Raw genomic sequence first — 63,325 nt, 5'->3', positions numbered from 1 at the left:
CCAGAAATGTCACATAGCCACCTTCTGAAATGTTGGCTTGTCCACTTTCCATGGGCCTAAAATGAAACTGAAATTTCTAAATAAATAAATAAATAAACCTTGTTTGTGGTTGCATAAGTAAACACCACTGGCGATAGGATGTCTAAGAAGCCAGTTGTTGCTACAAGATTATGTATTATTAACACAGATTGACTAGAGCTTATGCTCACTGGAGCAAAGCAAACAATTTGTGTTTGGAATGTAGTTAGAATAGCTTTGAGGGCAAACTGCAGAAGCCAATGTATCTAAATAGGATATGATGTAGATTTGCACACACTCCCCATACATGCTGGCAAATACAAATGACACACAGATCATTTTGACAACAAAGGATGAAAGTGTGATGTTTATGCAAGTGACACCCCACCCACCCTCCCACACACAAACAGCAGCATATTCTAATACAGTACTTTGGGAAAGGTTCCAATCCGATTCACAGGAACAGAGATACTGGCTAATTCTTCCCTTGAGGTATGCCTGGCCCATCCCCGCTAGCGTTCAGATCCGGCCATACTGGCTGAGGGATTCTGGAAGTTATAATCGAGACCCGAACATTTGTAAGCTCTAAAACCAGAAATGGGTGATTCTGGCTCTCCAGATATATTTATCAACCCTAGGCAGCATAGCAGATGCTGCAAGACCATAAGGTCATGGGAGTTGTCCTTCCGATATATCTGGAGAGATGCAGCTGCTCCCTGATGGGAGTCAGATGGGAGTGCATTTCAACAAGAGGTTTGCATTGTCAAGGGGCCAGGATGCTTTCCCCTGTAAAACACCATTGTTCTCCTGTCTGGATGGCTTGGCCACAGCCTGCCTCTCTCACATGCAAAGCATCTCACCTTCTCTGGCTAGGAAAACCTCCTTTGTTCCATTGAACAGGAACAGAGTGAGGCCTTTGTTCAGTCCTCCCCTTCTCTCCCCACCTCTTTTAATCCTAAGAAAGTGTCAAGCGTTCACCCTCCTAGTCAGTGGTGGGATTCAAATAAATTAACAACAGGTTCTATGTCCTAATGATAAATAAATAAGTAAATAAATAAGTAAATAAATAAATAAATAAATAAATAAATATGTAAATATGTAAATATGTAAATATGTAAATAAATATGTAAATAAATATGTGAATAAGTAAGTAAATGCCCAGGACAGTGGGATCTGATGAGGATTTCTTCCACAGTGGTCTCCCTACTGCCTATTATCACAACTACTTCTCACATAATTAAGACATCTGGATAAGTGCATCTGTTTGGGCATACTGCTGCTGTTACCCTCACCGTGGGCATGTGCCAAAAACACACACACAAACACACACCTCACAGTGGGTGCTTATGACCAAGTTTGACAGAGAACTGACACATCTCTCCTTCCCTTTACCTCCTATTTTGCCCTATAGCTCACCAGTAAAAATTGCTTCCCTCCCCTTTCCTGCTCCTGAAATGACTGATAGCCCTGTTTGTTGTTACCTGGAGACTGCCTTTGCGCACCTGTTGTGGAGTTCTTCTCCCCCCCCCCGCTTCCTTCTGGCTTGGAAGGTATGGTCTCTTTTCAATCTGTCACCACTCCACCTCAACCCCACCACCTCAATCGGTCCTTCAGTTACTGACTCCTCTGAGGTCTCCTCCTCCTCCATCTTTCCCCTCCACCCCGCACCCACCGCTTCTCCTCGTCAGTCGCTTTGGGGGTGTTGGTGTTGCTGGCGGCGCTGGTAGTGATGATGGCTTCCCTCAGAGCCCTGGCAGCTGCTTCCTCTTCTCATTTTCCACTTTTCCTTCATGCCACAGTTTCACCAAAAACATAAGACTCCCCCCCCCTCCACTGTCTTCCCCAAATTTCCACCTTCCATTTTCATCTCCTCTGTCCTCCTCTGCTGCCCCTTTTGTCCTTCAGCCCCACACAAGTCCTCAGGGAAGAGTCCTAAAATACAAGCCTTAGTTTTCAAGGAGAGTGCTGTGTAACCCCATGCTGCTCTGGGGAAACAAGGAAGGTAGTTGTGTGGGAAGAAGGGAAGGAAGAAGAAGGAGAACCTCACTTGCCTTGAAAGGCCCATTAGGGTCATCTTGAATGGCACGTAACACACATGTAAAGCGAAGATGAACTTGAGAATAACTCTCAAATTCTCTGACCCCTTCTGAAAAAAAAGTTCTTACCACAGAGCAACAGTAATAGTAATAATGAAGCTTTTTCTGTAGCACAAGCAAGAGAGGGCTGCCACCCTGGGATGTGAACTGGTCTCTGAACAATGCCACAATCATTTAATCCTTCCCCATTCCAGGTTCTGTGGAAAAGTCCTACTTCGGGCACATCATGAGAAGGCAGGCATAGATTGAAAAAGACCATAATACTGGGAAAGGTAGAAGGCAGCAGGGAAAGAGGAAGGCCAAATGCAAGATAGACCTACTCCCTAAGGAAACCACAAGCTTGAGTTTGCAATAGATGGGCAGGGCTGTTGAGGCCAGGCCATGTTGGAGATTGCTCATTCCTAGGGGCACCCTAAGTAGGGGGGAATTTGACGACACATAACAATAACAGCAACAACAGGTTTTTTATGCATCTAACTGCCAGTTCCAGAAAGTTGAAAGGTTATTCCCTTAATTGTTTGTTGTGGGTTTTTTTCGGGCTCTTTGGCCGTGTTCTGAAAATTGTTCTTCCTGAAAAACCCACAACAACCATCAGATCCCAGCCGTGAAAGCCTTTGCAAATAGATGCCCTTAGCCACTTTTAAATTTTTTATCATCATAATAAAATATAATACCTGATAGAGCCTGGTTCCCCATTAGTTTTTCCATAGATCCTAAATACTAGATTTCTGCATACCAATGGAAAAAGTGGCATGTTCCCTCCCCGAAAATCTAAATAACTAATTAATCACCAACAGGCTTCTGACCTTTTTTCTCCAAAGTTCAGGTATTTATTTATTTCAAAAAATAGAAGTATCAGTTTTTTTTAAAACCCTGGAGCCTTGGGCTGTTTGTTTGTTTGTTTGTTTTTATTTTTAACCCATCTTTCTCCCTGCAGAGTGTCTCCAGTGGCTCACAAACCCTGACACAATGATAAATATTTTTTTTTACATCCCACTATAAGGCAGCATAAAGATGCAATAATACATAAATGCTAAAAGGTTCTAAAGGGAATCCTGTTGAAATAATTTTGAAAATATATTTTACATGATAAAAATTTAAAAAAGCAATCCCATTTCATTTCCCTCCATTTCTCCACAGCAGTTTGCATGTTAAAAAAGCCTACCACAAAAGTCTTTGCCTGCCAGAGTCAAGACTGCATGGCAAACAGCTAAGGCAGGGAAATAGTTAATAAAAAGCCAGCTTTATACTTAAACATAGTTTGCCTTTTATGTATTATACTTACTTACTTGAATAATCTCAAAAATGAAAGCTTGAAACTTAAACCTATCTCAACACAGTCCTCTTGAAGATGCTGGTCACAAATCCTTGATTAGTATGCTTTAGTCCCTCCTCCTCCTGCAGTCCCTCCAGCCCCCAGCCTGAATGTCTGGATAGTTTCGATTCCCCTTTGATATGTTGATCTGCTTTCTTCAACCCTGGCCTGATGGTAAATGTTACTAGTGTTAAAAAACTGATAGCTGTCTTCCTGTTTTTGAGTAAGCAATCTGCCTGCCATTTGTCTCCTCAAATTGTCAGAGCAACAGCCTTAGTTATCTTTAACTTGAAAAAAAACACATAGCCCCCCTCCCTCCCCCGCTCGTCGCTGGTCACCTGGCTCCTCCGGCTTCATTCATCTCAGGCCAGTAACCGGATCTCCGAACTAAAATAAAAAGTAACAACCACCTCTATGGAACCGGTGCGAACCGGGTCAATCCCACCTCTGCTCCTAGTTGTTGCGGGTAGGCAAACATGTCCCTCATTCCCCATCTCCCACTGCGCAATGTTTAAATTAGGAACCATCCCTGATGGGAAATTGCAGAACTTGGAAATGTTGTGTTGTCCGGACAACCCCTCTCAGAATCGTCCAAAAATGGGATGGGCAGTTCTGGGATTGATAGTTCAAAACAGGAATTTTTCCAACCTCTGGGGAAAGTGGCTCCTTCCTAGATTTCATACAGGACTTCTCCCTAGGGTCGGCATGGCTCAGGGCACTAGCTGAATTCTTAGGCAACGGCTGGGCCTCCCCAGGCCTCCAACCAAGGAGGCGAGTTCTAGAATGAGTTGCACGAGAGAAGGAGAACGCTTGGTTGTGTGTGAGAGAGATGGCTTTAAAGCTTCGGCACCCATTTCTAGCTGGTTCACTGGCACAACGAAAAAGTTTTTGTATATATGTTGTGGTGGTGCAGTGTTGGTGCACCAGAAAGACAGGGGCTAGGAGAGAGGATTGGTGAGAGAGGGTATGGCCATGGGGCTGTGGTGGGCCCACGGTGCTGTCTATGGGAACGCAAGGAGAGTTTTTCGGTTTTGCCTGAGATGCCAGCACAGACTCGCACAGCTACCACTTCTAAAGTTTTGAAAAGTAAGTGCTCAGGAACAGGCAAGAATGCACTCTTTAGATTATTTAGGTCAAGGAGATGGTACTGTCTATCTCTGGCATACCTCAAGAGGCTCATGGCCCAAGACATTTTGCTGCCTGAGGCAGAGGAGCAAAAGGAATCTTCCCTTCAACCAAGTCAAGGAGCATAGTATGACTCATTTATTGTGACACAAGAGGAAATCCTAAAAGTATGTCCCTATGTTCCTAGCAATAAAAAGGATGCCCAAATCTGTAACCTGACACATTTGCTTCATGCTATTTAATGAAAGGGTTTCTTACAAAACAAAACAACTGAAGAACTACCGTGTACCAAAAAGCAAAAGAAACATTTGGAGAATCTCCAGAAAAATAAATCTTCATGTCCTTTGTGAACCCTTTATTCACGCCATAAGAAGAAGGTTTAAAAGTCTATGAGGTTTAAAAAGCACTTATTTTTAGTAACCAGTGAAAGGATCTATTTTCAGTAAAAATCTTAGAAGTTAGATTGCTATAGCTATCTGCAAGCTGAGCTTCCAAAGCATTCTCATGCTAGCCAAGTGGTGTAGAAAGACGCAACCCAAACCCCAATGTACTGCTTTAAAACTTCTCTTAAAACGCCCTGAGGAATTCAGCATCAAAGAGCTATCTGACACATAAAAAATTTAGCACCAATATTCCAGATTCTCAAGGAGGAATCTCTCGGTGGGATACAATTAACTAGCATGAATTTTCTCCGACCAGTAGGAGGGAATTAGAGATTCTGTTATGGAAGGAAACCTGGAGATGATGAGGAAAAATTACTGCAGAAAACTTCTTAAAGTCTTCAGTAATGTTCAAAGGGATTTGCTTTTAAAAAAAACCCCGTTGTTAATACAGATGTTTAGCATCAGTGCTGGATATTGCAATAGAAAAGGAGATAACACGTATGGCATTTTTATTATGGCACAATTTGAGGGTGTTGTTTCCTGCATCTTCCAATCAGACACAAAAGCTTTATCAATTAACTGTCTGGAAGGAGGGTCTCTTTGTCTTGCCTCTTTTCAACCAAATGAATGTTCAACACTTAGAACATCACTTTCTTCTACTTTTTCTGGGCTGCCGAGAGGAAATATTTATAACATCCTCTAACCATAAACATCAAAATGATTTTTTTTAAATGTTGCATACAGAAATTGGTCATATGTAGTAACATTTAGGATATTAAAAAAAAGAAAAGAAAACTAAACCGGTACACAGAATTGTAAAGCTTCTATGCTAGAAGCATATTTCCATGTCTCTTATTTAAACAAAAAGCACTCTCCTTTTTAAAGACATTATAAAGCGACTGCTGTTTGTGGGTGAGTGGGGTGTGTGTTATTCTCTTTGTTCTCATCTCATTAAAAAGAAACACCATGCTTCAGATGGAATTAAACTTCATTCTGAGATCTTTATCATAATTGGCCAAGAAGTGAACTTTCGGTTAAGATTGACACCTTATTAATAGGATTTTTCCTTGCAGCAAACTGACTTTGGAGATGGCTCTCAATGATTTATACATGTGCAGCGTCCTGACCTGGCATGGTTAACATCTGATATTTTAAAGAGGGCTGTCAGGTTGATGGGATTTTAAATATCAGATGGATCTCTTATTCTGCTGATTTGTCATGCTGAATAAATATGGGAAGACCAAAGGGGTTTATTCCAGCACTGCCATCATACTAATCAGGCAGAACCTTTTTATGCATAAATATTAATCCTCAGAAAAATTAATACACTGCCAGTTTTTGCTATGCATTGTCTCAGAGAGGTAAGACTTAGTATTAATTTTTCCCCCTGTATAGCTTTAACTTAGCAAAAAAAGCAATAGAAACAAAAAGTAATATAGCAACACCAGCAACAATCACAACTGAAGTGATTCGGAAAATTCCTTAAACAGTTAGAACGTACCAATGACGTCCATGCATTAGCCACGTGTACAAAAAGGTCTAGCAAATGGCCGAGATAATGCTATTGAGGTAGCCAACCTCTGGTCAAAAGCTATCTTAACATTTTCATTTATTTTTGATGTTACCTATACTTGATATACATCCATAATTTTAAATTGGGCAACGCTCTGATACAAATAAAGAAAGCAAGATTAGCCATGCAGGGGAGTCAACAACTGACATTCAGTAAACCCTGCTAGATTGCTCGGCTGTAGATACTCTGTCCTATGCACCATCAAGGCACAAGTGGGTTTCCAGGAAAGGAAAGGAAGGTACTGTAGGATATAACTTCAAAGAAGGGCACCAGTCATGATTATGCAACAGCATCCCAACCATCTATGATGGCTTCCCAAGAGAAGGTGTCAAGGATTGCATCCATCTGTAGGAGGAGAACATAAACATTTAGCCCACATTGCTTGGAAAAAGAGGGAAGAAAAGGCCAGGGAGTTGCATGAATGAGTAAAACTAGATACTACAGTACACGCCTCCTCTTCAACTTTAAAGGGGTTGCACCCTTGAATGTTCCAGAGACCCGGCCAGTCCAGTGTAAAGTCCAAGTTCAATAATTTTCCTGTCTCCCCTTCCAGTAAGGGGACTGTGTCTTCATCCCGGTCATCTGTCCAGACCTGGTCTCGTGAGGGGGAATCCTCCGGCCATAGTCTTCCAAGGGACCCCTCCGCTGTAGCTCCATCATCCGCCATTTTAATCTTTCTCTCCTCTCCCTTTCCACTTTTTCCTTCTCTTCCCTTAACTTCCTCCTCCACTCTTTTGTCTCTCGTTCCCCCCCAATAAGAAACTTAGTGAAATAGATGATAGGGAGGAAAAGGCAAGAAATATGGGCTAGAGAAAAATCTGCCGATGGAAAGAAGTTCATGCTTTATGGAGAGGCAAAAGCCTGCTTGCATAATAGCAGATGAATGAATGCTCAATCCATGCTCTATCCACAAGGGATTTCCTCTGCACAAACCTATACCCTAGGCGCGGTGTATTTCCTCATCATCAAGATGTTGCTGCTCTCATGCTTCTTTAGACTGTGGTGACAGCTTGTAAGACAGCACTCTGCTGTCTGTTCATAATCCTACTGGACATCGTAATTTTGCTGAAAATCATCTCAATCCATACAGGAAGCAATTGATACAAAGCTGCTGCTCTTTTGCCAAGCAGAAGTAAGGGAAACATGCCACACTTTTGGTAGCTTCTGAAGGAGTTCGTCTGTGCAACTCTCTCCCCCCCCCCCAGCATCCATGAGCAGAAAAGTCATGAAATAGACATCTTCAAATCTAGTTTTAGAAGCGGTGACATGCCATTTTGCAAAGACATTTCACAATTTTGTCTGCAAAGATCTTGGCTCCCTATTGTATTGTGTTCCCTTGTCTTTTTTTCTTGCAGGTCATTATCCTTACTGGCTGTTCTGTTATCTATTTACAAGCACACACAACCTGCCAGACGCCCATAAAAGTTGGTAGTAAACATCTAGTGTGCACTCTGCCTAAAATGCAGAGCACTACCGGATTGTACTTCCTAGTGCTAATTAAAGCTTCAAATTACATCGTCATCTAATTGTCTCCTAACATCTGCGTGTCTGGCTTCAGTCTTTGAACTAGCCATAAATCTAACACCTAGAACAGCCCGACATCTTGGGATTTTTGCCATTTGTGCTGCGCCTTTCCTGGGAGAAGATCTGCCCAGATGCTAAACTTGCTCCCTCCTCCTAGCCACAGGCATTAATTTTATTCATGACAGGAACACAGTGAGACCTACCTCAGGACTACCCACTCTTATTTGCCGCTGATGTTTAGGGTTCCTTAACTCTAAAACCCTAGACGGTTTAGGACCTCAATATCTGGCAGATCAACTTCTGCCACCCAGATCTGCCAGAGTCACTTGTTCCAGCCAGGCTGGGCAGCTGAGGGGCCTGACGCCGAGGGAGGTCCGGAGGGAAAGAACGAGGAACAGGGCCTTCTTGGCGGTGGCCCCTCGCCTTTGGAACAACTTGCCAGTGGAGATCCGCCTGGCTCCCTCTCTGGGTGTTTTCAGGAATAAACTTAAAACCTGGCTATTTGGGCAGGCTTTCCCTCCTGCCGTATCTTAATTTCTTATACTTTCGCCACCTTGGATCTATATGTTTTTGGTTTTATTGTTTTTAAATTTGCAAACTGCCCACAGTAGACCTTTGGTCTAGATCGGCGGGATAGAAATCCAGTAAATAAATAAATAAATAAATAAATAAATAAATAAATAAATAAATAAATAAATAAATAAATAAATAAATACATGGAGATCCTGATGGTCAGGCTGCTGGCCTGCTAATTTTTATATTAGAAGAGCACATATTCTTTAGCCAAAACCCCATAGTGGGCTAGCAGCCTGACCATTAGGATCTCCAAGGAAGGAAAGTAAATATGGGAGGAATCAAGTTATGTGTAGGTGCATTTATGTGAGTATATGTACACGAGTAAAATATTCACTATTTCTATTTATATACATTTACCTGTGCTTGCACAAGTGTGGCATATTTGTATCAGTGGGAGAATACAACAGCACATATTTGAGTATAGCTGTGTTGTTTACAGCTAACTAGAATGAAGAGATGTTTTCCATCTTTCTAATCTTTCTCTCCACTGCTAATTATGATGTGTCCCCTTTTGTGACGTGCATTACGGTATTTATACTCTTAAACCTGGCCGTCAACCTTAAGACAACTTGCAACACAGAACTAACAATAAAACCCAGATGAAGAATTTTAAAAAATGCAAATTCTTAAGGCAATGGTAAAAAGTGAGCATTGATTAAAAAAAAGCTGAAGAAATACAACAAATTATTCATTAAAGATTTTTGCAAATTGATTTAGCTTAATTTGGTGCTCAAAGGTCAACGTGAGCTCTAGCTGAACATTTTTAGGAATGTGTTTTAAGAAAACGTGTTTTCTCTGGTTGTTGCTCACTTTGTTTTCTGAAGATAAAAGTGCCCATCAAAGGGCTTGAATAGATTTAAAACAAAGATACAAGCTTAATTTTTAAGGGGTGAGAAATCCGGGCCACTGCCAACCTGCAATAATTTTTATACCAATTTCTTGCAAATGGAGCAGCGAGGGTAGGAGCAATAACGTTTCAAGCCTGAGGGAGGGCCAGCTGCCAGGCTTTTCCGCCCCATCCTTTACAGAAAACCACCGCATGGAAAATACTATGCAACCTTTGACGGACTCCCCATCTTTTTATATCTTATATAGGATTATTTTGCGTCACGTTACTGTTGTAGCGATAGGGTTTGCACAAAGTACTGTTTGTAGTCTTTGTTATGATGTCTAATAAATGATAGGTATTTCTCCTTTTTTCTTTTCTTTGCTATTCCATCTTGGTAATCCTCTCTTTAAATTAATTGTTTTAAATTGAAATTGTAATTGTAATTTTATGATTTTATATATTCTTATACTGTTCTGTTTTATTTTGTAAGCCGCCCTGAGTAGACATGGTCTAGAGGGGTGGGGTAAAAATCAAATAAATATAAATAAATAAATAAATATGCCATTAACACCCGTGTAAAATCAAATTATAATTTTAAAACGATGGCATTTTTGTCTGTGCTCCCTTAAGGAATCTGAGGAGTTGCAGCCTGGCAAGAATGACAAGGCTTCTCTCACAAAAACCTTTGGCCCGGTCTCCAAAACTACACTTCCCATGATTCCCCCAGATCGATTTACACCTCTGAACTTCGTAAACAGCGAGGAGGTTTCCCCCTCCGAGAAGCGCGAAAAGGCCCTCTCTCGCTTTCAAGGCGGGAGAGCAAAGTGGGCGGAGCTAAAAGCAGGAAGTGGGCGGGGGCTCGTGGCCTCGCCTCGCCGCCGGCTGTTTTGTTAGTAGGCGGATCTGGGAGAATCCACTAGTGGGAGCAGAAGGAGGGTTTTTTTTTCCCATCAAAACACCACCTCATGTTTATTCTTCCAGAAAGCGGCGAGGTTACGCCTGTTAACTTCCGCTAGTGCGGTGAGCTGCGAAACAAAGAAAAACAAGCGTCTGGCAGTTCTCTCTCTGTGTTTTTTAAAAAGAGGCTGCCTGACCGTCCCCCCTCCGCCGTGTGGAGAAAAAAAAGTGGGCCGCTCCGCAGCGCGCGCTGGCTCCCGCGTCCGCCGGGGAGGGGCGGGAGTCGCGTAAACGGAGACCCTCGGGGGCGGGGGCTTTTTGGAGGGCCAGCGGAGCCCCTCGCTCGCTCCCTTTCTTTCTCCGCCTGGCCCCTGGCGCTGAGGCGGCCGCCCCTGCCGGGCTCCCACTCCCCCCTTGTTCCTCTCCCAGCTCGGCGGTCCCCTCACTCACTCACCCACCCGCCATGGCGAAGGAGGAGGACAAGGAAGAGGACGGGGAGCTGAAGGTCCCTGAGGAGATGTTCAGAGAGGTCAAGTTCTTCGTGGTGGGAGACATTGACCCCAAGGTACCTGAGGGGGAACCGGGGAACCGGCCGGCCGGGCTCCTTCCCTCCCTCCTTCCTTCCCTCCCCGCCCGCCACCATCTTGTTCCCTGCCTTTCCCTCACAGGACCGACGCCACCCCGGCCGAGGAGGGGAAATGACAGTTTCTCTCTTCCCCCCCCCCAACCCACAACCCCTCTCTAGACCCGGCTGGGCGCCCAAGAGCGCGTGTGGGGCGGAAAAAGTCCCCGGGGCCCGTCCGCCGAAGGGGAAGCGGCCGAGGCCTCCCTTTCGGAGGGGTCCCCGGGGTTGGATCTCTCTCTCTCTCTCTCTCTCCTCCCGCGCTTCCTCCGAGGGCAGCCCCGGCCTGGCTTGGCCCGACCCTGGCCTGGCCGTGTGGAGGAGAGGAAGCTCCCCTCGCCTCTTTCTCGGCTCCTTCCCTTCGCACACGTGTCGTCGGATCCGCTCCCCTGGCTCCGGTTTCTGGGCTGTCCCCCTCCCCCCCACTTGCTGTGCCTCCTGAGGGGACCCGGCCTCGAGCGAGTACTGTAGGCCTCTGGCCTCCGTCGCTCCTTCTTTTCCCTCTTCCCTTTCTGCTGGGCCCTTTTTTCAAGGAGCCGAGTTCCCCAAATCTGGATGCGGGTATTGAGAAGGCGAGAGGTTGTGAGGGAGGGCCTGGTTGTTTTTGTTGTTGTTTTGTTTCCTTCCTTTTCTCCCCCCCCCCAAACATCAAGGCTTCTGCCTCTTCACTGGGTGCAGATGGAGGGATGAACCCTTTCTCTAGGCAAAAAGGTCACTATCAACCCTTCCCTTCCAGAGGGTGGTTTTGTGCAGGATGGAATAGATCCCTGTCATGGAGGGGGTGGTCATTAAGATAGACACACACCCCTCCTGGAGAGAGAGAGGTGGGGTAAACAAACAAAAGATGGGTAAACAAACAAAAAACAAACCACACACCTTTCCTCTTGGTTCTGATCTTCTTGTAAGCTGGGCATGATTCTATCCAGAGTGATTTTCTCGTAACTCACATGGATCTCCATCACAGGCTTCTGGGTGTTGAGAGCACTTCTTGTTTTGTGGGCTGATCGCCTCTGGTGGTTCACCATCCAACTATAAACCCTTCGTCTTTTTCCAGTACTTGACTGCCAAGTCAGTCACTTCTCCTGAAATCCAACAGCTTAAATCCAACATATTCTTGCCTGCTCTTTGGATATTTCTCATCTTTAGAATCTTTTGACTCTCCTCCACCCATGCCAGAGGTTTTAGTCTACAACCTCTTTCAGCTTCATGCCGCATAATCATTAATAAAGGATTGTGGCGATAAATAGTGGGCCAATGACTCCCCAAAGCTCTGCGTCCACACTTCCCCTTTGATAGGAGCTGCATTTATCCTGCTCTTGCCACCCTTTGCTATCTGACAGATGAATGTTCCTTAATTTCTGCAGCTGCCCCAAACACTTCTTTTTCTCCAAATCTCTCCTCCTGGTAAAGTTGTTGACAAAAGTTATAGAAACCCATACCTAAACCAAAGTACACCTACTTCTGTTTTCATTCTCTTTCTCTGTTCTCATGCTTTAATATCAAGATTTTAAGTGCATCACTGCATTGATTTTTCACCCATCATAAAGTGCTGTGTGTATGGTCTGTGCTGTAAAAACCATATGCCAGTAAGTACAAATGTGCTCTACAAAGGTTTCCATATTGCTCCTGTTAATATTGCCACCCATCCAAGGATTGTTTAAGGAGCAAGCATAAAATGGAACTAGATCTATCAGTACTGTTGCATTCTTTGCTCTCTGCTGGCATGTGAGCTGATTTTTAAGGATTTCATATCCAAAGCCTTGAACAGTAGATCGGGGCTAGAGTTTATTGACAAGTAACTCTCATTGTATGCATTTTGAATGACACCCCAAATAATTCCCTTTAATCTTTTTACTGTGAATTTGCTGTACCAACTTTCTGTGGTTGATGGTCAAACTTCATATTTGACTTACTGGTTTTTAGAGTATAAAATGCTTAAAGAATTGTTTCCATTTTATGCACATTGGAACTGAAATACAGAGCCGGGTGCCTAGGTCTTCCTTTTCAGTTTGTGAATTCATGAGATCAGAAGTTTTTCCTTTTTAAAACTAGCTACAGTTTAGTACTACAACTAAACCACTAATTTCAGTTGGCTTTCATGATGCTTTAACCTAGTGAGGACTATAAATCATGGTTTTAAGTTGGTTTGCTTAGACAAACTTTAATTAAAATTAATCATTTGTTTCTGATTAAGACATAACATAGCAAACTTCAGTTAGTTGAAAATGGAAATATGTTAGTTCAGTTAGTTAACACATGTAGTGAGGTTTAAAAAAACTTTTCACCCTGTTCTTACTATGGGATATAAGGTTGCTCCCCTTGATGAATTGTGTTCATCTGTCTCCTACTTACTGACTGATCTTTTTGGCCTGTGTAAAGTTCTGCAATACATGGTTGCCAAAAAAAATGTTGAATATTATAGGAACAAGACCAAGGTGAGGAGCTCAGCTTTAGTACTAGATGTCTTTTGACATAGTTTTGTTTTTTAGCTGTCAGTAGCTGAACTACTGTACCTCAGTTCTGCTTGAGTAGGTACTTTCTCTGTGGAGAGTGTCTTAGCACCATTATTTCTCTCAAACAGAAAAGAATGAAAGATGACTTTTTTTTTTAGGTTATTCAGCTTCTGAAAGATGGCAAGGCAAAAGAGGTTTCTTATAATGCTCTGGCATCGCACATAATTTCAGAAGATGGAGACAATCCAGAAGTTGGTGAATCTCGTGAAGTGTTTGATCTTCCAGTTGTAAAAGTGAGTACTGATACCATTGCCATTTGTTTGCTTTTCCACTACAACAAACTTAATTTTAGAGTATGGCCTTCAGGATTAACCATATCTGATTATTTCCCCTTAAACACAGAAAAGTAATGTGCATGTGTAGATGTGCAATAAAAACACTGTAACTACTACCTCAGGTATATGTGCAGAGGTTGTTGGAAGTGTGAGTGTACTGGACTCAATTTCATCTCTCCAAAAACTTGGATCATTGTTACTTGATGGAGCCAACTATTTAGCTGGCAAGAAAGGGTATAGAAATCTTCCATGTTTTGTGATTAAACGTCAAGAAGAGAATAATGATTAACTTAAATCTGATGTGAATTTGATAACTATAAGCAAAATTATTATTAAGATGTGGAGTCTGTCAATAGGTACTCACTAGATGCCTTTTTTTAAAAACTTGTTTTTTAGCCTTCTTGGGTGACTTTATCAGTTCGATGTGGAGCTCTTCTGCCGTATCCTTTTCAGTTAAAATGTGAACTGTGTTACATTTTTCTTATTTAATGTTTTTATTATAAGGTTTATATTGGCTTTGACAGCAGCTGCTTACATTCTCTAATATTTATGATTTTTAACATTTTGTTTCTGATTTCTTGGTCCTTCCCTGGAATTCCACCTTTCTGTCATATAAGAACGGTTAAGCTTATGGGAAGGACCAAGTCATCTGGTGTTGGTGCTCTCTGTAGATGTGCTGACGGATTCCCCTATTCCAGCTAAGGGACTCCAGGAGTTGTATAGCTCAGGGGTCGTCAACCCCCGGTCTGCGGCCCATTGCCGGTCCGTGGCTTGAGGCCGACCGGGCCGTGAAGACAGACCTCCCACCCCCCCACGCACTCCCCGCCCCTCAGCTGCTTTGCGCGCCCCTGTGTCAGCGCCAGCGTCAGCCTAACTCACCCCTTCAAGTAAGCCCTTGAGTACCCAAGGCAGCTGTGGGGAGGGGAGTACGTGCGGGGGGGAGGTGGGAGGTCTGCCTTTGCGGCCCGGCGGCAGCGGCAACGAGGCTGGGGGAGAGCCGGGAGGCAGGGCAAGAGCCGGCTGCTCTCCTCCCGGCAGCGGCAGTGGGTGGGTGGGGGGTGGAGAACTGCTGGGAGGGAGAGGAAGGCCCGGGCGCTCTCCTCCCGGCAGTCACGGCGGCGACGGGGGTGGAGGGGTGGAGAAAGGCCGGGAGGGAGAGCAAGGCCCGGGTGTTTTCGCTGCTCTCCTCCCGGCAGTAGCGGCGGCAGCGGGGGTGGGGGGGTGGCTGGAGACCTGCCGGGAGGGAGAGCTAGGGCCGGGTGTTTTCGCTGCTCTCCTCCCGGCAGTAGCCGCGGCAACGGGGCTGGGGGGTGGCTGGAGACCTGCCGGGAGGGAGAGCAAGCCCCGGATGTTTTTGCTGCTCCCAGGCTTCCGCCGCCGCCGCCACGGGGGGGGAGGTGCTCCTGCGCATGCGCGAAGCGGTGAGGGAACGCGCGTGTGCGCGCCAGCCACCATGCGGGTGCGTCGGAGAGGGCAAGCGGGCCGCACCACCTCCGTCAGAGACTCCGCCGGGCCGGACGAGTCTAAAGGTTGGGGAACTCTGGTATAGCTCATCTGTAGGGAAACTGAGAAGGCTCGTGTGGATGGGGAGTCATTTAAACTACTGCTCAGCTGCATCATTTAGTTCACTGGTTCCCAACCTTGGGTCCCCAGATGTTCTTGGACTAAAACTCCCAGTAGCCTTCATATCCAGCTGTGCTGGCCAGGATTTCTGGGAATTCTAGTTCAAGAACATCTGGAGACCCAAGGTTGGGAATCATGGATTTAGACAATTATCTACTGCATCTAATGGCTTAACGGCAGAGGTGAGACTAAGCTTGATATGCCTGTCTGTTAATTGCACAGTTCAATCACATTTACTTGTGTATTGTCCAGCTTTTAGAAGGATGAGCAAATTAACAAAAATATGCTTGGATAATTAAGAATTGTAAAAATAAAGTTCCTTTAACACTTTTCAGAGTTTCATTTCTATTGCCTCCTTGACTTCATTTTCTCAGAGTGAATGGTTTCTCCCCAGAATCTTGTCAGATTTTTTTTGGAGTTGCTGCTTGTTTATCTCAGGTAAGATGTTAAGTTGGAAGGCTAAATGATATGAAGTTACTTATTTCCAAATGTCTGATACTAAAGGACTTCACATTTTCTGATAGGTTTCCTCAGAGGACCGGAGTACGCTGTGGGCTTTGATTACATTTTATGGTGGAGATTGCAGGCTCAGTCTCAATAAAAAATGTACACATTTGATTGTGCCAGAACCGAAAGGGGTAAGAGCTTGATTACCTTTCAGTGCTCATATTTCAGATTAGCGTTAGTTGGGAATGATATAGAAGACATACTTTCATGAAGTTGTTGACTAAATCAAAATTTCTGAGGAAATTTAGCAGTCACATTTGCAAAGTAGAGTCATCCCCCCACACCCCCGGATTTCCTGATAGGCTGGAAACAGGACAGAGAACAGCAAGAAATAGTTTTTGTAATTGAGGAAGGCTACGTGAGTTCTCCAAAGAAATCATTTTAAACAAACAATCAATTTTGTTTAATTTTATAAATTATCTGGGTTTAGGGTGAACACTGGGTTAGTCAAATTTGTTCTGAATATTAAGATCAGTAAAACTAAGTCTCTGAGTGGTATATTGCATCTCATGATGGGCAACCAAGGCAGCTTCATTTTTTGGCTCTGTTTTTTGTTGTTGTTTTGCTTTGTCTCTAGCTTACACTTGTCCAAACAAACAAAAAAGATTTATTTTCCACAAGTACTAAGGAGTTGTGATACTAGAATTTAACTAGGAGGGTTAAAACCTCTGATAAGGCTGCCTTTTCACTGTCAGTCTTCAATAGTTTTCTGCAATTGCCAAAGATTTATTTATTTAACTTTTATCCTGCTTTTGTCCCTTAGTAATATACAAAAATATTTGAAATCTACAAATAATAAATACAGAAAAATTAAAATTTGATATGATAATATAATTTATTAAAAACATTATTTAAAAACTGTAAATCAGGTTTTAGAAGACATACCCTTCTCAAACGCCTACTGTTTTCCTAGAAGCCTTTCTGAAGAGGCAGTTTTTCAGTCACTGATGGAAGGAAAGGAAGGAAGGGACCAGCCACACCTCCTAAAGCAAGGAGGTCCATAATCTAGCAACAGCCACAGGGAAAAAAACTCACCTAAGTCCTCATCAGATGTGTTTGTGAAAGTGGCAGCTCCTCTTAGAATCTTAATGCTTGTGGGCAGTTTCTCAGATAGCATGGACCTGAGGTATAAAGGCCTTTTAAGAGTCACAGGGAGTACTTTGTACTCAGCCTTCTATCCTTATGAGGTCGGTAAAATGAGTACCCAGCTCGCTTGGGGGGGGGCAATGTGTAGCCTGCCTAATTAACTTGTAAACTGCCCAGAGAGTGCTTGAAGCGCTATGGGGCAGTATATAAGCAGCACACTAAGGTATGGAAGTATACAATGGTTGATGCTAATGACAGCTGCTGAGAGGTCCAGAACAAACAGGGTCATACTCCCCCATTTAATTCCTGGCATAGATTGTCCACCAAGGTGACCAAAGCAGTTTCTGAATTATTTTTTCATTCCTGTATAAAGAGTACCTATGAATGCACTAGGAATTTAGATGACAATTAAGAGAACTACTGCTAATAATTCTAAAATTGTTTTAGTATCAGTTTAAGAAGTTAACAAATGAATAAGTTGTTTTTGGTTTGTAGTATAAAAACTAGGAGTATAACTGAGCTTGTATAAATCAGTGTTAAGTATCTTGTTACCTAAAAATGATATTTTATCAAATATATGATTGGAATTCAAACTTTTTTCCCAGGAAAAATACGAATGTGCTTGTAAGCGAGAAAAGATAAAAATTGTGACGCCTGATTGGATTCTGGATTCTATATCTGATAAAACTAGAAAAGATGAGACTTCCTATCATCCTAGATTAATTGTATATGAGGAAGAAGAGGAGGAGGAGGAGGAAGAGGACAATGAAGAACAGGATTCACAAAATGATGTTAGCACGGATGAAAAGTTGTCAAGTCCACCATCTTCACGAGAAGGATCACCATTAGGTGATCAAGCCTTTTCACCTAAATCCGTCACTGTGGACAAAACAAAAGGAGAACTGATGTTTGATGATTCCTCAGACTCTTCTCCTGAAAAGCATGAAAGAAATTTGAACTGGACCCCTGCTGAAGTTCCCCAGGCTGCTACGGCAAAGCATAGATTGCCATCTGGCAAGGATTCAGGATTGATCAATTTGTGTGCCAATGTCCCTCCTGTTCCAGGCAATATTTTATCGCCTGACAGCAGAAGTAATATAATGACTTCAGTACAGAATCCCCAAAGTTCTGGACATCCTGAAATGATGGCATCGTGGAGCCCTGCAGTACGGACACTAAGAAATATTACTAATAATGCTGATATTCAGCAGGTTAGCAGGCCATCAAATGTAGCACATGTAAGTATACCAAAGTAGTTAATCTTCTCTTGAAAGTGGGTTATATGAATCCTTTAAAATAGCAGTCCCCAAACTTTTTGGGGCCGCAGACTGGCTGGGGGAGCGAGCTCCATGCACGGAGGGGGGGAATCCTACACTTGCGCAATGACAGACCCCCTGCAGGCACGACACGCCCACCGCGAGTGCGACATGCCCCCCCATGAGTGACACCGCCATGCATGTGAGCGCGATGCCCCTGCGCAAGTGTGACACACCCACTGTGGGAGTGATACACCCACTGCGCAAGCGTGACACCACCCCCACGTGTGTGCGGGGGGTGGTGGAGATCCATATCCGCGGCCCAGTTTCGGCAAGCCCACAGACCGGCACTGGCCTGCAGACCGGGGGATGACGACCCCTGCTTTAAAACATAAATTGCATAATGTATTTGAGAACTATACCTTGCTACTACTACCTGTTTCAATAGGATTTATAACATAAAAAGGTCCAAATGAAGTGGAAGTTGATAAAAATGTGTTTGGATTAATTATTACTAATTATACTTAAAAATTAAACACTGTTCTGTAGAAGTTTATATTTATTTATTCAACTTTTATGCCGCCCATCTGGCTGCAAGGCCACTCTGGGCAGTTTACAACACAACTGTTGTAATGAAGAGTAAGTATGTGATACATTTGCAATTTTAAACTAATCTTGTCTGTTTTTAAAATTTAAAAGAGTCTTATACAAGTTTTTTTTCTGTAGTACCAGTTGAAACCGCAATGGATGTTGCAATATAGAGCTGATTGCTGTTCCAGTGGGTAGTTATGTCCACCTTCTTTCTGTTCTCCCCAACTTCAGCAATGGTCACTAAGCTGCGAGTCAGTAATCTGCCAATATTCCCCTCTTCTCCATGGATTACATCATTTTGATAATATATAGGCCAATTCCTATTAACCTTTTCCGTGTCTGCAACAACCCTGCTACACCTTTGGTGATGAAAGGCACCAGCTGCATGAAGGAATATTCACCTCCCCCTTGCACAAGCATAAACTCCATTCACCCATCTTCTGAATTTTGGAAATAGACAAAATTAATTAAAGAAGGAATGATTTATCACTGTATATTGTTTTCTTGAATATAATATATATTATACTGGTAGTTGAATATAATATATATTATACTGGTAGTTAGCATTTAAAGGTAATGTATTGTTGCATTTTAAAAATTAAGAACCCACACTTCCTGTTGAATTACAGAATGCTGTACTGCCGTTGCATTAGTTCATTGTGAAAACTATTAGCAATTGGATTCAGGAAAGTGGTGCAGAAAATAACTACACCTGTTTTATCTCTGATTGCACTTTTGCTTACTCATGAGTGGAACATTTACCAATAACCCTCCCACCCCCAACTAAACTAAACACTATAAAATGCTTCATGCTCACACACTCCTACTTCTTGTTTAACTAGCTAATGTTCTAAAATCTGCTTTGAGAGAGAATGAACTTTCTTTCCCTTGCCCCCATAATATAGTATTTTAGGGCAATATTCTTGTTCAGTATTGATAAATGTGGAACTCCAGTTGCAGAGATTGACATGGCAATCTGACAAGGTGCTGTTTATGTTTCTTTGGGCCTGTGGCACACACTTGTAAATACTGTATAGAAGAGGGTATTGGCTCTAGTTGAAATACAGTGGTGCCTCGATATACAAACATCCCGACATATGACAATTAGGAGTTACGACCAGCTCCGGCCACAAAATTTTGCTTCAACTTGCAACCGGAGCTTCAAGTTACAATTTAAAAAAGGTAGGGAATTCAAATTGCTATCTGTTTGGTGGTGAAGAGGCTGCTTCTTTGTAGCTCTTTCGCCCTAGCGGTTAGAGAGTGTGTGATTGGAAGAGGCTTCGGACTGCCTGGTAAGATAAGGTTCTGCTTTTTAAAAACTGTTCTGGGTGGGTTTTGCAGCATGGTTTTGGGCTGGGTGGTGGGATTATGTTTCTATGCTGTGATGGGTCTTGCAGGCTTGGTTTTTGGCGTGTTTTTTATCCCATTTCTGATGGGTCTTGCAGGATTTGTTTGCTTTTTGGTCCCCCCCATTTCTGATGGGTCTTGCAGGGTTTATTTGCTTTTTGCTTTGCTTTTTTTGCATTTCCGAAGGGTCTTGCATGGTTTTTTTTGCTTTTCTTTCATTTTTTTTCCTTTGGCTGGAACAAATTCATTGTGTTTCTGAGGGGTGTTGCACGCTTAGTTTGCTTTTTCTCCCCTTTGGGTGGAATGGATTAATCGAATTTCCAATGGGTCTTGCACTGGTTTTTTGTGGGGTTTTTTGGTGATATTTTTTTCTTTGGCCAGAACGGATCAATTGCATTTCAATGCATTCCTATGGGAAATGGTGCTTCAAGTTACAACCGGAGTTCTGGAACCAATTAAGTTTGTAAGTCGAGGCACCACTGTATAACCCAAATTGGATAGAACCAGAAGTTTTTCACATTTGATTTATGGTTTTAAAATGTCCAAGAAAACCTCCCTGACAAGCATTCCTTTTGTCCTCCAGATCCTGCAGTCACTTTCAGCACCCACAAAATCTTTGGAGCAGCAGGTAAATCACAGCCAACAGCAGGGACATTCAAATGCTGTCTTGCTTAGCCAAGTTAAATTGGCTCCAGAAACACACTTGCTACAACAACAACAACAACAACAGCTGCAGCAGCAGCACCAGCCTCAACAGCCACAACAGCAGCAGCAGCCACAGCAGCAGCATCGTCCTCTTCTGCATCTTCAGCCCCAGCATTTGCAGTTGCAGCCACAGCAGCCACAGCCACCTCCGCAGCAACCTCAGATTACGCAGCAGCCTTTCTCACAGCAGCCTCATCAGTTTCCGCAACAGCAACAAGTTCATCCCCACCAGTTTCCCCAGCAACATTTGCAATTTCCTCCCCAACAGATACATTCCCAACAGCAAATGCATCGCCCACAGCAGCAGTTGCAGTTTCAGCAGCAACATGCCTTGCAGCAGCAGTTGCATCAGCTGCAGCAGCAGCAGTTGCATCAGCAACAGCTGCAACTGCAGCAACAAAACCTTCAGCAGCAACTGCAGCAACAGCAGCAGTTGCAACAGCAGCAGCAACTGCAGCAGCAGCATTTACAACGAATTCAGCAGCAACAAATGCAGAATCAGGCATCACAGCATTTAACTCAGACGCTGCAGCATCAAGTTCCAGTTCAGCCACCGCAGCATTCGCAGCATCCGCAGCAGCAACTTCAGCCTCATCAGTTGTTTGGACACGATCCATCTGTAGAAGGTTAAGAATTACTGACACACTTTAGTCTTTATTGCAGAGGACGAGGTTATTTGAAATCAGTTTTTAGATTTAAAATACCTTTTTTTTTTAACCTGGTTGATCTGAATTATTGCAGTGTGCTCTGTGTAGGACTTCTGTTGAAGGGTATTTGGAAAATAATTGTCTGGATTTCAGCATATATATATAATGAGAACTAGCAAGATGGTTCTACAGTGATCATAACAGGGTTTTCAGTGGGTCTGGTGTGTTCAAGGAGTGTTTGCCATTATTCCTTGAGTCTCCATGGCCCAGCAGGGATTTGAACCCTGGCCTCCTGAATTCTAATTCACAACACCGGCCCATTCACTACACTAAGAGGATGATTTTAGGTACGGCTTAATTGTGCGCATGATTTTAAGATGTCTTAGCCCATGCTGTTAGAGTTTCAAAAGTCAAACGTAGCACTTTGAATCAAATTTAGTTGTCGGAACTAAATGTTTTTTTTTAAAGGTTTATGTTAATTAATTAAATGTCATTTATTTGGAGTATTTACATTTAAAAAAATATATTCCATGAACCAGGATGCATTTGTACTAATCCCAACAACACTTTAAACTGCTATTTTGCTGTTTAGAATGAGTCTATGTCTGTGATGATTATGATGATAAGGATGATTGAATTGATTCCTTTTACTGATACACTTAAAATCTCATGCAGCTCTGCAATGCCTGGTTGCTTGCTAAGTGGCTAGAAGAATGTCAGGGCATTTTGCTGTGAGTTACAGGGAACATTTATGCCCTGTGAGCCATAGCAGGTTCTCTTCTCATGCAACAGATGAAGCATGAGCCAAAAAAACCCCCCTTAATTTTAAAAAAATCCATAAAATAATAATATGTAATTAATCATGGTCAAAGAGAGATCAGCATATTTGGTACTAATTTAATTCGTGTTGCTCTTCCAGTTCCAGAAGACTATTTCTTACTAGGATGTGTATTTGCAATTGCTGATTATCCTGAGCAGATGTCTGATAAACAGCTATTGGCAACATGGAAAAGGGTAATTATTCAGTTCATTGATTTTTTTATTTTATTTTTTACATTAATTTTCAGGGTTTAAAAAATTGGATTAATAACTAATTTTGAAAATTTTGTTTGGTTTATAACAGATTGTTTATAATATGAATATTCTGTGTCAAAAATACCTACCGTATTTTCTGCAAATCATGAGAAGTCTTACCCTCTCCGCTTTCCATGTTTCCTGTTTTCTGGCTTCAAACATATTTCTATCTCTTTTTTTTTACAGCCTTTAATATTTAAAGTTCTCCTCCCAAAATTTCCCATAACTTTAAAAATGCTTTTATTAATATGGTTTAGTCATTAAATGTCCCTTCATAACCCAACAGCTCTGTTCTCATGTGAGTGTGTTCTTCTTTTAAAATTGTGGTATAGATACAATGTGGAAAAAAATTGGCAAAGATAATTTTCAGATATATAAGCCCTTTAAGTCTTTCTTGTTTTTATTCTAGGTCATCCAATCACATGGAGGTACAGTAGATCCAACGCTCACAAATCGATGTACACATCTTCTCTGTGAAAGTCAAGTCAGTAATATGTATGCTCAGGTAAGACAAAAAATACTACGTTCTAACCTATAGTTTTGACTTATGTTGGGTAATATGTAACAGTCTCTTTAAATATATTTTATTTATAGCATATATTCTGATCTTTTGCAACCAGGAGTTTCAAATTGATTAATTTCTATTGGGATGTAGGTTTGGTACTAGCATAAGAATTACCTTGTTTACCCTGTACAATGACCTCTGTCTGTTGGGAAAAGGAAGGGAGGTATCCTGATTCTCCTTGATCTCCTAGCAGCTTTCAGTACTGTCAGTCATGTTTTTCTGGAGTACTGTACATTGTACAGTAGATTCTGCTCTACTTGGACAGATGGCTGTAGAAGAGGGTCATGCTTGGAGATGAGTGGACAGTAGGGATAGGTCTTCAGGATTTTTTTGATTGCACCTTCCATAATTCTGGGAGCATATGGGCATCATCTACACTTCCTAATATTGCTGTTGCAAAAAGAATACTGGCTCTATGGAAAATTTTGCTACTGTGAAAGTCTTCTTCCTCTCATTTAAAAAAAAACAGCTGTCACTTTGAAGTCCAACCCATCTACCAGAGTCCCCTGAAGCAGATCTCACAATTATTTATGGGAATCATTTTTAGCATGTCTGCATAGAATTGCAAGTGCAAGAAGTCCTGAAATACCAAACAAGAATACCACAAATTTTATCCATCTCCTGAGTTTTTTGCAGCGTGGAGAAATTGCAAGTTATTTTTTTTAATGTAGGTTAAAAAATGTAGCATAACCTGTTAATTTGAACAGAAATATTTGTCACTTGAACAGCACTAGTTAAGGTGTGCTGCTCTGGTGTTCATCTTTCATATTTCCTGTAAAGCAAGTTATTCTTATTTTCCAAATAGGAAACAGTAGCTGAAAGTGACTCGCCTTAAGAAAGTGAATGAGCTGGTGTCTCACATCTGTATCTCCAGATTCTGTTGCAGTTGTACCACATGAGTAATTAATTTTGGTTTCCAGGAGCCTAGTTAAAGGCTTTATAAACTGCCATTCATTTAAACTGCATAAAATACTACTAAAACCTACAGTAATAGTGTTGTGTGGCATTTGTGTGTTGCAGGCATTACGAGAAAGAAAGAGATGTATCACAGCACATTGGCTGAACTCTGTGCTGAAGAAGAAGAAAATGGTGCCACCCCATCGAGCTCTTCATTTTCCAGTAGCATTTCCACCAGGAGGGAAGCCATGTTCTCAACATGTAAGAGAACTACTGTATTTTTCTGTGCATAAGACACCCCCATGTATAGTATACCCACGCTCTCACTATTCTAACCCAAAATTAAGAAATCTAAGTGGGGCTTAGCAAGTGTAGGGGGAAAGGGATCAAAGCGCTGCAGGATTGCTTTCATCCCTGCTTTCTCCCTTCATACTAAGCCCCGCGGGGCTTAGCAAACAGAGGGGAAAAGAGATCAAAGCGATCCCGCAACTGCACGATAATTTTGATTCCTTTCCCCCTTATACTGTACAGCCATAGGGTTGCTTTGATTCTTTCTCCCCTCCTGTTGTTAATTCCCATGGGACTTGGCAAGCAGAGGGGAAAGCAGGGATCAAAGTGATCCTGCAGCGCTTTGATTCATGCTTTCCTTTTGCTAAGAATTAGCAAATGGAGGGGAAAGCAGGGACCAAAGCCCTGCAGGAACAATTTGATCCCTGCTTTCCCTTCCACTTGTTTTTGTGCTCTCCTCAGTTTACTTCTGTGTAGAAGACAACCCTCAATTTTTAGTCTAAAATTTTTAGAGAAAAGTATAGTCTTGTACACAGAATAATTCAGTAAATCTGACATTTTTCATTGAAGATGCTGCCCCCTTTTTTTGTAAGCAGAAAATACCAGCGTAAGCAAGTATGTGATGTTCATTGTTTGGAAAATTTGTAAAAATTTGCCTGCAGTTCTCTATCAGAATTACTTCCTATGTAAAGATTGTTAAAAGTTTACCATGAAGGTTGTTTTTCATGATGGCTCCACTTACCATGTCAACTGTTAGATGAATGGTCCTTGAAAAGAAGATGACATTGTAATTGAGACTGTAGAGTGAGTGAGCGCTTGAGGAATTCACTACTGCCTGAATGGGACTTCTGTTGGTTAGTGTGTGGCTCCTCATGTCCTGGACCGTCCTAAATCAAATGCATATATAGCATAAGTATACTAGATCAGATGAATACAATAGTGAAATAAGCCTTGCAACTTTTTGCAGGTAAAAAAGACAAATCTAAAATTGCCCAGATAAATAAGAGGGAAGACTAGCTAAAGGAGTCACATGGCTGGGACCTCAGGAGACAGAATCAAAATTTCAAAGTATGTTTCAGTGTAGCTATAAACTTAAAATTTACCTATTGTACATAGTTCAGACAGTCATCTTAAGAAACAAGGCACTGATCTCCTAGGACATTAATTCACATGTATTTAGGGACAGGTTAGTTCACTGTCCCATTGCTCACATACTGTAAAGGACTTAGCGAATTTTGGTGTGAATTCCTTAAAATGTTTATGGAACTTCAGAAAAATACCTGCTGCCCACATTTTTATTTATACCTGTTTCATTTTTTTTGCCGTGTCAGATAATCTCAGTCACGGGTTTTGTTGATAGTGACAGAGATGATCTCAAGCTGATGGCCTACCTAGCCGGTGCAAAGTATACAGGCTACCTCTGTCGCAGCAACTCGGTTCTCATCTGTAAAGAGTAAGTGGCTTAACTATAATAGCATTCTGTAATAGTAACATATGTAGCCTTAATCTCTTCTCATTATACAAGCTATTTTTGCAGATCTTTTTCAAAAGTAAACCTGTTATTTTTCCATAATATGATCAGGGGCAAATTTTACTGGAGATGTTCTCCCTCTTCAGTTACATCAGTCTTTTCCAGACATTTTGGATTATGACTCCATGGTTATCTGACCATTAGCTGTGCTGACAGGAGCCAACAAGGGCGAAAATCGTCTTAACATCATGTGTACTGGATTGGGGAAGCTAGAGTTGCATTGTTAAACCATATTATAAGTTTACGTATTGTTTTCTGTTTGCTGATGAAAAGGTGTCTGTGACTAAAGGCACTGTACGTTGTAGTTTTGTTGTATATACTTGTAGACCTTTTAAGCAATTCCCAAGTCTTAAAATGACATTTTATTAGTTAGTTTTAGTTTTAAGCTGGCTTAAATCAAATTCTCTGGGCAGTATAAAAATAAGTGCAAACTATGTAATCTGTAAACTCATCCAAGTTTATAAATCTTTGTTGTGCCTGGAAGTAACCATATTATAAATAATTCTCCAATAATTGGTAGAAGTATATAAAGTATAACCATCAAAGTTTATTGCATTTTAGCAGGTCTAATGTCACTTATGTTTGTGCGTTTTTTTCTTACCAAGGCCTACTGGCTTAAAATATGAGAAAGCCAAAGAGTGGAGAATAGCATGTGTGAATGCACAGTGGCTTTGTGATATATTACTTGGGAGATTTGAAGCACTGCGGCAAATGCAGCACAATCGATATACAGTATTCAATCTTCCAGAACCTCTTGCTCCCAGTCAGCATCTAGTTCTAAACCTTCTTGGTAAGACAATATATCCAGACTTGAAATAGACTTAAAACAATAAATGCTAGATGTTGTGTTGTATTGAGCTTGGTATATGCTAAGATATGCTGGATGTACTTACTAGTGTTTGTATTGTATGAGTTTTGCGTTTAGTTTTCAGTTTGAAACAACTTTACCCAAAAATATGCCCTGTGTAGTGCAATGGAGCTTGTTCTGATAAAAATTATTGATGTTAAAATAATGATAAAATGGTTTTCAAAGTGAACTTTTGAATTTAACATCAGATATTTAAAAATAAGTATGACATTTGGTATATTAAGTTTTTCTTTGATACATGAATTATTATTAAAAATATGGTAGTTGTGAAGTTTATATCTAAAGTGAATCAGCTTGTTGTCATATGTATCAAGTTATTTCTGACTTAATGGCAGTGGCTCTGAAAAATATATTGTTAAAGCAGGCTTTTCTTTGTAAATATAGGACTTCAGTTATTTCTTAGATATGTGTGTTTTACTCCTTTTACCAAACAAGGAGATCTGGACGTTGCGTCATGGCAACTGGATTTCTAAGAAATTAGCTCTGTCTACTCACAGATTTAAAGTAAATTTTCCATTGATATTTTTTCCATTCATTCATGACTCAGTAAATCAAAGATGTCTGCAGAGATTTATTAACTTACGGCAGTTCATCTCTAGAAGTTACTCTGCTCACATAATAGCACAGTAGAATTTCAGCCACTCTATTTCCACCCTACTAGATACACTGATGGTTGGACTGCTAAGGGCTTATTGCAGAACTGGAAGTGGCAGGAAGTAGTACCACAGGTGAAAGGTTGCATATGTTTGCTTTCCTCCTGTGGCACCATATCCATATTCTATGGAGGTTGCCAGATTCTGTGCATGTGAATTAGCTTGAAAAGCCTGGTTGTACTGAATCAGTGCTTTGGATCGTGAAAGAATACACCTTGACTAAAAAACGTATGTACATTTGCTGTTTCTGTTTGTTACTTCTAGATGCATGGAGAGTGCCATTAAAGGTGTCACCAGAACTTCTAATGGTATGTTGGTTCCCTTAGTTTAATAATATTCATGTGCCGTCAAGTCAATTCTGACTTACAGTAACTTTTTCAAAGTTTTCTAGGTAGTGAGTACTCAGAACTGCTTTACCATTCCCCCCTTCTGGAGGCATCCTAAGGCTGTGTAGCCTGCCAAATGGCACACAAGTTGGGTCCTTGAGAGTGCACGGAGGGAATTGAACTGCCAGCCTCTGCGTCTGCAGCCAGATACGAAACTCGCTCAGCTGTTCAGCTGGCCTGTGGCACTAAAGCCTGCTGTAACTGGGTGGTCCTTGTGGGCAAGTGCCAATCCAACCTGTCTGGTTTCAAAAGAACACCACAGGCTTATGTGGCCAAGGAAAACGTGGAGGTTTTAAGAGGCTGTGTCTGTCCTCCTCCACTGTTGTCACTGGGAAAGCCTTTCATCTGTATTATGTGATAATGGCAGAATATGACAATGACTTGGGGAAGTTGAGGGCAGGAAATGCAGATTCACCTTCCTAAGAATAAGCCTAATTGAACTTGGTGACTGGAGAGAGATGTATAGAATTGTGCTCTAAATGTTTATGTTTATGCACACCGGTGCTTGTTCTATTCATCTTTAATTGCAATAACCATTTTTTGCCATAAAATCACAGAAGAAATTAGTGTATCTTGTAACGATACATATATGTATTTCTCTAAATATATGCACATATGATCTAATTGCAGGGTGTGAGGTTACCACTTAAACCAAAGCAAAATGAATCAGTAATTCAACCTTCAATCAAGCGACCCAGGTATGAGAAAGGCCATCTTTTGAGGGTTTAGAATTTATGTCAATGACATGCTTCTATACAATTTTTGGATTTTAACTTCTAGAAGTCTTAGCGTTATCCTTTATCTGATCTAAGAGTGTATGTACCACTGAAATGTCTAAGTCTTCTTATAGCAGTTGCTAATACAGTGGTGCCTCGCACAACGGGTGCCTCACACAACGATGAATTCACACAACAATGCCTTTTTCTGTTAAATTTGCCGCCTCACACAGCGATGTTTCCTATGGGGGATTTTCACACAACGATCTCCCTTTTCGCTCCTGTAAAAGTGTCTTACAATGTTTGGAAGCTGTTTTAAATGATTGCAATGGTTAGCCCACCTCCTGAAACCAATGCAAACTGATTTTGGTGTTGTTCTGACACTTCGTTAATTTATGATGATTTTTTGAATTTTCTCCATTGGAAACCATTGGATGGTCTGTCTAATGGTTTCCAATGGAGAAAACGAAAAATTACCATAAATTAACGAAGTGTCAGAACAACACCAAAATCAGTTTGCTTAGGTTTCAGGAGGTGGGCTAACCATTGCAACCATTTAAAACAGCTTCCAAACATTGTAAGACACTTTTACAGGAGCGAAAAAGGACTTCGCAAAGCCATTGAAATGTATTGAGCCTGCTTCAATACATTCCAGTGAAGGAAACATTGTTTCACACAGCGATGTTTCCTATGGGGATTTTCACTCAGCGATGGCAATCCGTTCCAATTGGAACGGATTAACCGGTTTTCAATGCATTCCTATGGGAAATGGTGTTTCACAGAACGATGTTTCACACAACGTTGATTTTTTTGGAACCAATTAACATCGTTGTGTGAGGCACCACTGTAATTCATTCTTTTTCGGTCTAGCTGTTTTCTGCTGGTGTGATTGGATGGTTTCCTATAAGCTTATATCCATCTTATATCCACCTGTGACCTTTTGGCATGCTAGTACTTTGGGCACTTCTTGTTTTTCGACATCATCTTCTCCCCTTGCCCATTAGTGTGTGTCAGTGATGTGTTTTTTTCCTCCAAGGCATTATCCATTATGGTTTATAGTCAGTGCTATTATTACAATGAATTAACATATACTTGGAAACTATTTGTGTTTGTGTTTATTGCAGCAACTCTACCTCAATTTGTATGCCTTTAACATTTAACAAAAATCATAAGTATGTGGAAAGAATGTCTGTGAGCATACAGATGTCTTTTCTGAAAAAGTGGAGATTTTCTGTTGTGGTGGGATCCAATTTCTTTGATAGAGTGATTGGTTGGATTTAAAATGTGAAAGATCAGGAGCACTAAGATAGAGAAAAACCTGGGTCATGAGGAGGGAACTAATAAAAGGAGAGGCATTTTGGAGAGAGACCTGAGGATATACAAGCGCTATCTTAAATGATGCAAGAGAATTTGCTTTCTATGATAAAAGTCAAGCTGGAATAGTGTCTTCACCAGTATCTTTAAAAAATAAAGGAATATGAAAAATTAAAAACAATTTCCCGGAATTTTTGTCACTCAGAACTTGAGATCTTTTTAGAGTTCATCACTCTGAATCTCATAAAAATATTACCATTCATGGATACTTCAGTCTAAGGATAGAGTGCTGCACACGTGAAAATACACCTTACCATGTACAGATTTTTTTTTTTAAAAAAAGCAGTAAGTGTATACATATGGTGTTATACACATAACTTACAAATGGTATATGTCATTCCCTTACATTTTGTGGGCCTACTGAATGAAAATGTTTCCGTTTCTGTATTTTACTGTTCTGAAATATCTTGAATTTGAAATTCAAACGTGTTTTCTTTTATACTTACAGAATTGAAGACTTGCCAGTGCCTACTAAAAAGCTGTCACCAGAATTGACACCAGTGGTGCTTTTCACAGGATTTGAGCCTGCACAAGTGCATCAGTACATCAAGGTGAGAGCCTTGTTATTCCTGAGTAAAATCCTTTTATTTCTTGGTTCTGTTCACAGGAATGTGTTGTAAATCTAAGGCAGGGTGGACAACCTGTTGTGGCCGGGGGTGGCATGGAGAGGAGGGCACAGGCTTATTGTCAGGATGGCCAGCTGCTCTGAGGGGTGGACACATTCCCAAAGGGGCTGTGGCCAGAGGGAAAAAAGAGGTTGTGGGTAAGGTTCAATTGCTAAAATAGATTTCATACTTTTATTATGAATTCAAAGTTATTTTAGATGAAACACTAAATCAGACTTATTCGCTGACATAGGTTTTAGTATTTAATAAATACTTTTTGCTATTTTGATTTAATTGTAATGCTTCAATGGAAGATTTAATAAAAATGATCTGTCAACCATTCCTAGTTACTTGGTTGATCACTTGTGATCTTGGTCTGTTGTGATATGACTCAAGTGAATCTTTTGTTTTCCCTTTTTCTTTTCTTCTTTTTTACAAATTTCAGAAACTCTACATTCTTGGAGGCGAAGTGGCAGAATCTGCACAGAAGTGCACTCACCTAATAGCTAGTAAAGTGACCCGTACTGTAAAATTCCTAACAGCAATTTCGGTTGTAAAGCATATAATAACCCCGGACTGGCTAGAAGAGTGTTTTAAATGTCAGAAGTTTATAGGTAAGTAAACTAGCATTGGTTACCAAAACTATTTATAGCATTTCTGTTAAACTTAACAAAGGAGCATGTACAGTTGGTGCCTGTTCTGTTGGTAAGTGAGGGAAATTTATTTAAACAATTGGTTTAAATATATAGGTTAAAATCCAGCTGCATGGTGGCAGCAGGGCAGTGGTATAACTTTGAGTGGCAAATTCTTGTTAAGTAACCCATCGCTACTTGGATTCTTTATTGCACTGTAGTCATGTGGCTTTGTATAAAACCAGAAATCTAAGTGGCAGCTCATTTATTAGCAGCCACTTGCCTGCCTGCTAGTATAACTACACAACAGCATTTTGTTTGTACTTTTTAAAATATGGAAGTGGCTATTTTAAAACCAAATATACAGAGACAAGAATGGCATACATCATTTTGAAACAGAGTCCTGTTTATAATCTACAATATTAAAACAGGATTAAATTATGATATTAAAACAGTTGAATTAAAAGCAGTCTAGAATCATTTTGTAATGGATCAAATTTGTAAAAGTTGATTAACCCCAGTAGAAGCGTGCGTGCCTCAAACTGTGCCAAAAATTCATATGTTGATTTAAAAACAACTGCCAACCCTGCCAGTTTCCTTTTAGTTCTGTTATTTGAGGGACCATTCAGCTCTCGTTTGGCTATTCTCTCAGTCATGAATAATGTGTTATCAATGGTTACTTCTGTATCTTTCCCCTATTTTAGAAGAACAAAGCTACATACTCAGAGATGCAGAAGCTGAAGTTCTTTTCTGTTTCAGCTTAGAAGAATCCCTAAAAAGAGCACAAATGGCACCACTATTTAAGGTATGCCATGTTTTTTTTTCCATAAAAATTGCTGAGTGTATAGAACTTTGGCTCAAACAACTAAATATATTCAATTTTTGTCTTTATATATGCTGGCCCAAAAACAGATAATTTGAAATTTTGTCATGTATACTAAGATCATGTTCATGTACAGAACTCTTGACTAGGGATGCCAAAGATTGACCTCCTAAGCTTCCCAACAGTGGAGGAGAGCCAGAATAGTGTTGGAAAATTAAAATATCAATAAATGGGATGCTAAAGATTGACAAAAGATCTTTATAACAAATTTTTCTGTAAGAGCCTGTTAAAGATCAATTACTGTGTCCTAATATCACAAATGCAGACAGGTAAAATTACTTGTGTGCTCTGCATTTCTGTTGATTTTAGGGGAAATACTTCTATATTACACCTGGAATTTGTCCTAGTCTTTCCACCATGAAATCTATTGTGGAATGTGCAGGTGGAAAAGTACTGTCCAAACAGCCTTCTTTTCGCAAACTCATGGAACATAAACAAAATAAAGTGAGTGATTCATCTGATTTTTCTAAGATTTTTTTGGTTTGGAAAAGGATCCTCTTTCAACTGATGCATTTAATTTTTTTTAAAAAAATCTAGAGTTTGACGGAGATTATTATCATCTCTTGTGAAAACGATCTTCACTTATGTCGAGAATATTTTGCCAGAGGCATAGGTAAGTGCATTGTTATCCTTGCATAACATCTCTATATAACTGTGCAGTTGGACACTTGCTGTCTGACATACAGATTATAGGTAAGGAAATTTGGCTGCCCATTTGGTTCCGCATCGACTTCAAAGTCTTGATGCTTACATATAAGGCCCTAAACAGTTTAGGGCCTCGATATTTGGCGGAACACCTACTCCCGTATTACTTGTGTGAGCCAGGAGGTGAGGCTGAGGAGCCTGGCGCCGAGGGAGGCCCAGAAGGAAAAAACAAGAAACCGGGCCTTCTCGGCGGTGGATCCTCGCCTCTGGAACAGTCTCCGTCCAGAGATTCGCGCGGCCCCCTCGCTGGGTATTTTTAAAAACCAACTAAAACTTGCATGTTCAGGCAGGCCTTCCCCTCCAGTTAATCTGTTTATTTTCTTTCTTCTTTGTGGTTTATCTTTCATTTTCCTCCCCATCTTTGATTATTTAATGAAATCTTTTTTTATTATTATTTTATCATTGTATCATGATTTTGTAAGCCGCCTAGAGTGGTCATAACGACCAGATAGGCAGAATATAAATAGAATAAATAAATAAAATAAATAAATTATAAAGATTGAAATTTGGCGTATATAATAAATTTTTATGCTTGGGTTTGCAGGAGGGCATGGGCACATACATGGTTTGTTTGTTTTTTCTCAGCAATTGCCCCAAGATACAAGCCTTCTGCAGTTACTCTTTTGCATGTTTGTATTTGCTTATGTTTCCATGGTTGAGAAGGATTGACTAAGGTGTAGAGACACTGAACTCTGCTTTCTACATTGCTGCTGCTCCAGAATTCCTATTGTCCAGAATTACTGTTGTGCTGGTTGTCAGCCAGGATGAAATATTTGAGGCCTTGCTGTATGATTTCATGACTTGATTTGAAAGAATCCCAATGCAAAGGAGACATTTCTCTCTCTTAAAGCTGAAACATAGGATGCACAAGCAAAACAATCAAATTTAGAATTTTTGCAACTTTTCAGGAGTCACTTATATCCTGTGTCCAATTCTGCATTAGCCTTAACAGATCTGTAATTGGGTCACAGATGCCAGGTACCCTGGCACAGTTTACCCGTTACATCAGAATATTACACCCTCACTGAAAATGACTGCCTCCCACCAACATTTTCTGGCCTTTGTGCTCTGTATCATTTTAAAAAGTGACATATTGGTACACCTCTTCCTTTGACTTGGCAATGGCTAGACCAAAGGGGTTTAACTGGAAAGAATTAACTCGACATCAGGAGGTCTTCAGAATCAGTAATTGTAACAAATTAGTCATCAAACATCCTTTTATACAAACGAGTTGATTTATGTATTTATGTTTGTTTCTATTTTTACAGATGTCCACAATGCAGAGTTTATTTTAACTGGTGTTCTCACTCAAACACTGGATTATGAATCATATCCTTTTACATGTTAAATAAAATATAGCGAGTTCTGTAACAATTCAGCTGTCTATTCTAATAAAAGCATTGGTAAAAACACAGATCACCTTGGTATTCAGTCTGTGGGAGGCAGAAAGCTATAAAACCATATTAATAATAATAATAATAATTTATTGTCATTGTAAGTATATACACAGTATACCATACAACGAAATTCACAATATGGTTCCACTGCCAGATCAGGACGACTCGTGGTGTCCAGTGGTGTTTTTCTGGCATGAAAGGATTGTGTCATATTTCAAGGCTCTTAAAGAAATTCTCGTGGAGCATTGGAACCCCTGAAGAGGGGACAATAACAATAATTGTGTGCCATCTGGTAGTGTCTGATTAATGGTGGCCCTTTCTAGGGGTTTCTAGGTAGAGAATGCTCAGAAGTGGTTTACCATTCCTTTCTTCCCTGGGTCTGTGCAGCTGGCCCAAGGCGACACAGGCTGATTCTTCTCCCAGGAGGCACAAGTGGGGAACTGAACTTCCAATCTCTGGCTCCATACCCAGATACCTAATTCACTGAGCTATCCAGGCAGCTGAAGAGGTCATAGGGAGTTTTAACTTAACTTAAATTAGAGATTTCTGCCATCAACTGATGACATCTTCATGTGGTGTTAAATTATGTCAACTGGATTTCAGCAAACATTTTATTGTTTGAGGAATGTGTTTACGATCATCTGTTTTAAATGTTATGGTATAATTTTCCTTAATTAAGCATACATATAAATTCACTTGACAAGGAAACAAAATGCCTTACTGCTTCAAACTTCTTGAAGCATTTTCTCAAGTTTTCCAGCCTGTGGATCAATCAGTACTTCATTGAGTTCTTATTTTCCACTTGTTTTTTCCCTGAAGGACAGTGAACAGTGCAAGGCCGGAGAGCAAACATTTACTGCATCTGTTTAAGATGTGCAACCTTTTATTATTAAGACATAATTAATTATGTTTTTGTATTATACTATTAACGAGAGAGAGCTTACTTTTTTATACCGTGAATTAGTTTTCCCGATTTTTTTAGGTTTTAACAACTGGTGGTACTCAAACAGAATCGAAATGTAAAGATAAAAGGGCTTGTGGTATGTTTTAAATTATGGAGGTAAATATTTTGTACTTTATTTTATTATGATGTTTCTTTTATATTAATACTATCCCAGTTTTTAAATAAACATACTTCTAAAATATCTTTCTTTAAAATTTAGCAGTGGTTCTTTTTAAATAAAATACTGTGCAATTGTGGCACTCTCTGGTAAGAGTAAATTACTCTAATTATTCTTCCAAATGCTGTAAGATATATCTTCCACTTAATTTGATCAGGTCTGTTTTAATATTGAAAGCCACATATTTTAAGCAGGATTCAGTGTTACTGTTATGTGTGTTTCTACTGAATTTAATTTGAACTCATTCATATTCTGCTAAAAGTTCTCTTGTCATTTTAATGAAATAAATATGCAAAAGTGAATTCAGGGATGTAGTTGTTTCATCCAAGGTGAACTGCTCTTGAACAATGCTAATCTGTTTGTTTATAAGCTGAGTGTTTGTTATTTTTTAAAAATACATTGTTTCAGCAGGAATATAGGGAAATGAAGTTAGGTAATATGTGCCGGCTTGGCTGTATATGATTCCTATTTGCAAGTGATAAAAATTGCTTAAATTCTAAATTTAAGTTCTAAAGTTATTCTTTCCTTAGATTGTCTTTAGACCTGACAGCAAATCTTGGTTGATGTGGTTTTGGAGATTATGATAATTTAGGCTTCACAGAATTCTTGATAACTTGCATAAGCAGAAATGACCCAGCTTGTTATCTCATTTAACAGCATGCCATTGTTTTTCTGTGCCAGTTTTTGTTGTCCGTCTCTCTTTTTTGAAAGTGAAGGGCTGCCTTGGCAAAAAGGATGTGATTCACTTGGAGAAGCTGCAGGTACACAGCCTGGTTGTTTAATGTTAGTTATGACACTTGAGTGCTACTCACTGATTGTTTGCTATGCACCTTTGAAGACTGCACTAACTGCTACCGTTGAAATTGTACATTTTTTATGTACTGAAAAATACATGCTTAAACCAGCTTCTCTTTGGTCTTGCATACTTTCTAATCCCTGAACAAAAAGATAAATGTAACGTTGAAGAAGTAGTTGGTTTTGTAACTTTTGAAGGTTTTTCTGTTGACTCACACAGGAAAATTACTCATCATGGGAAAGACAATGAGTCCCCTATTACAGCAGTACTGCAAATCATATACAGTTTGCATTCGTTTATATTAGTTTGTAAGAAATATGTATGCGTTCAGAATCCTATTGCTATTTGCTTAGGTTTTTCATAATGTGTTGCAGCTCCTTGCTGCTAATTGGCAAAGAGGTGCAGCCCATCTTAGACACATGCTTAGTTTTATTTAATGATTTTATTTAATTGGGTGGCTTAGAATAAAAGCATCCACAACACAAATAAAAATTCAGTAAAAAACAACAACCAGGACATTAAACAAAAAAGCAGGCAAATCACCAACTTAAATTACATCTATAATAGGATGTACAATGGTGACAGAACAAAATCAGCCATAAAAATGGGGGTCATAAAAATTAGGGGGATTAAAGAAAAAAATAAACAGGCAGGAGTATCAAAAGCTGGAGTAAAGAGCCAGATCTTTACCTTTTTCCTGAAGCCAAGAAGGATTGAGGTCTGATATACTTTCATAGGAAGAGAATTCCATAGCATGAGAAGGCCCGGTTTATAGTAGTGGATTTCTGGGCCTCTCTTGGAGTGACCATCCAGAACATCATTGTTTGGGAAGTATGGTCTGTCAGAGAGAGCCTGTGCAACCGAGATGTGCCCCAGCAACAACTTACACAAATCTTGCACAGACACCACAAAAATTCCAACCAACATTGCGATCCTTACATTCAATACATTCGACACAGGATCTTCAGCATATCTTGCCTATTGCTGAGTTGTATCATTCGTGTCAACATATTTCTTGTCTGTACAACTGTCTGCTTTTTTCTTGCATATGCATTTATACATTCGTTCTTATAAATAGTCTTATGAAGATAACAACTACGTCACCCTTCAGTTCAAAAAAGTTGATGGAAATGCTCAGTGACAGGCATGTAGCAGAAACCTCCTCACTTCTCTCCCATTGCAGGCTGCTGAAGTGTCCATTTTTATAAGGGTGCAGTGTGAGTCTGTTTGCATTGCATGTTATCTTTCTCCAGAAGAGAAAATAGAGCACTCATGGACACCTCTAATTCTCTTCCTGGGATCTGTGCCCACTGCAGATCCTTCCTGCAGTTACCATCCTACTAAGCTACTGATAGAGCAGAAGGAGAAGCTTCAACTAGAAGCTTCAGAAATGCTTTCAACACTTAGTTTTCCCTCTTATTGTAAATATAAAAATCCAGTTCCCAGATTTTTATATTTACAATAAGAGGGAAAACCAAAAGTGTTGAAAGCATTTCTGAAGCTTCTAGTTGGCAAGACAAGACTATTCCTTTCTGACTTGCTCTTGTCCTGCTAACTATTGTCCTTGAAAAGAATGTGGTGTCATGTGCTGTCAATTCACCCGTGACAGTGACTCTGTCAAAAAGTGACCTCCAGAATGTCTTATCATTAACTGTTTTTCTCAGCTTGCTTCACTGAGTGAAGAACAGGATTGCAGAAGCAGACGTGACTGGTAATTCTTTAGAATAGTAGTAAAAGAATTTGACTCTAATTTTACATCCTTCTGCTTGTGTTTTTGTGCCTTGCGAATGCTTTGTGTACCCATCTTCCATTACTGTTGCTGGCAGTAGCTGTTTATGAAGCATTGATGTTAATTTCTTGCACTTGTCAACTCATAGTGGTTCAGTTTTTTTAAGTGTTAAGCTTCCCATCTTAAGCAGTCACATCTGAAACCCAGTTCGCATCTCTGCTGCTTTTCTCAAGTTCCAAATCTCAGGCGGAAGACCAGTTGTTAGAAATTTAGAAAATTCCTTTCATACTGAGACCACTGGCACCGATCCGTCTAACTTAGCATTGTGTTCCTCGAACTGGCAGTTTCAGCAAAACAGGATGCCTGCCTGCCCCTTTACTTCAGCCCCCACCGCCTCCCTACCTGCTCTTGCTCTTGCTGCTGCTCCTCTATCAGCACTGCCTATCAGACTGTTTTTGACCAGGAGCAGACTACTTTAATAGCGTTATCTTGGCCATGTGCTAATCTTCTTTTCTGCACATGTTGGGGAACAAATTGCACGTACAGAAGTGTAGTATTGATTGAATTTCTTCACAGTCACAGAAAATTTGTCCTGTATCCAAATAGCCCCATTTTACTAGATTATTCTTGGATCTTCCTACTTTGCTTTGAAATCTATTAAGTGATTTCCGGATGGTCCAGCTAGAACAGTGATGGCAAACCTATGGCACCTGTGCCACAGCTGGCACACAGAGCCCTCTCTGTGGGCAAACGAGCCGTAAGTCACTATAGAGAAATACTTACCCGTCCTCCGATCCCGGATTTTGGCACTCCCCTCTGCTGGTGCAGTGGTCCGGCAGAGGGTTTGCAGTGGTGACCATTACCGGTCTAACCCAATGGGAGATTGGAGAACTGGTAAGATTTATTTGTTAATACCACCCATGGGGAAAAAAACCCAAGCATTGTCACGAACCCACTTCCCCTGTTTGTTCTTCCACACAACCCAGGTTCACTTTCGGGTATGACATTTATTTTTCAACCGTTTCCGCTGCCACCAGAGAAGTCACTCCTCAATACATCAACTATGACTCTTAAATCAGTGTTATTCAATAAAACAATGTTTATTAAAGTGTTCACAAGTAAATCATGTAAAGTAAATGCATGGATGGTCTTAATTTTATTCATGCAATCAACTGTGCTTTTATAACATTTGGAATCACGTTACTTCAAGTATTTATTCATTTCTTTTCTTATTCCCTATCTCTCTATTACTCTTCTCTAACACAAGGCTGGTCCTGACTGCTTAAACTGCTTTTCTCTAACACCAGTCCCTAACTCCATCCCTAACTGAGACTCTTAACACCAAAAACTGCTCTTTAACTGTCATCCATTCTCTTATATATCCCTAGTCCCACCTTTTCTGTACAGCCATTGGCTCTTGAATCAGGGTTCCATTGTGATGGACAGGAGCGGTTCCTGACCTGTCCGTCACAAGCATGTAACCCTTGCAGTGCAGGAGCAGTTGTTTTTTTTCTAAACTAAAACTTCAGCATTCGGGTTTTCATTGCAGTGTTGGCACTTTGAAATAAATAAGTTGATTTTGTGTTGCAGTTTGGGCACTCGAGCTCAAAAAGGCTCACTATCACTGAGCTAGAACCTTGTTCTGGTGGGAGGCACTCAGGAATGAATGGTTTAATATACATAACATATAACAAAATAAACATTTACCAAAAATAAAACTTAGTGTACCCCATCATTGGATACTTCCAATATAACCATTCTTCAGCATCCCTTCAAATTTTTAATACTTCTTGTGCACTAAATTGGCCTTTCTCATTTCCTTAATAAAGTGGTTTGATGTGTATTAAGCAATATATTGTGCCACATATGGATATTGCTTAGGATTTTTTTTCGAACAAGAATTCACTGCATTAGACTGCGTAGTCCACAGAGCCTTATATGGCCTTATATAAGCAGCACACTTTTAAATCAGCAGATTTAACACATGATGCTCAGCATCCGGGGAATTCCAAGAAAATGAACTTCCAAAGACTTTACATTCGATTAGACAACTGCACACAAAACTCACTCAAGTCATCACCATGGGGAGACCCTAAGCATGACATAGTTCAGCCTCAACGAAGATCCAGGGGAGGTAGAGCCAAAGGAGGCCTTGGGGTATTATTTTCTGCTAAGCTTCGAGCCACCGAAATTAGCTCAGCCACATTACTCAATATGGCAATGTCTCTGGTTATTAAGCTTTGATATTTTTGTTGTTTAATCGTTAAGTCGCGTCTGACTTCGTGACCCCATGGACCAGAGCACACCAGGCCCTCCTGTCTTCCACTGCCTCCCAGAGTTTGGTCAAAATATTTTTCGATATTTTACCCTGTTGTTAATTAATGTGTATCTTTCTCCACTCCATAAGCAACAAAATAAGGATAGGTGGGCAGACCTATCTTCCACTGTCTTCCACTGCCTCCCGGAGTATGGTCAAAAACTCGATATTTTACCCTGTTGTTAATATGTATCTTTCTCCAATCCAGCATAAACAACAAAATAAGGATAGGTGGGCAGACCTGCAAAACTTTATTAGCAGAATGACATCTCTACACCCCAAGGCATCTGTGTTACTGACAGGAGACTTTTAACGTCAGAATTGGTCAAAATGATGAAGATGGGACATCTGATCCTTGTTAGACAGTTCAAAGGTCAGATTTGTAACTATTCTGGTCTTTGTCTCATGGATGATTAATAGCTTGGATATAGTGCTATTTAATGGAGGAATGGAAGGGGATAGATCTGGGGAATATAACTTCCTGGGAGGGTGTGGTGCTTCAGTTATTGATTATTCTCATTAGCTATGATCTGTTAAATCTGGTACTCAGTTTTGAAGCTGGTACATGCACAGAGAGTGACCATCTCCCCCTGATTACAATACTGTCAGGTCAGAGCCAGAATGTTCATGCAGATTATGAACCACAACCCAGTGCAGAGGCAGAAATTGGAGTATCTCGGTTGAGATGGTCAGTCAAGGCAGAGTACTGTATGTTACAACTGCATTCCTGCATTCAGAAAGCTGTCTCGGAGTGCGGGAGTCCCTTTTGAAAACAAGTTCCCCTGAAAAGGCTTTCAATCTATATCAAGTCACAGCACTACAAGGATGCTTGATTCATAAAAAAATTCCATAAGACAGGACTCCCCTTTTTGTCGAATCCATAGATCCAAACCATGGTTCGATCAGGAATGTCTGGAAATGAAGTAGCTACTCCTGGAAACTTATAAGAGATATAGGGAATCAATCCTGCCATCCTTGCCACCTGATTGGTTTCGCTTAAAGAAAAAATTTAAAAAGCTAATCAAAGACAAAGAATTTGGCATTGAGGATGAGTTGGCAGAAATTAATTGTAGCATCAAGGTCACACGACTCTGTTACTTTCTGGGAGATAGTCTTGAGAGGGTCAGATGGTCAAGTAGGTGCAGCAAATTCATACATACCTGTTAAGATCTGGGAACTATATTTCACTGGTCTATATGCTGCAAAACAATCCGGATATTTGATTCCACAAATCACACCCTGTGATCTCCTTGACTGGCCCCCAGTTTCAGTCTCTGAAATTACCAGACTTATTGCTAAGCTTAAAGCAGGCAAAGCACCCAGGAATGATAACATTCCTTCTGAGATTCTTAAAGCCAATATTAATTGGTGGGCCCCAGTACAGTGCTGCCTCGCTTAGCAATAACATCTCTAAGCGAAAATAAAAAGTCCATAGAAACACATTAAAACGCGATTAATGCTTTCCTATGGGCTAAAAACTCACCTTTAAGTGAAGATCCTCCATAGCGCCGCCATTTTCGGTGCCTCTAAAGCGAGGCATCCAATAGCAGGTGGCCATTTTGTTTACCCGTTGGCCATTTTGAAACCACCGATCAGCTGGCCGAAAATGGGGGCTTTGCGATGATCGCTTCCCTGCGATCATCGCAAAGCGAATTTCCCCCATAGGGACCATCGCAAAGCGATCTCTTTTGCAATGGCAAAAAGTCCATCGCAAAGCGTTTTCGTCGCTATACAGAGTGATCGCTATGCGAGGCACCACTGTATTAGCAACACTATTTACATTCATTAACCAGCTTGCATGTATACCAGAGGACTGGGGACTTGCTATTATCATTCCAATTTATAAAAAAGGGAAAAGAGCAGACCTTGCAAATTATAGGCCAATCGGCTTGCTAAGCGTTATCAGTAAATTGTATGCCCACCGTCTTCGTGAGCAATTACATAGTTGGATGGAAGAGGAAAATCTTCTAGATGATAAGCAAGCAGGATTCAGATCAGGATGCTCTACGGGAGATCATGGTATAGTTTTACATCTGGTGGATAAATGTTCATTTAAGACCAAAGGAGCACTATATACAGCTTTGTCGATTTCAAGTCCGCGTTTGATATGATCTGACAAGACAGGCTTTGGCAGAAGTTGAAAACAACCAATATTGATAGGCAGCTGCTGCTCCTGATTCACTGCCTCTATGCAAAAATCAGGTTGAAGGTGAGATGTAACAGGGCAGGTCACCTCACCAAGGCCACCCCCACATATGCTGGCGTTAAACAAGGCTCCCACTTTGTTCAACATCTATATTAACTTCTTGGTTAAGAACTTATCTCGAACTAACTTTCATCCCCCCAATCTAGCAGATAGACCCCTATCTACTCTCTTATACGCAATTGATGTTGTACTTCTCTCATTAATCTTTGTTGGCCTACAGCGGTTATTAAGAGCCCTGGGCAACTATTGTAAAACTAAGGAGTTAGTAATTAATTATGATAACTCATAATTAATTAGTGTTTATCAAGAAATGGATCACACATAAATGGCAAATAAATGACCACCTAATTGAGCAAGTTAAATCTTGTAAATATCTGGGTGTGATCTTTCAGTCCTCAGGATCTTAGAAGGCTCAGTTATCCGACACTATTGCGAAGTATTAAGTCACTCATACATTTTGTCTTTGCAAAAGGAGGTCAGGATATACCATCAGTCATACAGGTCTTCAATGCTAAGGTGTTAGCACAGATGATATTTTGTGCACAATGGTGTACACACAGAAATTTTACTGCACTCAAACAAAATTTTTGAGAACCTTTCTTGGACTCCCATGTTGTGTGCCAAATATACTTTTACGATTAGAAACAGGCCGGATGCTGATAGACTCTCGGGCATGGATACTTAAGCTGCATTTTTGGCTAAAAATGTTCTTCACCCTTGTGGGGTTGGCTCCCTTAGTGCTAACTAACTGGTAAGTTTCAGTCCAGATGGGAAAGATCTATGGATGAGAAATTAAATAATTTGGGCCTCTGCTAGTTTGTTAATGGGCTATTCAAAAGCACAACAGCAACTACCCCCCCGCATAACAGATAAGGAGCTGCAACACCATGTCAGCATAGCTATGGCACATCCTGGCTTTAGAGATTATGGTCATGCATTTTTACCTGCAAGCTGCCTGAATACTCTGACCCTTCCAAAATATAGGAAAGCTTTTACATTAGCAAAGTTTAATGTACTTCCTTCAGTCCTGCCGGAAGGCAGATACAAGAACATTCCCTATGAAGAGTGCTTATGTCCTTGTGAGGCTAGTGTGGTGGAGACGGTTGGCCATGTTCTGTTGTATTGCTCCTTCTATGCTGGTTTCCGTGACACTTTTATTCATCCAATTTTGCAAAGCATCCCTGGAAGAGAGGATGAGTACAATACGTGTTACCTGCTGGCAGATCAGTGTCCATCAGTAACGATTAAAGTGGCCAGCTTCTGTGCAGCAGCACTAGTCTGCAGGCGAGAAATGGTGCCTTCATCATAGGCATCCTTCAGTCTCGAGAGACTATGGTAACATGCTCTGAATCGAGGAGTGTCCCCTCCAGAGCATGAAGCCTAGGTAAGGTAATATGGAGGATAGGCTGTTACCCAAGCAGCAAATCCCCCTCTCCACGTTGCTGAAATGGTCCAATGGAAAGGCAAGAGCCAATACGACTGGTTCCAGCAATGTCGCAGGAGTTGGCAGAACGACACGAGCTGCCTTCGGGACTCCAGCTCCGGATTTTGCCTCGAGGTTAACTCCTGAAGCCTTTTTCATCGCTGGATATAGCCACAAGGCAGTGGAGGTTTGAAATCCGAGTTTTCCTTCTCCGAGATGGGCTGCCTTCCATGGCTGACGAGCCCCACCTACCCGGCCTGCTCTTTAATAGTGCAAAAGTATGATCTGATCCTTAAAACTTTCCTGACTCCCTGGCTTATGCAAATCTAATTGGCTTTCCTATTTACCATATTAAGGCCAGATACAAAGTTTGAGAAACTCAGCATGGCATCCATGCAAACAGACCTGGCCTTCGCCCTCAGCCCAGCTTCCTAGGGAAAAGAGCCCAGGGTCCTGGGACATGCTCTTTTACAGCAGGAAGTCCCACCCCTAGGCCCCACCCCCAGGCCATGTGGTCAGGAGACAAAAGGAAAGCCCAGGAAAAAAAAAACTCAGCATGGCATCCATGCAAACAGACCTGGCCTTCGCCCTCAGCCCAGCTTCCTAGGGAAAAGAGCCCAGGGTCCTGGGACATGCTCTTTTACAGCAGGAAGTCCCACCCCTAGGCCCCACCCCCAGGCCATGTGGTCAGGAGACAAAAGGAAAGCCCAGGAAAAAAACAACAACATGGCATCCATGCAAACAGACCTGGCCTTCGCCCTCAGCCCAGCTTCCTAGGGAAAAGAGCCCAGGGTCCTGGGACACGCTCTTTTACAGCAGGAAGTCCCACCCCTAGGCCCCACCCCCAGGCCATGTGGTCAGGAGACAAAAGAAAGCCCAGGGGGAAAAAAAAAACTCAGCATGGCATCCATGCAAACAGACCTGGCCTTCGCCCTCAGCCCAGCTTCCTAGGGAAAAGAGTCCAGGGTCCTGGTGCCTTAATCTTTTAGATATATACATGTATGTATGCATATATGAATATGTGTGTATTGGGGGTGGAATTATGCTTCTAACAATGATCTGTGGAATCTGTCTCCCTAAGAGTCTGCCACACATAATATATATTACAGTTGTATGGGATGCTGTTTGTTCATATGCAGTTGTTCTGTGTTGTTCACATCTGATCTGTTGATCGTACAAATAAAATTAATTTGATTGAATAGATGTTGGACAAAGTGGCACATCTCTGCAGGAAGTTCGTTCGTTCGTTCGTTCGTTCGTTCGTTCGTTCGTTCCTTCCTTCCTTCCTTCCTTCCTTCCTTCCTTCCTTCCTTCCTTCCTTCCTTCCTTCCTTCCTTACTTACTTACTTACTTACTTACTTACTTACTTACTTACTTACTTACTTGCTCTTTATAAATACAATCAATGAAATTAGTGCCTACTGAGTAATCTATCTACTAGATAACAGCATGAGGAAGACTAAGTCTATTTGTAGTCTTGAAGGCTTTCATGGCCGGGATCTGAGGGTTGCTATGGGTTTTTTGGGCTCTTTGGCCATGTTCTGATCCAAAATGTTAGGAAGAACAACCTTCAGAACACGGCCAAAGAGCCCGAAAAACCCACAGCAACCACTAAGTCTATTTGCCTGCCATCCCGGAAAGTATCAACCACAGCACTTTCTCACTTTGGAATGTATTCGGGAGTAAATGAGAGCACACAAGTTGGGCTTTTGCTGCCATCTTGTGCTTGGTGGTTGAAATGCTGAAACCAATTTCCTCTTCTATATCTTTTTGTGAAAAAAACACACAAACGCTTAGGATATTCCTTGGACGGACTTCAAACATTTGGCACTATTTTATACTAATATGACATTTATTCTAGAATACAATTTATAGTTTCATATTATACAGTAGTTGTTCAATATTCCATATGTTGGCTAGCACCCTATTATTTTTTGTTGTAAAGTTTGCATAAGTTGCTGGGGCTAATGGTGGCCAGTCGGAAAGGTGCTGAGTGCATGACTGGGCTCATGACAAGATGAGTGACTGAGGCACTGGCCCTGCCCAGGTCGTGAACATGCCATGTGACAATTATGTTAGCATCCTGGCCGTAGACAGGTGCCGATAACTTGAGTTTTCAAGAAGTGGTCGGTTGAGCTAAGGTCAAGGTTGTGATGGGATAGGAAAGTGGAAAGGAGAGGAAGGGATGTGAGTTGCATAGGTGCACCTAGTGACAAGCCTCCAAGGTGAGGGTGGCCTATGGAATACCTTTCAAGGATTTGTGCAATCCTTTGTCATGTTTGTTTTTGCGGAAACAAAGACAGTTTGTTGTTGTTTAGTCATTGAGTTCTGTCCGACTCTTCATGACCCCATGGACCAGAGCACGCCAAGCCCTCCTGTCTTCCACTGCCTCCCGGAGTTGGGTCAAATTCATGTTGGTCGCTTCGACGACACTGTCCAACCATCTCATCCTCTGTTGTCCCCCTTCTCCTCTTGTCTTCACACTTTCCCAACATCAAGGTCTTTTCCAGAGAGTCTTCTCTTCTCATGAGTTGGCCAAAGTATTGGAGCCTCAGCTTCAGGATCTGTCCTTCCAGTGAGCACTCAGGGTTGATTTCCTTTAGAATGGATAGGTTTGTTCTCCTTGCAGTCCAGGGGACTCTCAAGAATCTCCTCCAGCACCACAATTCAAAAGCATCCATTCTTCAGCAGTCAGCCTTCTTTATTGTCCAGCTCTCACTTCCATACATCACGACAGGAAAAACCATAGCTTTGACTATTCGGACTTTTGTTGGCAAGGTGATGTTTCCACATTACCTTTCTTAAGCTTCCATGTTACCCAATTGGAAATTGCTCTCTTGCTTCAAAGGGAGCTTTCCACTTGTGCAAAGGATCAGTGGAGTTCCCCTTGCACTAATGGTAGAAACAGAGGAACGATATGTAGAACTGACTGTTTCACATGCGGTTCTTCACCAACAGGATGCCAGCCATGACTGTGTTTGAAAACTGCTGCCTTAGGTCCAGGCTCTCTGAAGCACTGTTTTTGCTTATATGATAAGTTTTGAGGTCTCTGTAGTGCTGGATGATTCTAGTTAACTTTTCCCCCCAAGAGATGTGCATTGCCATATATCAGAACAGATTTGCTAGCATGTAATTATTAATTTATCGTAAGTTTCCTGCTTAGTTGATATGTTTTGATCATCGCTATTCTGTGCCTAGGGATACCCAGTGTGGCATAGTGGGTACAGTCACAGATTAGGGCTCAAGAGGCTTGAGTTCAAATCCCTGCTCAGCCATGGAAGTTCACTTGGGGTTTGGAACTGGTAGGACCATTCCTTAAGTAACTCACTTGAAAGCCTTTATTAGAGTCATTCTAAGTCAGTTTCCATTTGATGGCACATGACAAATCCAGATGTGCCTTTTTATTTGACAACAGTCAAGCAGGGTTTATTTTTCCCCCCTGCTTTGATATGCAGCTGATCAATGCTGCAAATGTTTTGAATAAGAACTATGTTACTTTATGACATCTAATCAAATGCATTTCTTGAGAAAAATGATAACCTGCATTTGCCACTTGGGGGAGTGAGGTGTTCAGATTCCATCTTTGAGAAACGGGTCCAAAGCTGTGACGCTCCGGCGGATGGAGAGAATTGCAGATTGCTTCTCAGTTGAGGAATGTTGCTGGTTTGCCTGTGCAGTTGTTTTGTAAAGCACCCCTTGCATCTCAAGGGAATCTGAGGAATGATGTTGTGCACAAGATACAAGAGGAAGTAAGACTTTTGAAAATGGAAGCAAAGGCTTCCTTCTCTTGCCCTCTGTCACCAAGCCAGGAGTTATCATATCGATAGAAATCATCCTTCAGCAGAAGCAGGTGGATGTGCTACTCTTTGCCGTGTCTCGTAGAAGGCGGCACAGCAGTTGATGAATTGATGTCTCTGTGGGCATGAGGGTGCACATACATGGTAGCCCAGAGGACTCTAGTTTTGCAGTGTGGTCTAGTGGGAAGATTGATGGACTAGGACTCTGGAGAAGAAAGTTTGAATCCCTGCTCAGCCATGGAAACTCGCTGGGGGGAGCAGAACTGGTAAAAACCACTCCTTAAAACATCTCACTTTGAACGCCCTACCACGTTTTCTGGAAAATAAGACAGGGTCTTACATTAATTTTTTGCTCCAAAAACGCATTAGGGCTTATTTTCAGGGGATGTTTTATTTTTTTCATGTACACCATCTACATTTATTCAAATACAGTCCTGTCATCTTCTTCTGGTTGCTGCACAAGGGTGGAGGGCGGGGTTTCACTTAAGTGGGGCTTATTTTGGGGGTAGAGCTTACATGACAAGCATCCTGAAAAATCCTACTAGGGCTTATTTTCAGGTTAGGTCTTATTTTCAGGGAAACAGGGTATTAGGGTCCAGCTGGATGGTGCAGAGCAAGAACGTAGTGATGTAGTCATTGAAGGCTGTGGGTCCTGGCATGTGTGCAGAAGAAGTAAAAATAGAAGGATTTCTTGTGGGGAGCTTTTTTTCTCCCTTTACTGCTAGGTCCTATTTGGATCAAGGGAGGGAAGAATGGGCAATTCAAGCAGTATGGTAAAGTGCAGAATGTAGACCATGGAGATCTGGATTCAAATCCTGCATTGGATTTCTTACATGGATTTCTTTTGTTATCAAGTGTTTTTTTTTAAATTGGAGAAAGTGTAGCCAACCCGAAAAGGAAAACCATAAATTAAAAATGCAACAAAACAACTTTCTGCAAAAACGAGCCTGTACAGCTGTTAAGATTTTCATCCATATTCTGATAAGGCCTAAATGAGGAACACCCATCTGATACCAATTTCCATATTCTTTCAAATGTTGTATTTTTGTCTGTGTTGCCTAAGAGGGTGCTGTGGTCCGTAAGCTATTTTTTTCCCTTCCAAACTCTCTCTTCCTGTTTTCTATCAATGCACTGGAAGGTTTCTGCACAGAACCTTCCATTTCTCTGTTTTCCAGCAGGGAACAACCTCCCTTGTGGTTCTTTTAGTTCATCTACAGATTTATGTTTATAGCTCAAAAATGGGGTGGGGGGAGGGACACCCAGAATGTTCATTAAATAAAGACTTTTGGTTTACCTTTTAGAGAAGTGCTTTTCTGGCTTTGCCAGTGAGGTACATAACACTCATGCAGACTGTTGTTCTCTGCTGATGCTGAACTTCTCTGTGGTTAAACTATAACCCCACTTGTGGCTTTGTGGTTGAAGTTCTCCTTTGGCGTCTGACGGATTTGTACTCTTCTTCCTGCCTGGATTTGTTTTCTTTTCTTTTTTTTGTTTTGCTTTCCCTGTTCAAGGGTTGTATAAAAACATCTCTCCTGACGCTGTTCCCCAGTACAATAGGAGTGCGTCAGAGACAATGCTGTTCAGATAACAGATGCTAAGCAGGCCATTTCATTAGCTAGCTGTGCGTCACTTGGATAATTCCATTAGGCTGATGTGTGCATTTACGACTTCATTTCATTCGTATAGTAATTATTACTTTCTCCTTGGGAAGTCCGTGGTTCTAGTTGAATTTTGTTGTTCTGGTTGCATTTAATTTTGTTATTCCGGTTGCATTGCATTTAAATTGCATGTAATGTTATTCTGGTTGCATTTGGAAAAGAAAACTAGTTCCCCAACAATTTAAGTTGTGGTGCATTGTATTCCCCAAGGTCTGCCAAACAAAATTAAGCACCAGTCAGCTCATTGTTACAAACAGCATTCAGATCCAAACTAAAAGAGCATTTAAGGGGTTTATTTGGTTTAAACCCATTTTCTGGACTTCCAAGGTGTCTTGTGCAGCTTGCAACAATTGTAATGTGAAGATGAAACTTCTGCTAGACAGACATGATGCTTTGATTCACTGTCCTGTTTATAAAAAATGAGTAGTTGCCACAGAGGGTCATACTGCATTACTTGTAGAGCATGTATTTAGAAGGTAAACATAGCCTTCATTTTACAAGTCTGCTTGCTGAGACACACGTGTCTGATTAAACCTCATTGTCAGAAGGAAAAGCAGGTAAATCAGAGGAAGAGAAGAGGGATCCCCCTTAATATCTAATATGACCCATATTTTGAGATGCAGAAAGTTTCTCCCTCCAGGAGAAGGCAAGTAAAGTGGTCATTTGCACTGGCAAAAGAAAAAGATAAATAGATGTACCCATATGCATATGCTAATATACAGAGACAGGTACACATTTAGAAATAATAACTAGCATTTAAACAGAAATATACTTGGACAACAGTTAGGAAGCCGGTGACTAGGTGGCCCATGTTTCTGCTGGAAATTTCATAGGCTTGTTATATATTTAATGATTCAGGCTTCATGTTGACATCCAGTCCTTTATGTTTATATCAGGCACTCATTGCTTTGCATAAGTACAGGATCCCGCCTATCAGCTACACCAAAGCCCAGTACTCTACACCCCTGCCTCCAAAGAAACAAGAAAAGCAAGGATTTGGGTGATACCATCCTTAAAAAAAAATAAAAATAGGAAGGGAAGGCTTAAACCTCCCTATGTGCGGTGGTTGTGATGGACATTTTCTCTTTTCCCTGCATAAAAATTACAGCCCTGCTCTGTCCATGAGCTCTCCTAGAAGTGTAATGTGTAGCTGAGCCCTTTGGGTTTGCATTTCCTCCACTTTCTCCCCCAGAACATGGAGGGAAAAAATTAATCTCTCATCCATACACTCTGACCTTTTTTTTTCATTGAATTTTCTCCCTCTTACTAAAAGAGTAAACAGCTAGTTCATTCTCCTAGCGCTACTGCCATCCGTGGTTCCACATGAAAAGTATGGCTATGTCAACCCAACACTCAAGGGCTAGGAAATTCCTTCCATGGAACTGCTCCACCCTCAAGTTCTCCTCAACAGCTACTTGAGGGCATCTTACAAACCATTTCTTGTGATCTCTGGAGTCAAGACTCACAACTCTTCCCCCCACAAATCAACAGCTGCTAAGGAGGTGGCTGCTTGTTTGATATTCTTTGAAGGATAAATTCCAGCACTAAACAGATCAGTGTTTACCAGTTGTTTGCATTCTGCATGTAAGAATTACTCTTTAGAGTAGAGATGGGCGCGAACCCCTGGTTCAGCAGTTCGTGCCAGTTTGTGGTTTTTTTTTGGCCAAAGAGGTGTTCAGTGCTTCACAGCCTCACCTCCTCTGGCAGCTGCCCACTTAGAGCCAGCGCCCCAGCTTCCCTGCCCCGCCTCCTTCGGGCGATGTCTCTGAGTGGGTGCCCACAGGAGGAGGCGGGGCTGGGAAATGCCAAATACCTGTTCAGCTGAAAAATGAACTGGCGTTTCGTGCCCACCTCTACTTAAGAGTCAATCATGTTGATCATCACCCCCACCCCATGTGCATCACCTAAAACTGTGATTGAAGAGACTTTTATAGGAGACGGCATGACCGGAGTAAATTGTCTACTCATGGTCTGTGGAATGGAAGACAACCAAATGTCACGAATGAGCAGTAGAATGGCAAGAAGTGGGTTGAAAACATTCCTTACCATTCTTTTGTAACAAGCTATGCAGCTGCCATTGAAAACCTCTGTCGGATCCCATCATTTGAAATTGAAGCCTTCCGGCAAGGTTGATTAAGTCCAGCAGTAGATGCAAGTTGTTCCTGACGAGTCACTCAGAGCACAATTAAATGAATGGGAGTTTGTTTGTGTGTGTGTGGTTTTTTTTGGTGGCCAGAACTCTGGCACTAATGAGTGTCACGCTGGGCTCAGTGCCGTGGATGATGCATAATTTATCTGGCTTCATAAATACTCAAACGCACCCCAGCTGCTAGGACTTCTCAGAGCAAAATGCCACAAATATTACTTGAATTATTGAACAGCACCACTCGGCAGAAATCAGTCAACCGCGTCAATGGTACACATTTTATAAGGTATCAGTTGCAGGACATGGCCTTATCTTCATCAGATGCCATTTTTGTTACTATGCTGTCAAGTTGCTCCCAACTTATGTCGACCTTTATGACCCCCAAAAGGCACTGTTTTCAACAGATCTGCTCAGCTCTTGCAAACACAAGGCTGTGGTTTTCTTTATTGAGTCGGTCCATCTCTTTAGTTCTCCTCTTTCCCTGTTCCAACATTATTCTTCTCCAACATCTTTTTTCTTTTGATGTTTTTTATTGCTTTTCTATTATTGTCATGTTTTATTGTGTCTTCCGCCCAGAGTAGGAGCTTTGCTACTAGTTGGGTGAGATAAAACATTTAAAAAAGGAAGAAAGAATTGTCAGCATTATCTTTTCCAATAAATTTTGTCTTCTGATAATGTACCCAAAGTACAACAATCTCGCTTTAGCTGTTTTTTGTTTCTAGGAAATGTTATGGCTTGATTTGATCTATAATCCAAGGAATGCCGTGCGATAGGCTAAAATGTTACCTCTGGGGAGGGGGGAAAGCCTTCAAAAATTATTAAGCCTTATGTCTCAGATAAAAAAATAATTTTGACCTAGATTCCCCTAATGAAAAAAGTTAAAAAGATAATGTTTTCAAAGCTCTAGGCTTTGGAAATGCCATTGAATAGATTAAGTAATGGGACCAGAAATACAAATAAGATAAGATAAGATAAGATAAGATAAGATAAGATAAGATAAGATAAGAAATTTATTTGTCATTGCACTCACAAGTGGGTGCAACGAAATGAGGTGCTCTTCCCCAAGGTAAAACTGGACAACACCACTACAAAAAAAGTTAAAAATATACACAACACTCACCATACAAATATAGATACCCTGTTTCTCCCAGCAATTAAAATTCCACCAAAAACTTATGACCCCGCATTTAAACTCAATACTGCACTTGGGTAAAAGCTGTTCTTGAATCTGCTTGTCCTTGCTTTCAATACCCTGAATCTCCTTCTCGATGGCAATAGTTCAAAGAGCTGATGTCCCGGATGAGAGGAGTCTTTCAGTATATTAGATACCTTCCTCTTACATCTGTTCTTATACAATTCTTCCAAAGAGGGGAGTGAACAGCCAATGATGTTTTGGGCCGTCTTGATCACCCCTTGAATTGCCTTTTTCTCTGCCACTGTGCAGCTCGTAAACCATACACAGAGACAGTAGGATAATATGCTCTCAATCGAACTCCGATAGAAGGTGATTAACAAACTCTCAGTCAATTGTTGCTTTCTAAGAGTCCTTAGGAAATACAACCGTTGTTGCGCCTTCCTGATTAACGCAGCGGTGTTTGCACTCCAAGTCAGGTCATTTGTTATGATGGTCCCAAGAAACTTACATTCAACCACCTGTTCCACACAAACTCCATCTATATACAGTGGCTGAATGTCTGCTCTTTTTTTCCTATAGTCCACTATATAAATCATAGCTAGGTATATTTTCTAGTTGGCTTGATGGTTTAGATATCTGGCTATGAAGAAAGAGCTTGGGAATTCAGTTCCACACTGTGTTTCCTGCAAGTACAGCCAACCTGGGTGGCCTTGGGCAAGCTGCACAGTCCCAGGATGCCCCCAGAAGAAAGGAATGGTGAACTACTTCTGAGGACTCTCTTCCTGGAAAAATTTGAAAAGGGCCACCATAAGTCCGAATTGTCTTGACAGCGAATGATGATGGTTAGATATATTTTCTAGAAGAAAAAGGGGAATTTAGGAGAGATTTCCAATAGATCCTTGTAGGTAGTTCAAAACAAAACCTATTTAAGCATATCCAATGCACACAGTCCAGATAAAGACAGAAAACACTAACTCATATGTTTGTTTTTATAGGCAAGCAACAGTCTCCTTTGAAACTGTTCCTAATTGCTGATGACGATGGAATTTCAGAGTTCTGAGAATTCTGGAGGTATATTGAGCCAGTGCATAGTGGATACAGAGTTGGACTAGGATTCGGGAGATTCCGGTTCAAATCCCTGCTCAGCCGCACTCCCTGGGCTGGTGATAGCACTAGCAAACCACTCTTTCAACATCCCACTTACTATGAAACCCTGATAGGATCACCATAAACTAGAAGCAACTGGATGGCGTATCCCAACAAAGCTGTTTTACATTTCAAAATAGGGTGGATGACAAAAAAATTACTTGTTTTGATATGAATTTTTTCAAACTTTTTTTAAAAAATGAGGATTTACAAGGGATTTACATATCCGATTGAGAGAGAAGTTTGGTCTCCTTCATTTCCAAAACCAGGCAGCATCACTTCTTTCAGACCCATTTGGTCCATGGCTTTATGAATGTCTCTCTTCTGGAGAAACTGCCTCTCTCCTGTTGCCTTTTCTTCTGGCTTTCCAAAAAGGAGAGCAGGCAAAGGGGGGTCGAGTGAACATCCATTAGCACAGAGGTCCTCAGGAGCTGAATTATCCCCTCCAACATGAATCAGCCAGCTTCCACGGCTCTCCTTCCAAACTTGCTATTTTCTTTCCCTAAGCTTTTGCACCAAGCCAGCTGTTTGAACTCTCAGACTTTGCAGTTCTTTCCCCTTATTTCCCAGCCTGTTTAAGCATTGTGCCAGATTTCAGGTTATTTGATTTCATTCCCACCCCCTGGGAAGTCCCCAGGAGCCTCTCTGCCGAGCTTTGATGCCATTGATGACTCAGTCATGCCACTGAAATCCAAGTGACTTCAGGTAGTCACGAACCCGGCTTCAGCTTTTAGAATTAAAGCGCCGAAACTGAGCACCGTACACAGCCTTCCAACCCAAAATTGACCCTTGCAAATTACTCAGAAATCAGCTAGTAGAACAGCCCATAATATCTCCCAGTCACCAAAATTAAGCGGCATGGAATCAAAAATCACCTGAGTGATTTGGGCACAAGAGAAATCAAAGCCCACAGGTATGTTTTATTGAGACTATAATTACATATTATTATATTATCCACAGCAGTCGTAAATACTGCTAGCGAACAGTCAATTAGTGCTCCCCTTTCGGGACACTCAAAAGCTTTCCCCGGAGGTGGCTGCCTCACTGTGCCTAAAAGGAGAGCCGGCCTGTCCACCAGGATCCTGTGCTACCCGCTGCCCAGTAACCTGCCTGGCAGGGTAAACACGCTCACCAGCACCTCCTAGCTACAGCAAACAGCAACTGAAGCCCATCGCTCTCCCTTTGGCTCTACGAGGAGAGTCACAGGTAGGCTTCAGAGCACATTTCCTTACAAGCTCCTTCACAGGGCCATCCCTGTCATTAGGTAGAGTGAGGCAGGTGCGCCGTGGGGGCAGTTTCCTTGCATGGGTTCTAATCTTTTTTCTTTTCTTTATTTACATCAGAGTGTTGCACCATTGAAAACCAAGGGCACATATGATATATAGGAAAAAAAATTAAAAATTGAAAATAGAAAATGTCAGACAATTTTTGACCAGAAGTGGGCAAAGCTTGAGATTGTGTGCAGAATTTTTTCCTCAACTCCAGCCATGGTCCGGGGGGGCAGGGGCTCGGTGTCCATGAAGTGGGTGGGTTTGGTGTTGCTCCAGTGCAATGCTTCTGGAACAGAAGGATTTGCCAGCCTCATGCCATTGCCTAGGGGAATGCCTGAGTGTACTCACAATACTTTTTCCTACTCTTCAAGAAGGTGCCTTCTATATCCCCACCCCCTCGGTGGTCTTATTGAATATCCTCTATGTTATCGTGCAGTGGTTACCAACCTTGGGTAACCCAGGTGTTCTTGGAGTGCAGTTCCAATTCCACAGCTGGCAGTGAAGGCTTCTGGGAATTGGAGTCCAAGACCTCCTGGATTATCATGTATTAACCTGTTCTGGGACTCCCAAGCCAGCCAACGGTCCAAGGCATTTAGTGGCCAGCCCCCAGTCTACTTTTTTGGATACAGCTGGCAAGCAGTGGACACACATTCCAATTCGTTTCCAGTCAAATGGGTGAGGTTTGGTTGCTCTGTCGGCCGGCTGCAGCAAAACCAACAAGAGTTCCATGACACCTTTTTTCAAAAAAAAACACAACCTAACAGGTTTTATTGCACAGGAACCTCCTTAGTTGGCAGCTCCCTTGCTCAGAGGAAGTAGGTACAATTCATGAAAGTTAAATGCCCAATAAAAATGGTGATGTTGGGAGTGAAGTCCCGCCTCCTGATTTGCCTGTGTTGGTGGGGAAGGACTGAAAAGGAGCTATAATGGCTTTTGTGTGGATGCCATTACACAGCTGAGTGTGATCTGGAAGCTTATCAGGATTTTTGATCGCTGGGAAGGATGTAATCCTGTTCAGGTGAATGCAGTTGTGTGTTTTCAGACCTCCTCTCACCAGCAAGGCAATGGGTTCAACTAGGTATGTGCAACTGGACCAAAAGGATGGGCTTCTCTCGATGACTGTCACAGGTCTAGGACGCTCTGGGTACTCAGTTCTAAAATAACTTCTCCATGCTATGCCACTTCCCATGGCAGCCCCTCTGTTCTCTAAACCAGGGGTCCCGAACCTTGGGCCTCTTGCTGTTCTTGGACTGCAACTCCCAGAAGCCTTCACCACCAGCTGTCCTGACTGGGCTTTCTGGGAGTTGCAGTTCAAAAGCATCCGAGTAACAAAGGTTAAGAACCACTGCTCTAAACCAGGGGTCCTGAGCCTTGGGCCCTTAACTGTTCTTGGACTACAACTCCCAGAAACCCTCACCGGCACAGCTGGTGGTGAAGGCTACTGGGAATTGCAGTCCAAGAACACCTCATTTATTGAAGTTTGGGAATGACTGCTGTAAACATTATCTTTTGAAGGCAGGGGACCCTGTTAAACTGAGTGCACTCTATATATGTGTGTGTGTGTGTGTGTGTGTGTGTGTGTGAGAGAGAGAGAGAGAGAGAGAGAGAGAGAGAGAGAGAGGTTCGAAGTCACTTCCAACTTATGGTGACCTCAATAGGGTTTTTTTTGAGACCTGTGACATATTCAAGGAGTGAGTTTCAATGGTTGGTTAAGGATCTGAACCCAGTCTGTTGCACTCCAGTCTGGCCCTATATCCAGCACCATGATGGCTTTCAGAAAACGGGGACGAGCCCCCCCCCCGCCGCCCCCAGCCCCTCAATTTGACAGAGGCATCTTCCAGGAGTTAGAACCATTCCTGCAGCCTGGCCAACATTTCTACATTTAGTAGCAAAGAGTTGGTTTCTGTGCCTTCTAGGGGAAAAAAAAGAAGTTACATATGATTTAACAGAAATTAGACACAGAAACATGGATGGTAAAATAATGCTTTATTTTTATGGATGAACGAACACTGCTATGTCACTCTGGGGCTTCCCTTCTACAAAAAGTTTACAAACAGAGCAGGCTATCCATTCCTCTGGATCGAGTTCAGTTTAGGCACACCGGCCCAAAAGATGATGGATATGTAGCATTCATGCGGTCTATTTGGCATTTGGACGAAGGGAGCCACGTTATCCCGCAATCCCTGTTCACATGATTTCTGACGCACAGTTTAAGTTATGAAAGAAAGAAAACCATATGGAATGAGATGTCCCACCCACCCACCCTTTTTTTCCCGTTTGGTTTACTGCCGTATCCCCCAGGATGACCTAATCACCACCAACAGCTGACAAATTGGATGTAAAAACAAATGTAGATTACGATGAAGAACAGAACTTCAAAATGTTCCTCTTACAGAATCCCCCAGCCAGCGTGGCCATCGAGGACTTGCAATCCATTAAAAAAAGGAACATTACCAAGCATGGATGGACAACATTTTGCAAGTTATCTATGTTCGTTGCTGTCTGGCATAGGCATTTTTCCAACAGCACAATGTACAAATGTAGAAACCTGCACTGACATTCAAGCTGTCAAAAACAATCAGGAAAAGGAGCGCACAATTGATATAGTCTGAATGAGTACCTCTAAGGGGGTCTTAATAAGCAAACAAGTGTTATTGCATGCACGCTGAACACAAGACGTAATAATACCGGGTTTGGGTGGGAAGCTTTGACAAATCATAGACTTACATTCCTTTTATATACAACAAAATGAATTATACAGTATTTGTACTAGCTGTACATTTGGTCAGAATTTACAGGGAACAGCACTGGGGTGGGGGGAAAGTGCAAGGAATTCCAAATATTTGGGGGACAGTTTTTGCAGTATTTTTGGTCTTTCTTCCAGGACTCTGGAGAAAGGTCCATGTGTGTTGAAAATTCCATGGCAAAAAAAGAGAAAGCAACTCGCTCCTCCGAACCTAGATTTTCACCATCACCGTAATGTATAATACAAAAAAATTGGCAGGTTATCAATGGTGAAAATACATACATGGCTGTGAGACTCACAGATTTAGAACTGCGATCATTGACAAGAGGCTACTTGGAGTTGCAGAAGGTTAAGGAAAGAGGAATTCGATTAAACTGGGAACACCATGTATCTGAGAAAGAAGACTATCCAAGGTGCAGGAAGTCCTGTCCTCAAATACTCCAGTATCAAGAAAACCTGATCCTTAGGAGTCACCTCGCACATTTCTCTGTACTAAATGAGGGCTAGAAACTTTCTAGCTTACAGGAAAGCTTTGGTTCTTTAGATTCTATTCAGACTGGCGGGTTTCCAAATTTTGTGAAATGGCAAATTACTTGTGCACTCTCCTTGTTCTACACCTCCCCCCCCCAAATTACAGTGATGGGGATTTTTTTTACTAAGCGTCCATGTATGACATTTATACAGGATGATTTCGATCTGTAAAGCTTAGTCGGCATCAGTGCATTACAGAAATCTAGAGACAGAATTGCTAGGTGTTTTAGAAGTAAAGTGATCTCACGTACAAACTCTAGCATGTAGTCTGTGGCATGTTACACGTTTAGTTTCTCCCCAGCCAGAAGACACTGGAGCACTGAAGAAATTAGTACAAGGCTAAACTAAAAGGGAGTGACAGGTAGAAAGTATATACAGAAATACATATACAGTACACAAAGTTTAATTAAAAGGGTTAGTGTAACTACAGCAGTGATTTCTACAAAGGAAACGTTTGCTCAGCTGAGCAGTGTAGTAGCAACAGCCAGTCCTTTGAAATGCAGAAGATGGCGGGCAAACAACACATGAATCAGTACTTTTTAAAAATAATTGTGCTATAATCTTGATTTCATGGTTGGTGGCTGTATCTGAGACAATGAAGCGCTAACTAAGGGAACTGTAACACAGACAAAGGGTGGGCTTTCATTCCTACTTCTTGAACCCTTTTAATGCAAAGAAGTTTTCAGAGTCATCTTGGGGGGTGGGGAATCTCCGTTCTGAGTCCAGCTTCCTGATTGAGAATCTTATTCCCAAGATCACTTTGTGGCAACAAAGGTGATAAGATCCTTTCCCTTTTTTTTTCCCATTCATTTTAAACAGCGGTTTCTGCTGAGTTCTTCATGCTTAAATGTTCTTCCATTCGGGAAGAAAGGAGTCACGATCCGGTACAAGCAGGGGTGACTGCTTTTGCTTTTTCAGTCTTGTTAAATACATGCTCAAGTTAACACTCCTTTCTCCAGGGGGGGGAAAAACAGAGAGACTCAGTTGCATATTATCATTATAAACCACCTTGTGTTTATCAGCACAAGCTTGGAGGGCTAATCTTCATCCTCATCTTCTTTTGTGGCAACTACTGGAGCTCTGTCCTGTTCCTTGAAACATTCCACAAAAAAATTGACAATGGACTTGTACAAGTGTTGATCCAGGGCTGGGCTGTTGAAGTAATGCCCTTCATCGGGGTAGATCTGCAAAAGAATAATAACTGTTATGAGCATCAGGTATTGAACTGAAATGAGAAGAGAAGACTCCCTGGAAAAGACGCTGATGTTGGGAAAGTGTGAGGGCAAGAGGAGAAGGGGACGACAGAGGACAAGATGGTTGGACAGTGTCATCGAAGCGAACAACATGAATCTGACCAAACTCCGGGAGGCAGTGGAAGACAGGAGGGCCTGGCGTGCTCTAGTCCAGTGGTCCCCAACCTTCGGCCTCCAGATGTTCTTAGACTTCAACTCTCAGAAATCCTGGCCAGCAGAGGTGGTGGTGAAGGCTTCTGGGAGTTGTAGTCCAAAAACATCTGAAGGCCCAAGGTTGGGGACCACTGTTCTAGTCCATGGGGTCACAGGCATGACTTAACGACTAAACAACAACAAAATGTGAGGATGGGCAGAAAGAACTTCTGTAACCAGAATCCTTCTCTTACCAAAGGCAGGTCCTGGATCCCACCCCAAATGGAACTCTCACCCAATCAAGCCTCAATTGCAGTGCCAGATCTAAAACCAACGTTTAGACAACAATGAAAGAAGATGGGGGGGGGGGAAGCCCTTTATTAATTCAAAATGTGCTGTTGGAGGACAGCTGTAGGATATCCTGGATCACCAGAAAGATAAATAGGTAGGTTCTAGATATTCTGAACTGGCAACCAAAGTTAAACAACTAAACTGAGGCTATTGCACTCCAAACCTATTGGAAGGAAACAGGACTCACTGGGAAAAAGAGAATAAGTCTAGGAAAAGTGGAAGGCAGTAGGAAATGAGGAACACCACACATGCGACTGATCAACTCAATAAAAGCAACAGCCTTTCGTTTGCAAGACCTGAGCAGCCTATTAATGGTAGGGCCTTCCTTAATGCATAGTTTGCCATAAGTCAGAAGCACCTTGACAACTCATAACAACAGACAATCCCCCTAATAAATCTCTCGCTATTTATTTTTTCCTCTATTGGTGGGAACAACACAGGAACCAAGCTGCTAAGTTTGCATATGACATGGAGGAATTATTTTGAAACCACTGATTTAAAATGCTGGCGCTGAAGTGTCAGAACCTACCTGTTTGGGAACTTCATTAAAAAGTGTTGTGTGGAAATAATTTACCCAAGCATCAATATTTTTAAAATGAACATAAGTAGGAAACCCAGTGATTCTTTATGTGAGGTGTCAGTGACAGGTGAGCTCCCAATGTAGTTTTGCAAGATAACTTATCAACACAAGTAAGAAATTGACTACTAAGACATCGAAGTAAAAATAACTAGATAGGTTGAGTCAACCCTTTAAAGCAGCTGGTTTGTCGAAGTATGGCTTGAGTTCCTTTGACCCGCCCCCCCCCAAGACAGAAGGCCTGCTCAAGATTTTATTATCAACAATTTCACAGTGAAGCACTCTGTATAAAATTATGTATCATCTTGTAAATAGTACAGATAGTGTGTTAACAGAGTTAGTTACGTTGAGAAAAGAAGTGATCACAAAAATAATACTTTACCTGCAAAGTGTAATTAGCTTTTGCCCTAATGAGGTGCGTAATGAGATCAGCAGTGTGCTGGAAGTGGATTTTCTCTGAAAAACAAAACCCCAAGCAGATTGGGATAATTAAGAGAGAGAGAGAAAGAATAACACCAGAATCATGACAGAAAAAAAAATCAAAACAAGGATTTCAAACACACAAAACATGCTGGATATTATTATTAACAGTTGGGAGTGAGGGCAGAAGGCAAAGCGCTTACCATCAGCAGTTGCATGAATGATCAAAAACCTTTGGTCTTTTGTTGACATCCCTCTGTGAGCAAGTCTGGTACTCTGAGAAGAGTGAAACACAGGCGAAATTCAAGATTCTGAACAATGCTCCCAAGAATTCTTACAAAACTTCACTGAGTATTTTTATGTGAAACTTAACCAGTGGCAGCAAATTGGCTGGTATTTAAACAGCACTTAAATGCTGACTCTTCAAGAGCTCATGATTTCATCGATCAGTACAACTGGACAAGATGCCCAGCTACTCCTTTGTGAAAGGTGTGCATTCAGTTTAGGGGTTCATACGAAAAGCGGGAAACTCAGCCACCCCCCAGCCCCAGGGATTGACACAATTTTCCACATCTAGTCAGGTTCTGGCATGTTCTCTTAGGGCTACCAAGGTGGTACCTATTTATCTACTCGCATTTTTGCATTTTGCATGCTTTCGAACCGCTAGGTTGGCGGGAGCTGGGACAAGCGACGGGAGCTCGCTCCGTCGCGTGGATTCGATCTTACGATGGCTGGTTTTCTAACCTTGCAGCACAGAGGCTTTAGCGGCTTAACCCGCAGCACCACCACATCCCTGTACTGCTCCTCCATGAATCTGATCAAATTTTGAGACTGTCTGGAGAGGCACCCTTTGGCAGTCCCTTTTTTCTGGCGGGAGATGGGTAGGACCTTCAGCTAAGTCCTTGTCTGTACCAACATCTCTTTTACAAAATCACCTCTCCAAATAAAGTCAACAAGTACCCACTTCAGTTCAGATTCAAATGCCATTTGGACATTTTAAGGGGCATTTATTGAGATATTTTTGCGGCTGCCAAGTTGTCTTGTTTGCCTCCACCAGCTGACACTCAATTTTTGTGTTCGGTTTTTACTTTCTTATGACTTTGTTTCTCACCCACCCCAGTGTTTTAATATGAAGGCACCAATATCTGAGTGTTTTGCTACACAGAGAGACAAAATAACTCAAACAAACATACTGTACTGTGCCAGCACATAACCGACACCTTCTCCCCCCTCCATCACCTTTTTCTTTCTCTCTCAAGACTAGCAATTTTGACTTCTTCCAGTTTCAACATTTTTTCTGTATTCAAAAGTACAGGACTAAAAAGCTAAGCTGCATCTTTCACTTGGGCTAAAAATAGATGCTCCTGTTGACAGTCTGGTTATCCATGCCATTACCTCATATGCTTTATTGTCAATCCCTTGTAATCCCAAGTATCTTTCTGAAAAGGCTGAAGCTGAAAGAAATAAAGAGTAATAAATGGGGTATTATAACTGAGTTGACACCAATATTTCAGCTATGGAAAGGAAAACCAAAAACCTTCTTCTTCAAAGGGCTTGGGGTTTTCGCTTTTTTCATTAAAAAAAAATTATCAGTTAAAATTACAGTTCCAAAAAGGGCAGCTTTTTCAACCTTTGGCGCATTCGGGAGACCCAAAGTGAAATGCATAATCTGTGCCAGCCTGTTTATGTACCAAAATTATCCTGTGATGTCCACTCTCCTCTGTAAAGGTCAAATAAATTTTTCATCCTCCTGAAGGTTTCTCAGTCGATTACATCAAGGCAAAGCCACGGGTAAACTTAGAATGCAGAGTCCAATGGTCTAGAACATGCTTTGGTTAGCCAAGTAGCCAGAAAGGACTGGGTCCATAAAGAAGCCAGTTAGGGCTTTGGCATGTGTCAACCTAGACTGGGCTTGGCTAGGAAAGCAGCTGGTTATGTTTAGCCTGAGAGGTTTGGTCAGACGAGGCTAAACTCTCTGTTTTTAAGGGGAGGTTCTAGAACAGGCTACAAATGCTCTTGAAAGCCTCAATAAAAGCAGAGTCTTTCTAGAAAAGGCCTGTTTTTAATGAGCAGTTCAACAGCAAAATTGTGCATGGAGGGCATGTTGATATATTGAACCTCCCACCTGAACTAAGTACTGAGCCTCTAATGGAGAGCTGTGAAAATAAACGTTAGCTTCGGTTCTAGAAGTGGCCTCAATACTCAGGTCTCATAAACTAATCTGAGAAATAATAACTGTCATAAACTCTGGTTTAAACTGCTAGATTGCAAACAATATATTTCTCATTTAAAGTTCAAGTATGTTAAGTCTCTTTCAACACTTGGTGTCACTCACGGCACCCGTCTTCAATGAAGGAGGTGTCAGATCCTTCACATCTCATGGTTATCAAATGGAGCAAGAGCCGGCTGTCTAGCTGGAGAACGCTTTGCCTAGGGTGACGGGATTAACCTGTTTCATTTCCCAGTTTTTGCCTACTAAGGCTGTTTT

The 63,325-nt window shown here is 41.5% G+C and overlaps 2 protein-coding genes across 8 annotated transcripts in view; one reads left to right on the top strand and one right to left on the bottom strand.

The window, feature by feature from the left end:
- The first annotated feature begins 10,586 nt into the window (after positions 1 to 10,586).
- PAXIP1 (PAX interacting protein 1) lies at positions 10,587 to 35,004 on the top strand. Of its 2 annotated transcripts, XM_073002877.2 has the most exons (21): positions 10,587 to 10,901; positions 13,570 to 13,704; positions 14,143 to 14,186; positions 15,744 to 15,807; positions 15,894 to 16,007; positions 17,568 to 18,200; positions 20,740 to 21,487; positions 22,428 to 22,522; positions 22,992 to 23,087; positions 24,168 to 24,305; positions 25,664 to 25,785; positions 26,469 to 26,653; positions 27,649 to 27,692; positions 28,401 to 28,468; positions 30,309 to 30,411; positions 30,911 to 31,079; positions 31,802 to 31,902; positions 32,290 to 32,424; positions 32,518 to 32,593; positions 33,954 to 34,018; positions 34,771 to 35,004. In XM_073002877.2, the coding sequence occupies exons 1-21, from the start codon at positions 10,800 to 10,802 to the stop codon at positions 34,780 to 34,782; spliced, it is 3,249 nt and encodes a 1,082-aa protein (XP_072858978.2). In that variant the 5' UTR covers positions 10,587 to 10,799; the 3' UTR covers positions 34,783 to 35,004. The 2 variants fall into 2 exon arrangements, 1 of the variants encoding a protein (XP_072858978.2); XR_013537723.1 differs by lacking the exon at positions 34,771 to 35,004 and having other exon boundaries at positions 10,662 to 10,901; positions 31,857 to 31,902; positions 33,954 to 34,097.
- A 21,794-nt stretch (positions 35,005 to 56,798) lies between these two features.
- DPP6 (dipeptidyl peptidase like 6) overlaps positions 56,799 to 63,325 on the bottom strand; it is a 490,996-nt gene continuing 484,469 nt past the window's right edge. For all 6 annotated transcript variants that reach the window (XM_020779739.3, XM_020779741.3, XM_078378511.1 and 3 more), the window contains exons 23-26: positions 62,233 to 62,291; positions 61,041 to 61,113; positions 60,800 to 60,873; positions 56,799 to 59,288 (exon numbers count right to left, since the gene is read on the bottom strand). In XM_020779739.3, coding sequence (XP_020635398.2) covers positions 59,142 to 59,288; positions 60,800 to 60,873; positions 61,041 to 61,113; positions 62,233 to 62,291 — 353 coding nt within the window. In that variant the 3' untranslated portion in view covers positions 56,799 to 59,141. The remainder of the gene's footprint in view (positions 59,289 to 60,799; positions 60,874 to 61,040; positions 61,114 to 62,232; positions 62,292 to 63,325) is intronic.

The sequence above is a fragment of the Pogona vitticeps genome, chromosome 6 (genome assembly GCF_051106095.1).
Source record: "Pogona vitticeps strain Pit_001003342236 chromosome 6, PviZW2.1, whole genome shotgun sequence".
In the NCBI taxonomy this organism is placed as follows: Eukaryota; Metazoa; Chordata; class Lepidosauria; order Squamata; family Agamidae; genus Pogona; species Pogona vitticeps.
This window is presented reverse-complemented; position numbering and strand designations above follow the sequence as displayed.

Excerpts from the sequence above, each read along its gene's own strand:
- PAXIP1 (XM_073002877.2), top strand. The coding sequence starts at position 10,800 with ATGGCGAAGGAGGAGGACAAGGAAGAGGACGGGGAGCTGAAGGTCCCT. Across the intron at positions 13,705-14,142 it reads TTGATCTTCCAGTTGTAAAA|CCTTCTTGGGTGACTTTATC; the intron begins GTGAGTACTGAT and ends CTTGTTTTTTAG. Across the intron at positions 27,693-28,400 it reads TGTCACCAGAACTTCTAATG|GGTGTGAGGTTACCACTTAA; the intron begins GTATGTTGGTTC and ends ATCTAATTGCAG.